At 49.7% G+C, this 70,781-nt stretch overlaps 4 protein-coding genes and 1 pseudogene across 4 annotated transcripts; all 5 read right to left on the bottom strand.

Annotated features, from left to right (window-relative positions):
• Positions 1 to 3,937: 3,937 nt before the first annotated feature.
• On the bottom strand, positions 3,938 to 5,163 carry LOC119844598 (annotated as a pseudogene).
• An 11,705-nt stretch (positions 5,164 to 16,868) lies between these two features.
• LOC119862306 (olfactory receptor 52B2-like) lies at positions 16,869 to 17,804 on the bottom strand. The gene has a single exon (XM_038418803.1). It carries the CDS (start codon positions 17,802 to 17,804, stop codon positions 16,869 to 16,871), a length of 936 nt encoding a protein of 311 aa, XP_038274731.1.
• Positions 17,805 to 30,838: 13,034 nt separating this feature from the next.
• LOC119844580 (olfactory receptor 52B2-like) lies at positions 30,839 to 31,780 on the bottom strand. Its single transcript, XM_038375621.1, has one exon. It carries the CDS (start codon positions 31,772 to 31,774, stop codon positions 30,839 to 30,841), a length of 936 nt encoding a protein of 311 aa, XP_038231549.1. The 5' UTR covers positions 31,775 to 31,780.
• A 7,620-nt stretch (positions 31,781 to 39,400) lies between these two features.
• Positions 39,401 to 41,072, bottom strand: LOC119844564 (ubiquilin-1-like). The gene is given in 2 exon segments (XM_038375580.1): positions 39,401 to 39,572; positions 39,574 to 41,072. Coding segments are annotated over 2 exon segments (1,671 nt in total).
• A 6,255-nt stretch (positions 41,073 to 47,327) lies between these two features.
• LOC119858608 (olfactory receptor 52B2-like) lies at positions 47,328 to 51,200 on the bottom strand. The gene is made up of 2 exons (XM_043503973.1): positions 51,073 to 51,200; positions 47,328 to 48,532 (listed from the first exon to the last, which is right to left on the bottom strand). Exon 2 carries the CDS (start codon positions 48,499 to 48,501, stop codon positions 47,527 to 47,529), a length of 975 nt encoding a protein of 324 aa, XP_043359908.1. The 5' UTR covers positions 48,502 to 48,532; positions 51,073 to 51,200; the 3' UTR covers positions 47,328 to 47,526.
• Positions 51,201 to 70,781: the final 19,581 nt, after the last annotated feature.

Here is a 70,781-nt window from a genome sequence, read left to right as displayed (position 1 = left end):
AGGGTGCAGGAGGGGGTACAGTCTCTGGGTGGGGGTTCTGGGGTTGTGCAGGGATGCGGAGTTTGGGGTGCAGGAGGGGGCTCCACGTTGAGGGAGACTCAGGATTGGGGCACGGGCTTACCTGCTTGTCCTGGCTCTGTGCTGTGCCCCGGGCCATAAGCAACCAGCCGGTCTGGCTTCAGGGGGGGAGGCTTCACCTGCTGCTCTCACCTGCAAGCACTGCCCCCGCCCCCAGGTCCCATTGGCTGGTTCCCAGCCAATTGAAATGCGGAGCCAGTGCTCAGGTCGGGGGCAACACGTGGAGCTCCATGGCCCACACGGGTAGGAGCCGGAACGGCTGGCCGCTTCGGGGGCACAGCGCGGGGCAGGGCTAGAACAGGTGGGGAGTAGCTTGCCTTGGCTGCACAGCACCACCGAGCAGACCTTTAGCGGCCCAGTCAGCAGTGCTGATTGCAGCTACCAGGGTCCCTTTTCGGCCTGGTGTTCCAGTCAAAAACTAAAATGTAACCTAGATAGAGCTACTATAAATTGGGTGTATAACTGGTTGGAAAACCATTCCCAGAGAGTAGTTATCAGTGGTTCACAGTCATGATGGAAGGGCTTAATGAGTTAAATATCTTCATCAATGATTTAGATAGTTGCAAAGAAAGTACACTTACAACGGTTGTGGATGATACCAAGCTGGGAGGGGTTGCAAGTGCTTTGGAAGATGGGATTAAAATTCAAAATGATCTGGACAAATTAGAGAAATGGTTTGAAGTAAATAGAATGAAATTCAATAAGGACACATGCAAAATATTTCACTTAGGAAGGAACAATCAGTTGCACTCATACAAAATGGGAAATGTCTGCCTAGGAAGGAGTACTGCGGAAAAGGATCTGGGGGTCATAATGGACCACAAGTTAAATATGAGTCAACAATGTAACACTGTTTCCAAAAAAGTGAACATCATTCTGGGATGTATTTGCAGGAGTGTTGAAAGCAAGACCAGAGAAATAGTTCTTCCACTCTACTCTGCACTGACCAGGCCTCAACTGGAGTATTGTATCCAGTTCTAGGTGCTACATTTCAGAAAAGATGTGGACAAATTGGAGAAACTCCAGAGAACAGTAACAAAAATATTTAAAGGTCTAGAATACATGACCTATGAGGGAAGTTTGAAAGAATTGGGTTTCTTTAGTCTGGAAAAGAGAAGACTGAGGGGGGACATGATAACAGTTTTCAAGTACCTAAAAAGGTTGTTACAAGGAAGAGAGAGACAAAAATTATTCCCCTTAACCTCTGAGGATAGGACAAGAAGCAATGGGCTTAAATTGCTGCAAGGGAGGTTTAGGTTGGACATTAGGAAAAACTTCCTAACTGTCAGAGTGGTTAGGCTCTGAAATAAATTGCCTAGGGAGGCTGTGGAATCTCCATCATTGGAGGTTTTTAAGAGCAGGTTAAACAAACACCTGTCAGGAATAGTCTAGATAATACTTTGTCCTGTGATGAGAGCAGGGGACTGGACTAGACGACCTCTCGAGGCCCATTCCTGGCCTAGGTTCTATGGGTGTATGCAAGGTCACATAACCCCCCACTTTTCTGCAAGAGTTTGGCTTCTGCCCTCTCCTACCGCCCTATGTGGTACTTGCAGGATTTGCCTACAGAATGCCCCTCCCCAACCTGAAGCACTTGCTGGAGCGAGGGACTGAAAGGGGGCAAACAAACAAATAGCTGGGAGCTGCAGGGAAAGGCAGAGGTGGAACAGCTGCTTTCTCATAAGGGAACTGAGGGTAAGGGGGAGGTTGCTGACAGGGGAATATTAGAAGGCATTTTTATTTCTAGGGTACAGCAAGCAGGCAGATGCAGTTTTCTGCTTTCCTTGCAGACTGTTTTCAGTGAATGCAGGGTCTCTCAAACCCCTGGAAAACTAAGTAAGAGACTGAATGTTTATGAAGCTTTTTTATTATATTTTTAATTACTTTGTAATTAATAAAACAGTTTACTTGTTCTTCTATTAAAATTCTTCTTTTAAGAAGCTGATTGTATTTTCATTGTTCTTAAGATCCAAGGGTTTGGGCATGTGTTCACCTATGCAAACTGGCGAGGATTTTTATCAAGCCTTCCCCAGGAAAGGGGGTGTTGGGTTTGGGGAGGATTTTGGGAGGAAAGATGTTTCCAAGCGGGCTCTTTCCCAGTTATATATCTGTTAGATGCTTGGTGGTGGCAGCAATAAAGTACAAGGGCAAAAGGTAAACTAGTTTGTAGCCTGGGGAATTTTTAACCTAAGCTGGTAAGAAGAAGCTTAGGCGGTTTTCATGCAGGTCCCCACCTCTGTACCCTAGAGTTCAGAGTGGGAAAGGAACCTTGACAGCTTCCGTATGAGGAGAGACTAAAAAGACTGAGACCGTTCAGCTTAGACAAGAGACAACGAAGGGGAGATATCTCCGAGGTCTATAAAATCATGACTGATGTGGAGAAAGTGAATTGAGAGATGCTATTTACTTATACGTACAATGCAAAAACCAAGGGCTATCTGATGAAATTAATAGGCAGCAGATTTAATACAAACAAGAGGGTGTATTTTTTCATAGAACACAGAGCTAACCTGTGGAACTCATAGCAAGGGGATGTTGTGATGGCCAAAGGATTAAAAAAGAATTAGATAAGTTAATGGAGGATAGGTCCATCAATGGCTTTAAGCCAAGATGGTCGGGGATGAAAGCCCATGCTGCTGGTGTCCCAAAACCTCTGACCTCCAGAAGCCAGGATGAGATGAGAGGAGATGGATCACTTGATGATTGTCCTGTTCTGTTCACCCCCCTGAAGCACCTGGCATTGGCAACTGTGAAGCTTTGGCCTGACCCAGTATACACCCTTCTTATGAGATGTTTCTTCTCAACAGCTGCAGGAATGGAAGGTGAGAATAAAAGGAAAATAGATTCCCACAGCATTTTTGCTGATTCCTCCTGGGGCTTGGAGGCTTGTTTGGCCTTCGCGTTATCCTCAGCGGCAAGAAAATTCCTTTAGCAGAGGAGAAGAAAGAGCTAATCACACAAACACGATTCTATTCCCCCCCCCTCCCACAGCTGGAGGGACCGGAGATCATGTGCAAATGAACCCCTCACCCAGTGCACCAGGCCACAGCACCCCCTGACCTCTCTCCTACCCAGGCACCTCCACAAAGCCACAAGTGTAGGAAAGAGAGCGAGATCGGCCTGAGGAAGCCGGGCCTATCCACACGAAATGTGCCATAAAGCAGCAAACCACAGAATCCGTGGGACGCAGGTCTTAGCTACGCAATGGGGGACTGAGGCCGGCAGAGCAGTGACACTGAGAAGGATTTAGGAGTTTGAGGAGGAAAGAAACTCTCCCAAGGTGACACAGCTGGCTGGTGGCCGAACCAAGACTAGAGCCCCTCTCTCCCAACGTGTAGCCCAGGGCACTTCCCACTGGCCAATGGCATGGCCCCCTTGGCTGCTGCTTTCTCTTGCCATTAAGAGTGCAGCTCAGATGCAGCTTGTCACAGAGGAGATGCACACACTGTGCTCACTCTCTCTCTCAGGCATCTGATGAAGTGAGCTCTAGCTCACGAAAGCTTATGCTCAAATAAATTTGTTAGTCTCTAAGGTGCCACAAGTCCTCCTTTTCTCTCTCTCATGGTGATTTTTACCTTTGTTCTTTCCTGTTTTTCTGTTTCTCTTCAACTTAGAACAAGACTCACTCGGTCTGGCTGCCTTGTTTGGCAGTGCACAGTGCTAGTGTAGCCATGTCAGTCCCAGGATATTAGAGAGACAAAGTGGGGGACTAGATATCTTTCACTGGACAAACTTCTGTTGATGAGAGAAACCACCTTTCGAGCTTATGCAGTGAAAGTACATAATTATAACACCCCTATAGTTCAAATAAAAACCTGGCTTTAATTTCCAAGTCCCAAAGCATTTTCTGTTGTCTCCTTTAGCTCAGAGTGGAGCTTCTGCTGCAGGATCGATAAAACCTGTTGATCACGCTTTTCAGGATCTCTTTTGTTGTCACCCCATAAGCGATGGATTTAACATGGGGGGAATGAGCACGTGAAGGTTGGCCAGTAGGATGAGAATATAACCTGGGACGATGTGCCCAAATCGGTGTGCAAAAGAGGAGAAAAAGACTGGTATGTAGAACATCAGTATGACGCAGACATGGGAGCTGCAGGTGCGGAGAGCCTTGAGCCGGGCATCCTTGGAGGGGAGCCGGAAGACAGCCCTGAGGATCAACACATAAGATATAGCAATGAGCACAGCATCCAAACCAATTACTAAAATAGCTATGGCTAAGCCATACCAGATGATGACTGTGATGTCGTCACAGGATAGCCGGGTTACGCCCATGTACTCACAAGTGGTGAGGCAGGAGGTTGGTTCTGCAGAACTTCAGCTGCTTCACGAGAAAGATGAGAGGGAAAGTGATACAGAAACTTCTTGTGACAACTGCCAGCCCCATCTTCCCAATTGCAGACTTGGTTAGCATGGCGGTGTACCTCAGGGGGTCGCAGATGGCAACGTACCGATCAAATGCCATGGCCAGCAGGATGGCCGACTCAGCAATATAACTGACATGGATGAAGAACATCTGGGTCAGGCAGGCAGCAAAAGAAATTTCCCCTGCTCTAAACCAGAATAGAGCCAGCATCCTGGGCACTGCTGTGGTAGATAACAGGAGATCAGCAGCAGCCAGCATGGACAGGAGAAGATACATGGGCTCATGGAGGCTTTGTTCTGTTAGTATGATGAATAGTAGGAGAGAGTTCCCACAAAGTGTTGTAACGTACATCAGACAGAAGGGGATGGCAATCCAAACTTGATACTCCTCCGTACTTGGGATGCCAGTCAGGATGTAGGTCACAGGGTCAAAAACAGTGTGATTTTCAGCTGGCGTCATGTACCGTCACTTGGATCTTCTCTTCAGCTTCCAGTAACTAACAGGAAAAGAGAAAATCAGTGAGAACTGGAGTGTCAGCTCAGACTGGAATATATTTGTTGAGAGAATCATAGAAACCATCAACAACTTTGTTGTGTGACAACTGCCTCTCGGGTGGGACCATAAAACCAGAAGCACTCTGTGTCAGGGTTCCTCCCCACTCTGAACTCTGGGGTACAGATGTGGGGACCTTCATGGAAGACCCCCTAAGCTTATATTCCACCAGCTTACATTTAAAACTTTCCCATGGCACAAATTCCTTTCCTTGTCCTTGGACAGTGTTGCTGCCACCACCAAGTGATTTAAAAAACATTCAGGGAGGGACCACTTGGAGCCCTATCCCCCCTGCCCCAGAAATATCACTCCAGCCCCTTCACTACCTTTCCTGAGGGGACTTGAGAATAATATACTAATCGATAGATTAACAGAGTGAGCACAGATCAAATCCCTGGGTTTTAGGACACTGAACATCAATCAGCTTCTTAAAAGAAAAATATCATTTAAAAAAAAAAGTAAAAGAATCACACCTGGAAAATCAGGATTACAGGGTAAATAAAAAGATTTAAAACCCAGAGGATTCCCCTCTGACTCTGCTTCCTAGTTACAAAATGGGAATAAAATTACCTCTTAGCATAGAGAAAATTCACAAGTCAAAACAAAAGATAATCCAAAGCATTTCCTTGCTAATACTCCATGAAGCTCTGGTCTACACTACAGACCTATATCGAGATAGCCCCATTGCCAAGGGGGGGTGAAAAATCCACACCCGTGAGTGACATAAAAACACCAACCTGACCCCTTGTGTAGACATGGCTACGTCCCACGGGGAGGAGGATTAACTACGCTGTCGGGGGAGCTCTCCCCCATCAGCGCAGAGCGTCTCCACTAACACACCACAGCGGTGCAGCTGCGCCGGGGCAGCATTTTAAGCCTAGCCGCGCTGGTAGCTCTGCTCCAGCGAATTACAGCTGCAGTAGGGTAGGGGGACCAGATGTCCTCTTTTTAAAGGGACAGTCGCGTAATTAAGCCTTCCTGCAGGTATCCTGACTTTTTCTTCAAACAGGTAAATTGTCTCATATTTTCTAACTCCCCCCATCAGGACTGGCAGGTCCTGCTGCTGGCAAGATCCCTGTTTCCCAGAGGCCCACCTTCCAACGGTGAACTGGGGGGATCTCTTGGCCAGCGATGGGGGTGGGTGTGCAAGGCCGGTGGCAGGGCAAAGATGCAGCACACGGGTTGAGCCGCTCCCCCTGCTGCTCCGTCAGCTCCGCCCCCACTACGTGCCGGCTCTCGGCCAGCAGGGCCCCGCCCCCCGTCCCGTTTCCCATCGTCACTGGCTGGGCGCTGAGAGAGCAGCAGTGGCCGGTGAGTACGGGCAGGCACCAGGCAGCAGCCGGTGACGTGTCACCTCTGCTGCCCACCCATCAGCCCTTTACATGCTCCCCCTCTCGCTGTCCTCTCCCTGTCCTGCCGTGCCTCATCATGCCCCGCCCCAGCTCTACTGCTCCTCCACATCCTGACCCCCAGTGGGGCATGTGTGACTCAGCAGGGAGTGGGGCAGGTTTGAGCTGGGGATGTTGCAAGGGAGTTTCATTGGGGATGGGAGGCTTCCCTTGAGGGAAGAGACCTCAGCCTGTAACCTGAGCCCAGGAGCGGGGTTGGGGCCAGGTGACACCTTCTGCCCAGGAAACTGGACAAAGGCTGCAGGAGGAGCTGGGGCGAGGCTGGGTGAGACGGCTGGAGGGGTTTCCAGTTTTGGGGGTGGGCTGGGGAAGAGGAGGGAGCCCCAAGGCTGGGGTGTAATCTCCCTGCCCCACAGAATGGCCTGACTAAGGGATCCTGTTTATGCCTGCAAGCTCTGGTTTGAACTGTGTTCCTGTCGTCTCTAACAAACCTTCTGTTCTACTGGCTGGCTGAGAGTCCTGGTGAATAGCAGGAAGTGGGGGTGGAGGGCCCTGACTCCCCCTCACGCCGTGACAACTGGTGACACAGGTGGGGTCTACTGCACCCCGTCAACAGCGCTTCCTGCAGTAAGTGACAGGGGAGCAGTAAATGAAGGGGAATTGACAGGGACCAGGCATGCTGAGGAGGGTGGAGGAGCCACACTTAACCCCTGGGAGTGTGTGACCAGCGAGAAGGACTGTTGCAATAACAGGGTCCCCCTGGGGACTGCAGAGAGCAGTCTCGGGGCGGAGGAGTCTGGGTTCGACCCTGGGAGAGAGGTGGTGACTTGGAGAAGGTCTGGCGCACTAGGGGTTCCTCCTGGAAACCGCGGGGAGCTGCGAGCACCCAGACCCACGAGTGGCCATCAGGCAGATATATAATAAGTGCCTTAAGAGCGACCTGGTGGATCTGAGCAGGCAGAGGGGGCTGCATATTGGGAAGCTCACCAAAGAACAACACTGGGGGTGCTGGGCTGCTCCATCCCCTAGGCACCCTCCCCTTCTGAGCCACCTCTCTGCCCTGGTTTGCTGAAGCCCCTGCAGTCAGGTTCCCTGGTCCCTGGTGCACAATGCAGTCTTAGGGATTAACCCCTTGCTCCCCGCACGGTAGCCGGGGAACAAGAGGAAGGCGGGTTACGTCATGGCCAGCAGAAGCCTGGAGATTTCAGCTTCCTTTTGGTACTGGGCAGGCAGCAAGGAACAAGCTGCTTCCAGCCAAGGGAACATGGGCGGGCGGGGGGTCGTCAAAGAGAAGAGAGGAGCTCTGGAAACGAACAGGCTAGATCATCTTGAAGGCTCAGGATGTGAGGGAGGTTCAGAAACTTGAGCCATTCTTTTTAGGTGACAAATCTGGGGAACTGTCCCAGATTAAGGTGTCATTAGAGGAGGTTTCGGAAGAAATTGATCAATTAAACAGCAATAAGTCACCAGGACCAGATGGGATTCACCCAAGAGTTCTGAAGCAACACAAAGGTGAAATTGCAAAACTACTAACTGTAGTCTGTAACCTCTCATTTAAATCAGCTTTTGTACCAAATGACTGCAGGATAGCTAATGTGACAGCAATTTTGAAAAAGGGCTCCAGAGGTGACCGCAGCAATTACAGGCCTGAAATCCTGACTTCAGGAATGAGCAAACTGGTTGAAACTGTAGTAAAGAACAAAATTGTCAGACACAGAGATGAACATAATTTGTTGGGGAAGAGTCAACATGTTTTTTCTAAAGGGAAACCACGCCTCACTAATCTATTAGACTTGTCTAAGAGGGTCAACAAGCATGTGGAGAAAAGGGATCCAGTGGATGCAGTGTACTTAGATTTTCTAAAAGCCTTTGACAAGGTCCCTCACCAAAGGCTCTTAAGCAAAATAAGCTGTCATGGGATAAGAGGGAAGGTTCTCTCATGGACTGGTAAATGATTAAAAGATAGGAAACAAAGAGTAGGTATAAATGGTCAGTTTTCAGAATGGAGAGAGGTAAAGAGTGGTGTTTCCCAGGGGTCTGTATGGGGACCAGTCCTATTCAACAGATTCATAAATGTTTGGGGAAAAGGGGTAAACAGTGAGGTGGCAAAATTTGCAGATGATACAAAACTACTCAAGATAGTTAAGTCCCAGGCAGACTGTGAAGAGCTACAAAAGGATCCCACAAAACTGGGTGACTGGACTAGAAAATGGCAGATGAAATTCAATGTTGATAAATGCAAAGTAATACACTTTGGGAAACATAGCCTCAACCATACACATAAAATGATGGGGTCTAAATTAGCTGTTACCACTCAAGAAAGAGATTTTGGCATCATTGTGAATAGTTCTCTGAAAACATCCACTCAGTGTGCAGTGGCAGCCAAAAAAAGCAGACAGAATGTTGGAAATCATTAAGAAAGGGATAGACAATAAGACAGAAACTATCATATTGCCTCCATATAAATGCACGGTACGCCTTCATCTTGAATACTGTGTGCCGATGTGGTTGCCTCATCTCAAAAAAGATATGTTGGATTGGGAAAGGTTCAGAAAAGGGCAACAAAAATGATTTGGGGGCTGGAACAGCTTCCGTATGAGGAGAGATTAATCAGACTGGGACTTTTCAGCTTGGAAAAGAGACAACTAAGGGGGATATGACCGAGGTCTATGAAATCATGACCGGTGTGGAGACAGTCAATAAGGAAGTGTTATTTACTCCTTCTCATAACACAAGAGCCAGGGGTCACCAAATGAAATTCATAGACAGTAGGTTTAAAACAAACAAAGGAAGTATTTATTCCCACAAGGCACAGTCAACCTGTGAAACTTTTTGCCAGAGGATGTTGTGAAGGCCAAGACGATAACAGGTTTCAAAAAAGAACTAGATAAGTTCATGGAGGCTAGGTCCATCAATGGCTGTTGGCCAGGTTGGGCAGGGATGGTGTCCTTAGCCTGTGTTTGACAAAAGCTGGGAATGGGCGACAGGGGATGGATCACTTGATAAATTGCCCTGTTCTGTTCGCTCCCTCTGGGGCACCTGGCACTGGCCACTGTCGGTAGACAAGATACTGGGCTAGATGGACCTTTGGTCTACCCCATTATAGCTGATCTATTGTTCTTATCACTTCCCCCACCCCCTCCTCCCCTGCAGCTGGAAGCAGCTCCCGTTCCTTCCCTCCCGAACAGTGCCGAAAGACAGCTGCTAGCCAGATACTGGTGTGAACCCTGGCAGAAATCTTTGGGGGAGGGAATATCCCCTTGCATCCCCACCCACCACAAGTTGGCTTGAGAAGACATGGCACGAGGTACCAGGAGAAGCGAGTCCTTCCCATGGCCCAGCCAAGCATGGAGGGTGGAGCGCACCGGACAGCGAGAGTCGGGTCGGTTGGTCAGTCACCACCGCACCCGCCCAGCGTGCGAGAGCTGTACAGGAGTGTGTGTGTGTGTCAGCTCTCCCCATGGGGATTGGGGGGGTTGACGGAGGGGTCACCCCTCCCTGTGTGAACCCTAAAGATTTAAAGAGAAGAAGGTAGTTAAAAAAGAATCCATCTATGCCGTTGTTGTTTTTAACAGGGACTCAGTCAACTTGATGTTAATTTGAACATTTCTACTGCATAGTTCTGATTGATTGCTGTGGAACCTGCTTGAATACAAGTAATTTTACCAGGCGTCCCGCGTTCAGCGTAGGGAGATATGGTCACCCGAAGTAGGTGGAACATTGGTATCAAAGCAGCCCTTACAATCCGTTGTGCCTGAATTCTATCGTTCAGACATTCACCGCCAGGCTGCTTGAAAGCAGCTAATTTCTGCCAACCAGAATGGACCCAGGCCTGGGGTCCTTATGGCATTACTGAGAGTGTTGCCTGAGTGAAGGCCTCGGGATTCCGGGTGTAGACTATTACAGGACCTGCTTAGATTTACTCTGAAGAGTCACATTAGCCAAGAAGGGACCAGTCCAGGGCCCACTGGGTTCAACAGCAAGACACCCAGGGACTTCCGTGGGAGTGGATGTGGGTAACCCGGCGACCTCTCCCTAACACCGAACCTCAGTGCAGTTCCAGGAGTGTAATCTCCATACCCTGGCTCCCATCCTGCCCCTGCAGTCAGAGTTACCCCCCCGCCATTCTCTCTAACCCCAGCTCAAACATTTCAGAGGTTTCATGTGTTTTCCTTCACCCCTTCACAGAGTAATTTTCCATTCAAATGACTCACCGGGCTCCTGTCCCAGCTGGAGATGAGGAATCCCTACCTGTGAGCCAGTCAACGAGCTACAAGCGGTGGGGAATCTGCACTGACCAAGGCTTTGGTACAGGGATATTTATACTGCTGCTCTGTGAATCCCACGAGGGGCTCAGAGCCAGCCCAGAGCCCCAGGGACCTGGCCTGGGTGATTGGCTCAGGTGGTGAAAAGCAGCAGAGAATTAACCCTTTCCTCCTTTCACTTGTTTGATCTGATCCTTTCTCCTTTTTAATGTTATTTAGAAAGGTTGTTGTGAATCTGAGGCCCTGGCAAAGAGTTCCCTGTTCTTTGCAAACAACTCTCATCTCACACACAAGTCTTGCTGAATATTTACCCATAAAGAGAAGCATGTAAGGTGTGTGCAGAAAGCTAGTAACTTGTCGAGGCAATAGATAAGGAATAACATATTGATATTGACAGTGTGCTTTATGGACTTGGAGTAGAAGTTAGTTACCAGGGCATCGTGTGTCTTGGTGATGGCTATTTTTTGAGGGCATCGTCACCCCAAGCTGGTTAACTGGGGATGTAATGCGAGGCTCAGTTGTCCACCCTTGCTCCATCCCAAGAAGATCAATGGAAAACCATCAGAGACAACTGAAAATAATCAACACCACTTGGAGGTAAATGAAGGAACATTACAACAGATGGGGTTGCCCTGACTATCAACAGAGACAAAAGACTGTTTCAGGAGAACCCAGAGCAGGGACAGGCCCTCTGGATCCTTTCACTGTGGAGACATCTCCTGGTGCCTGGACAATCTCATGAAAAATTGGATCTTGAAGTCAGAGGGTAATGAGGTGACTGACAATTCTGAGAGCCCCGAGAACCATCACAGTCGTTCTTCTACAGATTGCCGTTAGTCTCACTTAGTCCAACCAACCTAAAAACCGATATGTGTGTGTGTGCCATGTCGTTGTAGCCCTGTCAGTCCTGGGATATTAGAGAAACAAGGTGGGGGAGGGAATATCTTTTACTGGATCAACTTTTGTCAGCCTGTTCACCTTGAACTGTCCCTTCCAAGAGGTGTGAACTATTCATGCTAAACTACCTGTTCCACCTTGTATTTATCTGGCACACTCTGAGTCCCTTTGTCAGACCTGAAGAACTGCTCCATGAGCTCGAAAGCTTGTCTCTATCCCCACCAGAAGTTGTGCCAATAAAAGATATTACCTGCCCCACCCCTTGTCTCTCTGTATGTGTATACGTAAGAGAGTAGGTGGTAGAGAGAGGGGAAATCAGGAGCTGCTCTTCCTCTCATTACAGTAGAACAAGTGACATCCAAGGAAAGGAAAAGGTGGCAAATAAAAACCAATACAAGGAAATACTTTCCCACAAAAGATGTAATCCAACTGTTGCAGGATTTTGTGGAGGCCAAGACTCTTAGCAAGATCCCAAAAGGTTCCACACTCTGTTCCTTCGAGAAATAAACCTTCTCTCTTACACACTGGCTCAGAGTCACGGCTGACTGCGGAGTCGGGGTGCAGGGCCCTCTGGCTTCCCCACAAACTCCTCCCTCACTGGGGGCGGGGGTTACACCACGACTCGGATGATGACTGGACAGGCGTCGGTGATCTCACCGCTGTCCACGATGCTTGGGGAGGGTTAGGGAGGGTCGAGGAGAGCCGGAGTGCAGTGCTGTCAAGGTTCCTTCCCCACGCTGAACTCTAGGGTACAGATGTGGGGACCTGCATGAAAACCCCGCTAAGCTTCTTCTTATCAGCTTAGCTTAAAAATTCCCCAAGGTACAAACTAGTTTCCTTTTTCCCTTGGACTTTATAGCTGCCACCATCAAGCATCTAACAGATATATAACAGGGAAAGAGCCCGCTTGGAAACGTCTTTCCCCCACCCCCAAAATCCTCCCCAAACCCCACACCCCCTTTCCTTGGGAAGGCTTGATAAAAATCCTCACCAATTTGCAGAGGTGACCACAGACCCAAACCCTTGGATCTTAAGAACAATGAAAAAAGCAATCAGGTTCTTAAAAGAAGAACTTTAATTGAAGAAAAAGTAAAAGAATCACCTCTGTAAAATCAGGATGGTAAATACCTTACAGGGTAATTTGATTCAAAACATAGAGAATCCCTCTAGGCAAAACCTTAAGCTACAAAAAGACACAAAGACAAGAATATTCATTCTATTCAGCAGAGTCTAATTTCTCAGCCATTTAAAGAAATCAGAATCTAACGCATCTGTAGCTCGATTGCTTACTAAGTTCTAAGACTCCATTCCTGTTCTGTCCCCGGCAAAAGCATCACATAGACAGACAGACAGACCCTTTGTTTCTCCCCCCTCCAGCTTTGAAAGTATCTTGTCTCCTCGTTGGTCATTGTGGTCAGGTGCCAGGGAGGTTATCCTCGCTTCTTAACCCTTTACAGGTGACAGGGTTTTTCCTCTTGCCAGGAGGGATTTTAAAGGAGTTTACCCTTCCCTTTATTTTTATGACAAGTGGGGTCTGGGTTTGCTTCCCTGTGGTATTATTCATAGTATTCTTCTTGCTGCTGTAATCACCGATCTACAGGTGGGGAAGGAGGAGAAGGGACCCGACCTCCCCCTGCCCTGCGTAATGTCAGAATCCAGGCCCAAATCATGCATCCCAGCCCCCACTTCTCCACTCCCAGGACATCAGCTCCCTCCTGCCCCTCCTGCTTCTGCAGGGGTTCCTGGCACTGCCCTCCAGCTGGGCTGACTGAGACATCACAGATGACATCTTGGTGAGCAGCAATGACCTTGGCAGCCCCTACCTCCCTGCTCCCCAAAATGGACAGACCCAAAAGAGAGCTGATCCATTGGAGAGGGCTCAGACAGGAGCCACAGGAATGGTTAAAGGATTAGAAACCCTGCTTGATAGTGAGAGGCTCAAAGAGCCCAATCTGTTTAGTTTAACAAAGAGAAAATAAAGTCTGATCACAGTGTGTAAGTATCTACACAGGGAGCAAACGTTTAACAATGGGCTCTTCAGTCTAGCCGAGAGAGGTCTCACATGATCCACTGGCTGGATGTGGAAGCTAGACACATTCAGAGTCCGAAAAAAGTGTAGGTTTCTAACTGGGAGGGTAATTAACCATTAACCTTGGAACAATTGACAAGGCTTGTGGCGGATTGTCCCTCACTGTCCATTGTTCAATCAAGACGGGATGTTTTCCTAGGAGATCTGCTCTAGGAATTATTCTGGGGCAGTTCCCTGGCCTGTGTGATGCAGGGGGTCAGACTGGATGAACACAGTTATGCCTTCGGGCCTTGGAATTAATGAATCTGTGAATAATGGGGATGTGAAGCCAGGAGTGGGCCGGCTCTCTGGGTCCTCTGTCTTGGTGCGGATCAGGAATAGCTCCACTGAAAGCAAGGACAATGGTGCAGGGTCAGAATCGAAGCCCAGGGTCCTGCTTCACCTCTGCTCCACACCTGCTGTCCTTCACGCTGCAGAACGACAGCACAGCTGGGGCATGCACAGCCTTGTTTTCCCCTGCTTATCTCTAGGCGAGTTTGTAAGCTCCTTGGGATAGGGATCACGTCTCTGTTTGGGAGGTTCCTGGCACCGGCCTTTGGGCCCCACTGGAAGGAAGCTTAAGAAATAATTTTGAACTGTGTCATCAGTGGATCTCAAAGCACTCTACAAAGGAGATCAGTATCATTATTCCCATTTTACAGGTGGAAAGTGAGGCACAGGGCGGTAATGTGACTTGCACAAGGTTCTCCAGCAGACTGGTGGGAGAGCTTGAGGATAGAACCCATATCTCCTGAGTCCAAGTCCCGATTCCCAGCCTGTGTGGATGTCATCCAGGGTCTGTAGCTCCCTGCCAGGCAGACCCGTTACCCTGGGGTTACAGGATTGCCTATGGAGAAAGGAAGGATGCCTTGTTTCTTATGATGTACAGCGGGAGCAGAAGGTGGCAAACCGAGAGCCGGTGCATAACCGGGTCAGTAACTAACTCTCTGCTTCCCTCTTTCCTCCCAGAGCCAGGAGATACTGGAAAAATGGGGAAAATTAAACAGGTTTTCAACTTCCAGTTCATTGAGGTACAAACCTGCCCCTGTACTGCCTGCTCTCCCCAGCCTGGCTCCACTCTCACAGAGTGAGCAGATCCTGGCCGGGACACACACACCCTCTCCCACCCCGAGCCATCAGCCTCCCTCAAGCCCACTTTGACCCCAGACAGGAGTCTATCGCGCCATCTCAGTGGAGTGTGCTCTTCAATTTCCGCATTGCAAAAGTGAGCTGGATACGTTGATGGAGAGGATGGTGTTAGGAGATTGCCTACAATGGCCCCACAAAGTCACAGCACCTCCTGGTCAACCTCCTCCGACCCCTGGCTAAAATGGCCATCTATAAAATCAGGGAGAGGAGGTTGGCCGATGGAGTCTCCTATGACTATGGGGCCTATTTCTGATCCTCCGTCCGCTGGCTCCCTTGACGCCTTGGAGGAGCAGTGGGCACTGTCCGGGGTTCTCTGCTCAGTGTCCCCATCAGGTTCCCTTCATTTGACCCTTTGACCTCACTCCTGTCCCTGTTATCTCATTAGTTGTCCCCCAGAATCATTTGGCTTCCAGGTCATGTGGATCCTCCCTTTAGGCTGGGGGGGGGTCCTATAGCAATGGGTGGGCTTCTGCCCACCCATTTCCTGGATTCCAATAGGATGGCGTATGGTCCATCTATGACTGCTAGTAGCAAATATCTGTAATGGCCTTAGAAGATAAACACAATCTGTTGGGGAAGAGTTAACACAGTTTTTTAGAAAGGGAAATTCTGCCTCACCAAGCTCTTCGAATTCTTTGAGGGGGTCAAAAAACCTGTGGAGCAGGGTGATCCCGTGGCTATAGTGCACTTGGAGTTTCAGAAAGCTTTTGCCAAGGTCCCTCACCAAAGGCTGTTCAGCAAAGTAACCTGTCCTTTGGTCTGACCCATGTGGCCGATCTTATGTTCTTATGTTCTTGATGGAAGGTGGGTAAAAAGGAAAAAAAAAGATTCCTGCAGCATTTCTGTCATGTTAGCAGGTTAAACAAGCCTCCAAGCCCCAGGAGGATTTGGCAAGTTATCCTCAGCGGCAAACCATTCTTTTAGCATGGGATGAAACACACTTATCGCACACACAGGATTATACTCTCCTTTTCCCATGGTTGGGGGGACTAGAGAGCATGTGCAAATGAGCCCTCACCCACTGCACCAGGCCACAGCACCTCCTGACTTCTCTCCCGCCAGTCACCCCCCAGAAACCCACCTGTGTAGGGAAGAGAGCGAGATCAGCCTGGGTAAGCCGGGCCCATCCATGGTACCATATGTACCATAAGGCAGCCGAACGTAAGGTCCGTGGGACACAGGCCTTGGCTATGGAGTGCGGGACTGACACTGGCAAAACAGTGACCCTGAGAAGGATTTAGGAGTTCACATATCTTTGTGGAAGGTGCTGTAATGAAAAACAAGTGACCGGGTTCAATAGAGGGGTGACTGGGTCTAATTCTAGGGCCAGTGTTATACAGGCAGTCAGACTGTGGTTCCTTCTGGCCTTAAACATTATGAATCACCATGTTTGCTGTGGGGTGGGGTGGGGGTGTGTGTGCTGCCCTTGCCATGTCCTCTTGGGGTGGATCTCCAGGTTAAGAAGGCCCATGATGGCACAGTCAAAGCCACCCCTGCTCGGGTTCTGGGCTGTGCAGAGGAGGGCCAAGCAATCCCTATGCTGTCTCGCTGAGGAGACTTGCTCCTGACTTCCATGCTGGCCCCAAAGTGTGCTCACTTTGCCAATGGGGAAAAGGAGGAGGAGAGAAACTCTCCCACGGTGACACAGCAGCTTGGAGGCAGAACCAAGACTAGAGCCCCTGTGTCCCAATGTGCAGTCCAGTGCACTTCCCACTGTCCCATGGCATGGCCCCCTTGGCTGCTGCTTTCTGTTGCAACTAAGAGTGCAGCTCAGATGCAGCTTGTCAGACAGGAGATGCGCACACCGTGCTCTCTCACAGGCTGATTTTGCCTTTGTGATTTCTTGGTTTGTTGTTTCCCTTCATCTTAGGTCACAGACTCATTCAGTCTGGTTGCCTTTTGTGGAAGTGAGCTATGTTGTTGTAGCCATGTCAGTCCCAGGATATTAGAGAGACAAAGTGGGGGTGGAGATATCTTTCATTGGACCCAACTTCTCTTGGCGAGAGAGACCAGCTTTCGAGCTTACACAGGGTAAGTACATAGTTAAAACATCCCTATAGTTCCAATGAAAACCTGGCTTTAATTTCCAAGTCCCAAAGCATTTTCTGTTGCCTCCTTGAGCTCAGCAGGAAGCTTCTGCTGCAGCATCAATTTAATACATTGGTCACCCGTTTCAGGATCTCTTTTGTTGTCACCGCATAAACGATGGGGTTTAACATGGGGGGAATGAGCAGATACAGGTTGGCCAGTAGGATGAGAATATAACCAGGGATGATGTGCCCAAACTGGTGTGCAAAAGAGGAGAAAAAGGCCGGCGTGTAGAACATCAGTATGACACAGACATGGGAGCCGCAGGTGCGGAGAGCCTTAAGCCGGGCGTCCTTGGAAGGGAGCCGGAAGACGGCCCTGAGGATCAACACATAAGATATAGCAATGAGCACAGCATCCAAACCAATTACAAAAATAGCCATGGCTGCACCATACCAGACATTGACTGTGATGTCGTCACAGGCCAGCCGGGTTATGCCCATGTAGTCACAATAATTGTGAGACAGGAGGTTGGTTCTGCAGAAATTCAGCTGCTTCACGAGAAAGATGAGAGGGAAAATGATACAGAAACTTCTTGTAACAATTGCCAGCCCCATCTTCCCAATCACAGACTTGGTTAGCACGGTGGTGTATCTCAGGGGGTCGCAGATGGCAACGTACCGATCAAATGCCATGGCCAGCAGGATGGCCGACTCGGCAGTAAAACTGACATGGATGAAGAACATCTGGGTCAGGCAGGCAGCAAAAGAAATTTCCCCCGCTCTAAACCAGAATAGAGCCAGCATCCTGGGCACTGCTGTGGTAGATAACAGCAGATCAGCAGTGGCCAGCATGGACAGGAAAAGGTACATGGGCTCATGGAGGCTTTGTTCTGTTAGTATGATGACTAGGAGGAGAGAGTTCCCACAAAGTGTTGTAACGTACATCAGACAGAAGGGGATGGCCATCCAGACATGAGACTCCTCTGTACCTGGGATGCCAGTCAGGATGTAGGTCACATGGTCAAAAACAGTGTGATTTTCAGCTGGCGTCATGTACCATCACTTGGATCTTCTATTCATTTTCCAGTAACTAAGAGCAAAAGAGAAAATCAGTGAGAACTGGAGTGTCAGCCAGGACTGGGATGCGTTTGTTGAGAGAATCATAGATACCATCAAAAACGTCATTGTGTGACAGCTGCCTGTTAGGTGCACCATAAATCCAGAAACACTCTTGTGATGGGGTGTACAAACCCCACACTAGGCTACAAGGGGCTGAGGGATTATTTTGGGCTCAGACAGCCCCACCCCACCAAATTTCCAGCAAATGCTCCATCTGCGGGAGAAATTAAAAGGCAGGGAATTAGCTCGTTTGGGTGGCAGAGCTGGAGGTGAGCAGACCTGCAGCCCACAGCTCCAGCAGAGCAGAGGGAAGCCTAAGACCCTGACACAGCTGCCGAAAGGGGCCCTCCCCAAGAGAAGGGAGGGAGACACCCTGGAGACAACCAGAGAGGGATGTTCCCTGTGGACTGTGGACATTGGTAACCCCCTCTTAGCCATAGTGGTTTGGGTTTCTCCACTAGTGGGAAACCTTGGACTAAGCTGACCCCAAGTGTGGTGGACAAGAGGAAGAGGTCCAGGAAGGACTGCCCGACTGTTGGTAGCCCAAATGGCTGACTGGTGCAGTGGGAGGGCCCGGGCTCCCCTCCACACAACCCACTTGGCAGTCGCGAGTTGCAGCTATGACCATTAGGCCACACTCCCCAAGTGGGAACCGTTACAACTCTCCTGCTCTGGAAGGTCTCCATTCCAGAAGAGGGAAGATGGTTTGGATGGTTCTGGCCCCAGGTGAAGCAGGGCGTGCCCTCCTGGTGTTGCTGTCCATAGCAGACTCTCTCCTCCGCACGTTTGGCCAGGAGGGATTTTAAAGGTGTTTACCCTTCCCTTTATATTTATGACACTGACGATGCGGCTGGGTGTGCAAGGTTGGTGGCAGGGCAAATATGCAGCCCATGGGTTCAGCCTCTCCCACTGCTGGTCCCTCAGCACAGCCCCGCTATGTGCCGGCCCTTGGCCAGCAGGACCCCTTCCCGTTTCCCATCGTCACTGGCTGGCCACTGTGAGCTGTAGTGGCCGGTGAGTACGGGCAGGCACCAGGCAGCGGCCGGTTACCCGTTGACTCTGCTGCCCACCCATCAGCCCTTTACATGTTCCCCTTCTTGCTGTCCTCTCTCTGCTTTGCCCCTTCACCTTCCCCAGCTCTGCTGCTCCCCCCGATCCTCCCCCAGTGGGGCACGTCCCGCTCCCAGCGCTGTGCAGAGAACCTGCCCCTCATCGGAGCGCTCAGCTTATCAGCAAACTGGTCGGCAGGATCCTTCCTTCCCCCACTGTCTCTGGCTGGGCCAGCACCCTGGGAAAACCCAAGACCCTCCGGCCCAGGGCGCTGGCCAGGAGGTGCTGAGACCTGCTTGTGCCAAAGCCCCACACAGCGCTGGCACGGTGAAGCCTCTCTGCCCCTCAGCTAAGCTCCGGAGTGGCAGGGGGGAGGAAGGGGAAGCAATTTCCAGCCTGTTCATGCCCCGAACCTACAGGCTCCACAATAGCCCCTGAGGCAGGTGTTAAGCACTCCTCTTCACTCCCTAGCCCTCCACCCTGGATCCTGGCCCCAAGGAGCCTGGGTCTGCTCCCCCCCACTAAGCCACTTCTCTGGCCCGGTTCTCTGAAGCCCCTGCAGTCAGGTTCCCTGGGCCCTGGTGCACAATGCATCCTTAGGGCTTAACCCCTTCCTGACCATGCCGTAGCCGGGGGACAGGAGGTGGCTGGGTTATGTTGGTCTGGGTAGGAAGGGACAAGCTGCTTCCAGACACGGGGAGGGTGGGGAAAGAAGAGATAAGCTCTGCAAAGACATGGGCCAGATCATCCCTTTCGCCCCTCCTCCTCCCCTGAGACTGGAACCAGCTCCCTTCTCTTCCCCCACACACGCAGTGCGGAAAGGCTGCTGCTGGCCACATTCTTGTGTGAACCCTGCAGAAATATTGGTGAGTGGGTGTGTGATGCTGTGTGATCCTTGAAACCAGCTAATTTTTGCCAACTGGAACGGACCCAGTCCTGGGTTCCTTATGGCATTAATGGAAGTGTTGCCTGAGTGAAGGCCTTGGGATTTGGGGTGCAGAATATCACAGGGCCTGAGTAGGGTTTCAATGAGGTTTACTCTGCACAGTCACATAACCAAGAATGGCCCAGTCCAGGGCCCACTGAGTTCAACAGCAAGACCCCCAGTGACTTCCGTGGGACTGGATCAGGGAAATCCGGTGACCTCTCCCGAACACTGAACCACAGTGCAGTCACAGGAGCATTATCTCCGTGCCCTGGCTCCCCTCCTGCCCTGGCAGTTAGAGTTACGCCCTCCCCCCCACTTCTATCCAACCCCAGCTCAGACATTTCAGAGCTTTCATGTGTTTCCATTCGCCCCTTCACAGATTCATTCCATGCAAAGGACTCACCAGGCTCCGGCCCCAGCTGGGGAGGAGAAATCTCCGTCTGTGACCCTGTCGGGGAGCTACAAGCAGCAGGGAATCCGCACTGACCGGGGCTGTGGTACAGGGATATTTATCCTGCTGCCCTGTGAATCCCAGGGGGGGCTCAGAGCCAGCCCAGAGCCCCAGGGACCTGGCCTGGGTGACTGGCTCAGGTGGGGAAGAGCAGCAGAGAATTAACCCTTTCCTCCTCTCACTTGTTTGATTTGATCATTTCTCCTTTTGTACGTTATTTAGAAAGGTCCTTGTGACACTGAGGCCCTGGCAAAAAGTTCCCTGTTCTTTGCAAACAACTCTCATCTCAGGCTTGACAAACTCACTACACCACACACAAGTCTTTCAGAATATTAACTCATAAAGAGTAGCATGTAAGGTGTGTGCAGAAAGCTTGTAACTTGTCAGGCTTCATAACCATTGCAAAAGGCATGTCCAGGTACTAGTTAAGGAATAACATATTGATATCGACAGTGTGCTCTCTGGACTTGGAGTAGAAGTTAGTCACCAGGGTATCGTGTGTCTTGCTGATGGCTATTCCTGGAGGGCATCGTCACCCCACCCTGGTTAGCTGGGGATGTAATGCCAGGCTCAGTTGTCCACCCTTGCTCCATCCCAAGATGATCAATGGAAAACCATCAGAGACAACTGCAAACAATCAACACCACTTGGAGGTATATGAAGGAACAATAAAAACAAAGAGGATTTCCCTGCCTGTGAACAGAGACAAAAGATTATTTCAGAATAACACAGAGTGGGGAGAGGCCCTCTGGATCATTCACTGAGGAGGCATCTTGGAGTGAGGGGAAGTTCTCATGAAAAATTGGATCCTGGTTCATGTGAATCCAGCCAGCTCTGCAACAGACTAAACTTTGAGAGGGAGGAACCTACTAGTAGGAAAGGGAACTTTCCAAGTTCTCATTTTGTGATGTTATATTGTAACCATTTGTTTCCACCACTCTCTCGTTTCTAGTTAACTCTCCTTTCTTCTTAAATAAACCAACTTTTATTTTATTGTAAGTGCTCATATGCGCTGCGTGTAATACAGGAATGGTGATTTATGTCAAAACTGATAAACTGGGATACGCTGCTCCTTTTGGGGCAGAGATTCTGGATTTCTCTAAGTAGCCAGTGTCAGGGGCTGGATGTCACAGGGGAATGATTCACAGGGGCTCAGAAGTGGAGGTGCCCTTATTGTTAACCTGTAAGGTGAAGTCAGGGCTGGCCTAGCCCAGAGGAAGGTGCCTGAGTGGCAGACAGGCAGGTGGTGTCCGGGAGCCAGCACCCAACCATCACAAGAGAGACTCCCACTCTCTGAGGCAGGGGGTACCGAGGTGACTCACAGTCCTAGGACCCCTGAGAGCCATCACAGTAGTTCTTATACTTATCGACTTCACCTGCGCCTCTCGTGGAGTATAGGAGTCGACAGGGGAGCGGCAGCAGTCGATTCACCGTAGTGAAGACACAGCGGTGAGTAGGTCTAAGTACGTCGACTTCAGCTACGTTATTCACATAGCTGAAGTTGCGTAACTTAGATCGATCACCCACCCCGCGTAGTGTAGACCAGGGCTTAGAGAAGACAAACTGAGCCACACATCAGTGTGCAGTCACTTGCTTTTGGCAAAAACGGCAAACTATCTCCTGATCTGTTTCGTTAATTATTTGGCCTGCACGGTGTTTTCTGGGGAGAGGTGCCAGACGGACAGGGCTGGAGGCTGGAGTGCCTGGAGCAGATGCAAGATGGGCAGCCACAGTGCAGGGAGTCCCAACCTCAACCCCTACTAGGGTACGGCAGCCACCAGCTGCCAATTAACTACCCACGGTGAATGCGGTGCAGGATCTCAGCCACCATTCTGGACAGGAGCCTGCACTGCGTGATGGATGTTTGGATCCAGTTTGGTTGTTCCGCTTCAGGCTGTTTTTATAAGATAGGGGCCACTGATGGACAACCAGGGCTGCGGTTCAGATTTCGGCCATACCCGAAGATTCAGGGATGTCCAGCGTGTTAGGTGTTTGGAATATACATGTCTCAAACCATATGGCTGCTGGCCTCTGGGACCAGCTTCCCAGGCTAAGCACCAGTCACACCAGTGTCAAGCCATCTTTGCCTCCAGCCCCATGGAACCTAGTAGCAGGCTTCGGCTGGGGCACAGATCCTAGCCTGCAATCTCTTGGGGACTGGGCTGGTTTTGAGTTCTTTGTTTCTTTGGGGCCGAGTACTATGGGGCCCCTGACCAATTGCCACAGAAACAATAATAAACATCACTAATCATGTGAATCTGGCCCTTGATATTTTGACAGGGGGTGCTTTACGCCCACTCTGCCCTCGTGCCAGGTGCAGCACAAGGTGCAGAGCAGGGCAGAACTAGTTTTTCCCCAGATTTTTGGAAATATCTGAATAGGGAAGAGCCTAGAAACTGAGCCATTTCCCTCCAGCTGCAGCTTCCCTGCCTCTCATTCCAATCACAGTCCACACCCCACTGGGCCCTGCTGAGTGCCGGAGAGCTGCCCCCAACCCAGATGGTCAATGCCAACGACGCACCAGGCTCCTGCCCAGCTGGGGATGAGGAATCTCTGCCTGTGATCTGGGTGGGGAGCGGCAGGCGGTTGGAAACCCGCACTAACCAGGGCTGAGACACAGGGATATTTATACTGCCGCCCTGGGAATCCCAGTGAGGGGCTCCAAGCCAGAGGGAGCCCACAGCACTGATATAAACCTGCTGCAAGTGCCTTAAATGCTTAATATTCAGATGCTGTTTGCAGTGTAGATGTAGCTGTGTCCATCCCAGGATATTAGAGAGACAGGCTTGTCTCTCTCACCAACAGATGTCAGTCCAATAAAAGGTATTACCGCTCCCACCTTGTCTCTCCAATATTCAGCTCTGACTTTCTCAGGTTTTTTTCCCTTCCCTCTTTCCATCAGGTGCAATGAACACAGCCCAGCCCGGAATAACCCGCATCACAGGAGATGCTACTGTGCATGCCCATCGCCCCTTCTGGCTAAGTCTCTCACGTGCCAAGTTACTGTGCAGCTGAGCACCTGAGCAGCTCCCGGTTTGTAGGGTATTTATCCTCACAGCAGCCCTGTGAGGAAAGGCAGGGTTGTTGTCCCCAGTGAGGCACAGAGAGGCTAAGTGACTCACCCAAGGTCATGCAGGAAGTTGGCAGTGATGCAGAGAATTGAACGGGGATCTCCTAGCTACCAGGGGGGTGTCCAATCCATGGCCCATCCTATCTCCCATAGTCTATCTAAGGGTCTCAATGAGCTTCACGCATATCCATGAGTCAGTCTAACCCCCCTTCTCCTGCTCTGTGAGCTGAGTCAGCAGCGTTAGCTACATTTTACAGATGGGGAAACTGAGGCACAAGAGGAGGGTAGTGATTTGTTCAAGGTGACACAGTGATTTGGTAGCAAAACCTAGGACCCCAAAAGCCCAGGCACCTCCTGTAACTACTAGGCCTTACTTCCTCTCATGTGTTTCTGTGGGCGATCATACCATCCATGGCTATTAAACATCCCAGGGGAGAGACACCCATGAGCTGCAGGGCAGAAGCCATCCAACAACAGATGAGAGTGAGGGGAAAACTCTCCCTATGAGCAGGTTACTCCAGAACTGCCCATGCTGGGACTTCTTGCATGGCTGGTCTGTGTCAGGGCCAGGCCACTGGGCCGGCTGCCCGCTGCTCTAATGGCAGGTCCTGTGTCCACCTGTACCTAGCCTGGCCAGGCTGAATTCACCCAGTTCCTCTGAGTGGAGGGCTCACAGCCACGTTCCTCTGCTGCCCTCCACAGGGCTGAGGAGAGCATGAGAACTCTCATGAGGGAGGCTTCTCTGCTCCTTGAAGTCTTTGAACCATGATTTAAGGACTTCAATAGCTCAGACATGGGTTAGGTTTTTCATAGGAGTGGGTGGGTGAGATTCTGTGGCCTGCGCTGTGCAGGAGGTCGGACTAGATGATCAGAATGGTCCCTTCTGACCTTAGTATCTATGAATCTATAAACTTCAGATAAAAAGAAAAGCATAAGCTTTCGTGAGCTACAGCTCACTTCATCGGATGCATTTCCACCAAATGCATCCGATGAAGTGAGCTGTAGCTCATGAAAGCTTATGCTCAAATAAATTGTTAGTCTCTAAGGTGCCACAAGTCCTCCTTTTCTTTTTGCGAATACAGACTAACACGGCTGCTACTCTGAAAACTGTAAGGAGAGTGATCACTTAAGGTGAGCTATTACCAGCGGGCGGGGGGGGGGGGGAGGAAGCCTTTTGTAGTGATAATCAAGGTGGGTCATTTCCAGCAGCTGACAAGACCTTCTTAGGAAAAGTGGAGGTGGGGAGGATAAACACGGGGAAATAGTTTTACTTTGTGTGGTGACCCATCCACTCCCAGTCTCTATTCAAGCCTAAATTAATTGTATCCAGTTTGCAAATTAATTCCAATTCAGCAGTCTCTCCTGTTATGAAGTCTGTTGTGAAGTTTTTTTGTTGAAGAATTGCCACTTTTAGGTCTGTAATTGAGTGACCAAAGAGATTGAAGTGTTCTCCGACTGGTTTTTGAATGTTATAATTCTTGACGTCTGATTTGTGTCCATTCATTCTTTTACGTAGACACTGTCCAGTTTGACCAATGTACATGGCAGAGGGGCATTGCTGGCGCATGATGGCCTATATCACATTGGTAGATGCGCAGGTGAACGAGCCTCTGATAGTGTGGCTGATGTGATTAGGCCCTATGATGGTGTCCCCCGAATAGATATGTGGACAGAGCTGGCAACAGCTTTGTTGCAAGGATAGGTTCCTGGGTTAGTGGTTCTGTTGTGTGGTGTGTGGTTGCTGGTGAGTATTTGCTTCAGATTGGGGGGCTGTCTGTAAGCAAGGCCTGGTCTGTCTCCCAAGATCTGTGAGAGTGATGGGTCGTCCTTCAGGATAGGTTGTAGATCTCTGATGATGCGTTGGAGAGGTTTTAGTTGGGGGCTGAAGGTGATGGCTAGTGGGGTTCTGTTATTTTCTTTGTTGGGCCTGTCCTGTAGTAGGTGACTTCTGGGTACTCTTCTGGCTCTGTCAATCTGTTTCTTCACTTCAGCAGGTGGGTATTGTAGTTGTAGGAATGCATGATAGAGATCTTGTAGGTGTTTGTCTCTGTCTGAGGAGTTGGAGCAAATGTGGTTGCATCGTAGAGCTTGGCTGTAGACAATAGATCATGTGGTATGATCTGGATGAAAGCTAGAGGCATGTAGGTAGGAATAGCGGTCAGTAGGTTTCCGATACAGGGTGGTGTTTATGTGACCATCACTTATTTAGCACCGTAGTGTCCAGGAAGTGGATCTCTTGTGTGGACTGGTCCAGGCTGAGGTTGATGGTGGGATGGAAATTGTTGAAATCATGGTGGAATTCCTCAAGAGCTTCTTTTCCATGGGTCCAGATGATGAAGATGTCATCAATGTAGCGCAAGTAGAGTAGGGGCATTAGTGGCTGAGAGCTGAGGAAGCGCTGTTTTAAGTCAGCCATAAAAATTTTGGCATACTGTGGGGCCATGCGGGTACCCATGGCAGTGCCACTGATTTGAAGGTATACATTGTCCCCAAATGTGAAATAGTTATGGGTGAGGACAAAGTCACAAAGTTCAGCCATCAGATTTGCTGGGACGTTATCAGGGATACTGACGGCTTGTAGTCCATCTCTGTGTGGAGTGTTGGTGTAGAGGGCTTCTACATCCATAGTGGCCAGGATGGAGCTGCTGGTGCTGGCTGGACTCCCGCCTGCCCACTTTTCACTCCCCTTACGCTGGGGTCAGTTTCACAGAGCAACAGATGAAACCTCTCCACGAACGTCGACAAAGCCTGACAGCTACGGTCACTGCAAAGGGTGGGTTTTTTCCCCTCTCTTATCTGGAGTTTTGTCTGTGCTCAATAATGTAGATGCTGAAACAACTGGTTATGTAGTACAACTAAATGTATTATTCAGACCTCAATATAATAGCCAGGGTGAGCCTACATGAATGCAGGAGAACTCCAGTGGTCAGACATCCTAACCCTAGTTTGCTTTACTAAGGTATCACATGTGTATATAAGGCCAACTCACGCAGGGGTCATAAAACCCCTCATCCATTTAGTTCCAGAGGTCCCATGTTTGACCCCTACTGCTGACACCCCTATGGGGGTTGATATATAGCTATAGTCCTGCTTTGCATGCGTTAGACACGACTAGATGACTTATTGAGGTCCCTTCCAGCCCTTTGTTTTACAGTCAAAATAACAAATCACTAGCAAGTGCTCTCAGTCCAGCGAGGCTGCCTTGTTACTGCAGTGCTGGACCAGCTGGTCTGGAGTGTTATTCCTAACAAGGAATTGGAAATGTTACTTGTGCGGGTGTGCGGAGCTGTTTTATGGGAAAGGCAGATACCGGATTCCTAAGAAGAGAAAGAAAGGGAATGGTCATTTCCACTGTCAGTATTGAAAAGGTTCCTATAGAAAATCCCGCTGTTGGCTCTTGCAAGGCTGGGGCTGCACAGTCTGAGTAAGTGCCTGGAGCCTGAGAGAGGAATTCCAGCACAGAATTGGTAAGTAGATTGACTTTCCTCCCCTCCACATAGGTCACATTTCTTAAAAAAGGGGGCAGGGGGTCCAGAGGTTAGACAGGGCTCAGGGCACTCCCCTGGGATGGAAACCCAGGGTCAAGATGCTGCTCAAACCCAGTCGAGCACTGGAACGTGGGCCCCCGACATCCGAGGGGAGTGGTTGCACCACTGGCTCCAGTCTGTCTCCATTTTCTCAATCTCCCAGTGGAAGCACTTCCACTTTGTGAAACCCATTAGACATTCCCTGGGCCAAAGAGCTAGAGACCGACTCTCGAGGCCAGTGACTGGGGCATTCCCTGGGGAGACCTGGGGCCGCGTCTCTGCTCCAGCCACCACACAAAGTGGACCAGCTCTGTGACTGCCCAAATTGACCCCACCCCAAATCCAGTGTGTCTGTGAGTCAGCAGCTGCCCCCGGCCTGGGTGTAAGTGAGGGCACCTGGGCCGGAGGAGGGGGCAGGTGAGGCCCGGGGAGACCGAAGGAACAGCACAGGCCTGCCTGAGGGAAAGCTGCCGATGGAGAGCTTGGGGGACAGCTGTTGGCAGGGGCTGGCTGGAGCTGGGGAGCCCTGCTGAGTGGCAGGGAGGCCCCAAGGAACGAGGGGAAGAGCCAGCATGGACTGCGTAAGCCAGACCCAGAGTGCAGGGCTCACAGCCAGGAGGTCTGAGGAGTGTGCCAACGCAGGGAACTCTACGGCAGAAGACCTGGCACCCAAGTGGAGGGCTGTGGGAGGAGCCAAGGAACAAAGGGGGTCCTGGCAGGAGGTTCCCCAAAACAGGGGTAGGACTCCTCGACTGGGAGGCCAGGACAAGTGGAATCCTGCCAGGGGCACTCTCACAGGAGACCTGAGTGGGGGCGATGGGAGAAGAGTTGTGGAGAGAAGCGGGTCTGGTAGGTCTTGGGGGGAGGCCTGGAGAGTGGAGGCCTGGAAAGGGGGCTGATGAACTAGACAGAGAGGTGAGACAATACTCCTTTGCATGGGCAACTACAGGGGAAAATGAGGCAGGCTTATCTGTCATGCTACCATTTGCCATTGGAAGTAGCCCCAGGCAGGGCTGCTTTGTCATAAGCCCCACCCCAGAATACCCCATAGCTGGTGGTTAGGGGACACCCTGGGATGTGAGGGACCCAAATGAAGGCCCTGCTCTGATTCAGACAGATTAATCACGTGACAGATTGGATCACAGAGACCCCTTTGGGACTTCCACCTGATGTGCTGAGACTGCCTCTGAGCCTGTTTCCCCTGGCAGCTAGGGACTTCAGAGCCCTGCCTGGTTTTGCCAGCCATGCTAGCCTGCTGCAAACACAGACCCAGGTCTGACCCACGTCCCCCAAAGCTGAGACTTAACTGAAAACAGCTTAAGAAGTGCTCCTGTCTCCAGCACCCAGATACCCAGTTCCCAATGGGATCAAAACCCCAAATAAATCCGTTTTACTCTGGATAAAGCTTATACAGGGTAAACTCATAAATTATGCGCCCTCTATAACACTGATAGAGAGATTTGCGCAGCTGTTTGTCCCCCCAGGTATTAATCACTTACTCTGGGTTTATCAATAAACAAAAGTGATTTTATTAAGTATAAACGGTAGGATTTAAGTGGTTCCAAGTAATAACAGACAGAACAAAGTAAATTACCATGCAAAATAAAACAATAACATGCAAGTCTAAGCCTAATACAGTAAGAAACTGATTACAGATGAAACCTCACCCTCAGAGATATGCCAATAAGCTTCTTTCACAGACTAGACTCGTTTCTAGTCTGGGCCCAATCCTTCCCCAGGTACAGCCTTTGTTCCAGCTCAGGTGGTAGCTAGGGGATTTCTCATGATGGCCGCCCCCTTTGTTCTGTTCCACCCCCTTATATGGCTCTGGCACAAGGCGGGAATCTTTTGCCTCTCTGGGTCCCCATGCCTCCTTTTAAATGGAAAAGCACCAGGTTAAAGATGGATTCCAGTACTAGGTGACATGGTCACATGTCCTGTGAGACCCCAAGCCTTCATTCCTCCCAGCCTGACTCACAGGAAGGTCTGCAAGTAAACAGAGCCATCTACAGTCAATTGTCCTAGTTGATGGGAGCCATCAAGATTCTACAAAAAGAACAGGAGGACCTGTGGCATCTTAGAGACTAACAAATTTATTTGAGCATAAGCTTTCATGGGCTACAGCTCACGTCATCGGATGCGTGTGGAAACAGACTAACACGGCTGCTACTCTGAAACCAAGATTCTAAACCACCATTAATGGCCCACACTTTGCATAACTACATGTGATGTTATGAGTGCAATATCATATCTCATTGAAAGGTGACAGGGCCAGAAAGAGTTAATTAACTCACAGACTGACCTGACCCATGGCCAAACTCTAAAGACTTGTTAGGAAGAGATGTAAATGAATAGAGCTTTGAAATGCAGCCTGCATTGTTAGAGATAGAAGGATAGATGTTTGCTCAGGTCTTGTGATGTAAGCAAACAAGTCTTTTCTATTGCTATAGCTTTGATTCAAACATCAAAAAAGTCATATTAACATTTAGGAAGACACTTGAGTGAAATAGTATAATTGTCTATATGTCTCTTTGAAGGTTGTGGTAACCAGTTGCTGAACTGTTTAACGGATAAATTACCCTGTGCTAATTGCCATGATGTTTAGGAGAATGAAAGTTAAGACTATTGTTTTCTCAGGCCAAAAGGCTGCTGGAAATGTATAAAAAACCCTGGGACACGATCCTTCTTCATCTCAAATCTGCTTTGGGTTTCAAGAAGGGGAAACCTTAAGCCATAAGGATTGAGATCCCCAGTCACTAACGGGATTCTCCCTGAATATGGACATTGGACTATAACCTATGGACTATTTCTAAAAGGACTTTTGGAAACTACAAGCGCATCTCTGCTATGTATCTGAACCTCAAGAATTGAACTCAAGTCTGTATGTATATTGATCTTTTAACCAACACTCTCTCTCTTTTCTTTTTAAATAAATTTTAGTTTAGTTAATAAGAATTTACTATAAGTGTGTATTTTGGGTAAGAGCTGAGTTATCATTTGACATGGGTCTGGGGTTTGGTCCTTTGGGGTCAGGAGAACCTTTTCTTTTATACGATGAAATCAGATTTTCAGAATTTATCATTCTACGTTTGACATGTGTGTCTGGATGGAGGCCTGAGGCTGGATCACTTTAAGGGAACTGCATTATTTGGGCTTCTGAGTAACCAGGGAGGTGCTGTAGAAGCTGTTTTGGGCTGGCTGGGTAAATCTAAGTATTGGAATATCCAACAGCTTTTGGGGTTTGTCTGGCCCATTCTGTTTGCAGTTCACCCTGATTGAGTGACCTCAGCTGGCTCCCACATCGTCACACTACAATAGGACCTCAGAGTTATAGTTCACACTCAATAGATTATAAGTTTTGTAATGATACCTTGTAAGAGACCTTTTGCATGAAGCATATTCAAGTTACATTATATTCACACTCATTAGCATATTTTCATACAATCATATGGAGTGCAACGTCACAAGTCAGTTAACGACAGTTTCACAAAACATACACAGAGCGGGGTTGTACTCAGACTGCCAGGGCCTTCTGGCATGTCCCAACATGTGAATGCTTGACTTTGCAACCTTAATAATGTTCTTTTTAACATTGTCTTTTGCACATTCTATCGATCCGTTTGATCTCTTTATAATAATTTCTAAGAAGCTTGTCGTCTGAGCTCCTGTAGTCGAGAAGCGCAGAGGAACAGCTATTTTCGATTTGTAGAGGACTTTGATAGACAAGTACAAAATACACTCAGCCTGCGGTCGGATTAGAGCAGTATGGGGAAGCCTCAAATGAAACGATGTGTATCAGGAATTGTAGTCTGCCAAATTCAGCTTCATTATGTGGTGTCCTGCTTCGTCCCACTGCATTTCTCTACCCAACATCATTTCAACCCAATTTCATTTCTAAACAGACTCTTTGGCGAGTTTCATGGCTCGGCCCAGCTGCCACACTCAATGCAAGAAGACGCAGGTCGTTCCTCCCCACACCTGTTTGCTCCTCACCCCGTAAAAGATGAGGTTCAGCATGGGGGGGATGACGATGTAGAGGTTGGCCAGTAGGATGAGGGTGTGGCAGGGGATGTGGCGGCCAAACCGATGGGTGCTCCAGGAGAAAAACACTGGGGTGTAAAACATCAATATGACACAGACGTGGGAGCCGCATGTGTTCAGAGCCTTGAGATGGATGCCCTGGGATGGCAACCTAAAGAGAGACCTGAGGATGGAAGCATAGGAGACTGCAATAAAGATAGCATCCAATCCTGCTGATAGGAAACCAGCTGCTAAACCATACCAAATATTGACTGTTATGTCCCCACAGGCCAGCGTGGCCACACCTATGTGCTCGCAGTACGTGTGAGGCATAATATTATGTCCACAGTAGTTGAGCCGTTTAAGGAGAAAGACGGCTGGGAACATTATACAGAAGTTCCTGGTTAGGGCGGCCACGGCTATCTTCCTGATCACGGCGTGTGTTAATACAGTTCTGTACCGCAGGGGGTTGCAGATGGCAACGTACCGATCAAAGGCCTTGGCCAGTAGGATGGCCGACTCGGTAATGAAAAGAAAATCAATGAAAAACATCTGGATGAGGCAGCCATTGAAAGAGATCTCCTTGGAGAGAGACCAGAAAACACTTAGGGTTTTCGGCACCGTGGTGGTCGATAACAGCAGATCGGCCACTGTTAAAATGGAGAGGAAAATGTACATGGGCTCATGGAGGCTCGGCTCTGTTATGATGGTGAATAGGAGGACAGAGTTCCAGAAAAGGGCAACAACGTACATCAGACAGAAGGGGATGGAGAGCCAGACGTGCGCCTGCTCCATGCCTGGGATGCCGACCAGCACGACCGTTGCAGAGTGGGAGCTGGTAGAATTGAGCACTGACATGGGACGATGCAGGCCTGTCACTGCCACGCCGGCTCCCTAGCCTGTGGGGGAAGATAAGAACGGTCGCTGTCAGAATTGCTGAAACTACAGAGTTCATTGCCAGTAATGTTCATTAGCAAGTCCCCCTTCCCCCATTTGGGCGAGCCGGCGTTCGCAGGGTGTATTCTCTATTTGCAAATAGTCAGTGACCAGTCTGAATGAATGTCGGATGTTTGGTCATGAGCTGTTTCCTCCAGCTATTCACTACTCATTATCTGAGCTGTGTGATTGGCCACTGTCACAGACCCACAGGATCCTGCTGCACCCCCAGCTTTGGAACCCCGTCAGCATGCCAGACCCCAAGTGGTTTCCCTCTTCCTCCGAGGTAGGTCATTCAGCCCTCTGGCTTCACACCATGAGCTCTGCCCAGCGAGTCCAACAGAGGCAGACAGACCCCTGGGAGACACTGGTCCATGCTGCAGGGGTTAATGCCCCTTGCCCAGCATTTGCAGTGACATTCAAACAGCATTGTCAAAACAGTGGGCTTATTAGTCGAGGAATGCAGCATGGGAAGTCCTAGATAAGCACAGAGAACTGATGGTTAAAGCATCATTTGTTCTGATCAGCCCAGGGCCCTGCCAAGCTGTAGTGAGCTGCATTGTTCAGGCTCTGTCTGTCTCTGTGTCAATGTCCCAGTGACTGGCTTTGCCATTGTCTTCTCCAATTCTCCACTGATATGGGGACCCCTCGGCCAGTCCTATTTAGTGACCCATTCAGGCTCAGATAGCTGGGTGACATTCCTAACTATGTTTCTTAGCCTGCCCTGAGAGCAAACAGTCCTTCCCCACTCCCCCGGATAACGATGCAAAATAGAGGGGAAACTGAGGCATGTATAGGCTACATAAAAATATGACAGAAAATTCTCCCTTCACCACAGCCACGTAGAATCATGTCTGCTTCCTGAATGGGATCATTTAATAAGGAGAATAACAAACATATGGAAGGGACAATGCCATTCTGGGTTGTATTTTGGAGGGACAAACATTCATGCTAAAATGTAGGATACATTCAGATTTTCAATACCCAGCCACCACCCGCTTGCTCCAAAGAATGATTTCACCCTGTGATTCTCTCTTGCCGCTTTTCTGTGCAGAGACATTCTTGCATCAATAACTTTCTGCTCCACCCGCTCTAGGGCATTACAGAATTGTACCCTCTTGAATGCAGTTTGCAAAATAAGAAGATAAAGTGCCTTGGCTCTTGTGTGACCATGCCCTCCTGGGCAAAGTCTTCCCAGCCTAATCGAGTCACTGTCTCACAGTAACTTAGCACAGGGGTGAGTGATGGCACAAAGCGCTGGGCAGGAGAGAATCAGACTGGGTGAAAAGACCTGCAGAACGGAATCCCATGCCAACAGATTTACTTTCCTCGAATCTCGATAGCCCCGTGTGACAGGCGTCAAATTCCGATAGCCCAGCTGTTCAAGGGGACCTACAGGTTTGTTTTATAGTACCTAAAGAGGAGAAAAAAGTAAAAAGCTCCCAGCCCCAGTTTGGGTCTCAAACTCCAGTTGCCAATGGGCGTTTGATATTTCTGTGGGGTCACACCCTGACATCCAGCTCTTTGAGGCAGGGACTGCCTTTTTCTTATGTGTCCATACAGCACCTAATGCAATGGGGCCCTGATCCCCAATGTGGGCCCCTAGGCCCTACTGCAATACAAAACATACTCTTAACCATCCCCTATGGCTCTTCACCCCTGTCTTCTGGTGTGTGGCACGGGGCAGGAGCCAGCCCAGCGTCTGAGCCATACATGGTGGTGTGCACTGTCCTGACATCAGAGATGGACTCGCTCCGTACAGTCCCGCTCCAGGCAGCGGAATCGCCTGGGTAAGATCTGAGCAGGTGACTCCGCTGACCCCATGGAAGGACAGGTCCCATCCCCCTCCCGGGGATCCTTACCAGAGGAGTTAGATTGTCACAGGCAGAACCTCTGTCAGCTCAGGGCATGGCCGGGTGTCCCGGCACCGAGGCCACATTGTACTAAACCTGTCTGGGCCAGTGGCGTCTCCCAGCTCTGAGCCTAGAAGCTGAATTTCCTCCAGCTACAGATTCCCTGCCCGTCACTCCAGTCACAGTCCTCATCCCACTGGGCCCTGCTGAATGCCCGAGAGCTGCTCCCCACCCAAACGGCTAAGGCCAGCGACTCACCAGGCTCCTGCCCCGCCTAGGGGTGAGGAATCTCCGCCTGTGATCCGGGTGCGGAGCGGCAGGCGGCGGGGAATCGGCACTGACCGGGGCTGGCACCGGGATATTTATAGTGCTGCCCTGGGGATCCCAGCAGCCAGCAGGGAGCCCCAGGGACCCGGCCTCTGTAACTCAGGTGGTGAAGAGCAAGAGGGATTTAGCCCTTCGTTTCTCTGTGCATTTTTCTACATTAGCATTATCGGCATGATAATTCTGCCCTCCTCTAGCCCGAGGCGCTTTCTCATTGAACAGGGATCCCATTTCAGTATCTGATGGGGCTGTGCTCAGTGATCCAGGAGGTCCCTTCCAGTCCCACACACCAGCCCCCCATGCAGGCATGATCAGCCCGCTTAGGTGGTGACAGAGCCTCAAGCACTGGGCTGCTCATCAGCCCCAGAACAGAGACCAGCGATTTCTGCCAAGTGTGCTGCATGGCTCTGGCTTGGCGAGGGTGTCAGCGCTTCGAGCCCCGTCCTGCAGTCCCTGGCAAGGGAATCAAAGCGGTAGCATTTTACACCCATTCTCTACAGCTTCACATGAGGAGGCAAGTCCCCAGGCTGGGCAGTATCAGGCCCTCTGCATCGGGTGTGGCATCTCACCCATGGACTGTTACTGCTTTGCAACAGCCATCTGCTATTTCAGGGGCTCTTTAATTTTTCTGCACCCACAGATGTAGAGGAACACAGGTGATAAAGGGTTAATCCTTGTGGAAATTCCAGTAGCCATTTTTCTGGTCGTCAGCTGGTTCTGGAGCACAGCAATGGATTTATCGGGCCCCTGGTTCCTGGGCTACTGGTCCTCCCCGAGAAATCAGCAGAGACCTAGGGGAGGTTTGGAATGGAGTCTGCTGGAATTTCTACAGAGCAAGCAACCACTTGCATGGCATGCCGCAGGGCAGCTGAAATCAGAGGAGAAGAGACTGCAGTCCTGTGCTTGGAGTGGGTCACTGGGAGCTAGGTCTCCTGGGTTCAGCTGGTATCAACCAGCTTCCCAACAGGCATGGAGCTTTGAGAGGCCAGTCTGGATTTCTCAAGAATTAGGGAGTTATCAGGTGGCCATAATACAGCTGAGTAAATCAACTAATCGCTCACTCATGGCTCTGCTGCTGGGCAATTTTAGGCAAGACCGTTATAATCTGTTAGCCAACCAGTGAAATAGGGGTGCTAACCCTTGCCCACACGGAGTTTCATCGGCCGTGTTGCTGTAGCGGTGTCAGTCCTAGGATATTACAGAGACAAGGTGGGGGAGGAGATAACTTTTATGGGACCAACTTCAGCTGGTGAACTTGTCTCCCTCCCCACCTTGTCTCTCTCAGAGTCGTGCTGCGAGGAAAGGCACCTATGAAGGCCTTGATCAGCAGCACACTTAAGCGCATGCTTTACTTTAAGCATATGTGGCACCTTAGAGACACCTATGATGTTGTCCCCTGAATAGATATGTGGACAGAGTTGGCAACGGGCTTTGTTGCAAGGATAGGTTCCTGGGTTAGTGGTTCTGTTGTGTGGTGTGTGGTTGCTGGTGAGTATTTGCTTCAGATTGGGGGGCTGTCTGTAAGCAAGGACTGGCCTGTCTCCCAAGATCTGTGAGAGTGATGGGTCGTCCTTCAGGATAGGTTGTAGATCCTTGATGATGCGTTGGAGAGGTTTTAGTTGGGGGCTGAAGGTGATGGCTAGTGGCGTTCTGTTATTTTCTTTGTTGGGCCTGTCCTGTAGTAGGTGACTTCTGGGTACTCTTCTGGCTCTTCAGGGGACACCATCATAGGGCCTAATCACATCAGCCACACTATCAGAGGCTTGTTCACCTGCGCATCTACCAATGTGATATATGCCATCATGTGCCAGCAATGCCCCTCTGCCATGTACATTGGTCAAACTGGACAGTCTCTACGTAAAAGAATAAATGGACACAAATCAGACGTCAAGAATTATAACATTCAAAAACCAGTTGGAGAACACTTCAATCTCTCTGGTCACTTGATTACAGACCTGAGGGTGGCTATCCTTCAACAAAAAAGCTTCAAAAACAGACTCCAAGGAGAGACTGCTGAATTGGAATTAATTTGCAAACTGGATACAATTAACTTAGGCTTGAATAGAGACTGGGAATGGATGAGTCATTACACAAAGTAAAACTATTTCCCCATGGTATTTCTCCCTCCCACCCCACCCCACACTGTTCCTCTGATATTCTTGTTAACTGCTGGAATTAGCCTACCTGCTTGTCACCATGAAAGGTTTTCCTCCTTCCCCCCCCCCTGCTGTTGGTGATGGCTTATCTTAAGTGATCACTCTCCTTACAGTGTGTATGATAAACCCATTGTTTCATGTTCTCTGTGTGGTGTATATAAATCTCTCCTCTGTTTTTTCCACCAAATGCATCCGATGAAGTGAGCTGTAGCTCACAAAAGCTTATGCTCAAATAAATTTGTTAGTCTCTAAGGTGCCACAAGTCCTCCTTTTCTTTTTGCGAATACAGACTAAGGCAGCTGCTACTCTGAAATCTGTCTTTAAGCATATGTTAACTCTGTCCCTATTCAGTAAAAAACTTAAGTATATGTTTAACTTTGAAGATAATAGGTATGGCTACACTGCAATTAGAAACCCATACCTGGCCCATGCCAGCTGACTCAGGCTCCAGGAGCCTGAGCCCAGATGTCTACATCACAATGAAACAGCCCCTTCACCCGAGTCCTGGGGGCCCAAATCAGCTGGCATGGGCCAGCCACAGAGGTCTAAATGCAAAGTAGCCATACTCATTGGGTCTTAAGTGTGTACTTAGAGCAGGGGTGGCCAACCTGTGGCTCCGAAGCCCCACATGGCTCTTCAGGAGTTAATATACAGCTCCTTGTCTAGGCACCAACTCCAGGGATGGAGCTACAGGTGCCAACTTTCCAATGTGCTGTGGGGGGGGGTGCTCACTGTTCAACCCCTGGATCTGCCACAGGCTCTGCCCCCACTGCATCCCTTCCCCTGAGCTTGCCTTGCCCTGGCTCCTCTCCCCCACACCCCCAGCTTCTTGCATGCCACGAAACAGCTGATTGGGAGGTGTGGGGAGGGAGGGGGAGGCGCTAATCGATGGGGCTGCAGGTGAGCAGGAGGCGCTGGGAGTGTGGGGGGGAAGCTGATGGGGGCTGCTGACATATTACTGTGGCTCTTTAACAATGTACATTGGTAAATTCTGGCTCCTTCTCAGGCTCGGGTTGGCCACCCCTGGCTTAGATGGATGTAAGCACATATTAAAGCTCAGACCGTGCTTAAGTGCTTTGCCAAGTTAGGGTCTAAGGGCAAATAATCACAAAGGGCCCACTGTAAAGTCCAGTGAAGTCACTGGGAGGGTTTCTATGGACTTCAACGGACTCTGGCTCAGGCTCCAAATCATAGAATCATAGAATATCAGGGTTGGAAGGGACCCCAGAAGGTCCAAATCCACCTGGCATTTTGCTCAGCCCCTTTCCTGCCTGGCTGGCTTCTGAGTGAGGCATGCAGGAAGACCAACTGCGGTGAAAGCCCCGGCGTGTGATATGCAAACCAGCCTCGCCAGCCAAGCAGCTGTCCCGAGAGCCTAGCCCAACCTGGTGTTCAGAAAGATATTTTCTCTCCGAGAAGGAGCCATTGGAAAGGAGCTGTGAACACGATGCTTTCCCAAGGAGCAGTGGGGCAATTAAGCTAACATTTTAACCAAGCTCCGAGTATAAATCTTCCTAAGGAGCTGACTAATATGGCATTATGTACGAGTTGAACCGGCAGGCGCTATGGAGCTGGTGACTGATTGACCAAGTGGTTCTTTTCCTCTCTTTCCCAAACGTGCACAACCTGTGCAAAAACCTGCCTGAGGCCCCTTAGTCACCCCTCAGAGCAGGGTTACAGCCAGGGTTTGAGAATGCTTTCACCTCCTTTGCAGGATGGCTGCAGAATCTGACAAAGGGCCGGATTGATTTCTAGGCGTACAGTGAGCGTTTGTTCTCTGGATCTATGCCGTCCTTTTCAAACTGGGCTCCATAAACCCAGTCACCTCAGTCCTCTAAGTGCCAGCCAGCGGGTCTTTCAGAGCCACGGAGCACCAACAGCCGCCGTTTAGGTGAGTGGGACCACTCCTGTAAGTGAAGTTATTCGTGTCCTCAGGCATTAGCAGGCCATGAGTTCCATGAACTGGACAATTAAGCAGCTGGTGTGCTGAGCCCACGGCCCATCACGCTGGCCAAGAGTGTCTCATTTGTTCCTTGCATGCCCCCATCTGTCTGTCTGCACCTCTCCTCTTATACTTCTTGTTCTGTGTTCGTACAGCGCCTGGCACAACGGGGACTTAGTCCATGACTGGGATTCCTTGGCGGGAGGATAATACGAATAGACAACGATAATTAATAAAACAAGACACACCACGCAGGGGTAACAAACAGGGCCCTAATTCAGCAAGGAGCCTAAACGTGCACCTAACTTTAAATGCATGGGCAGCCCCACATGCTCGCAGTTAGGCACGTGCTGATGGACCTCGCTGACGTGGGCCCCAGGGGAAGAAATGGGGAGGAAGAGACGGGGAGCAGGGGAGTAACAGTGTTAGGAGCCATGGGTAACACACATGCGATGAACAGTCACGACAACGATGTTTTTGAAATATAAATAAATACATGTTGTGTAGTAGAAAGAGAACTGGGAACATGGGCCTGGTTCAAGGCCTAAACCACAGCCAGCAAAAAGTTACGCTACAAGCAACAGTCAGGCCCTGTCAAAAGCAGATGCTTCCCTAATCCCGGCCAGTCAGCGTCCAGTACCCGAACTCGGCGCTAGCATTGCTAGAACACACTGAGCAGGTGAGCCCATTCCAGCAGGCCAGCACAAGAACACCCCAACCTTGCACACGATAAGATGGTTTGACAAAGTATCTTGTCTGAAACATGAGGAGTAAAAGTACAAAGACAGGTGGTGAATAGGGAGGTTTCTGCTTTTCACAGGGCCTGACCGTTGCTCAGAGCATAACTTTTGCTGACTTTGGTTCAGCCTTGCACAAGGCCCGTGCTTCTGGCTCTCTCTTCCTACTACAATTGGTAACTGATTATTATTAGAGCTGGTCAGAAATGTTTAATAAAAAAAAAAGAATTCAACCAAAAATGACCTTTTTCCTCCACCTTTGTAGATGTTCATCAAACAGCTGCTAAGAACCACCAGGAAATAGTTTCCTCCACCTTTTTTTCTTGGAAAATAAAATGCATTGTTTTTTGGATAGCTCTAATTTTTTCTTCATATCATTTTATTTGCTTCTGATGCAGGAAACCCCTTTTACAGAAGAAGCTTTGAGCCCCACTGCGACAACGGCTGCTGCTCTCCTACCTTAGGCAGAGTGACACGACCTGGAATGAAATAAACAAAAATGGGGCTTGAAAGATTTACGGCCTTTTTATCAGAAATCATGGCGTTCTTTTTGGTTTTGGTTTTTTTCGTGTTAAGCGACAGCTGTGCTGGGAGCCCAAGAGCCTGTTCATTGTCACCTCAGCATCTTCTCTTGCTGCTAGCAGAGCTGGTGAATTTGCACGGCGGCTTGGGAAGCCCATTGCAGTCAGCAGCTCCAGATGCTTGTCAGAGATTTGGGGTTTGCTGAGGATTTGCTCCAGCTAGGGCCTGCAGCATCTGCTGAACAGTTTGGTTTGGCACTGCTGAGGCTGGCTGTGCAGCTTCCTTGAGCTCAGGGCTAGGGGTCGCTCTCCCTGCTGAGCCTGCCCTGTGCCCCAACCCCGCTAAAGGAGGCAGGAGCTGCAGTGGGATGCCGGGTTCTCCCATTGCCAGTGCCTGCAGCCTCTGTTGAATCTGTGCCAGCACTTGCATTTCTCTAGAGCCCGGCATGGCCGCCAGCACCTCTGGGTGCCAGATTTGCTGATGAAAAGTTGGGAGGTGCTGCATCGGGGGCTTCCCAGTTGTCGGGGGGTGCTGCGGCAGCGTCTTTGTCCCCAGGTCAGGGTTCTGGCCGAGCGACTGCTGCATGGTCCTTGCACCGGGCCTGACCAGGATGTTCTGCACAAGCTGTTTGACCGTCTGCTGCAGCAAGCTCTTGATGGCCATTGAGAGGGCGGCGTTGCTTCCTGGGTCTGGAGTGGTTCCGAAGCAGCTCTGTGCTGGGCAGTCGCTAATGCTACGGCTGCTGCTGCTGGTGTTACTGGGGGAGCTGGAGGGCAGAGTACAAGCCGGGGGTGAAGGAGCTCTTCTTCTTCTACTCAAAGGGGTTTGGCTGCTGGTAAGGGATGAGCTGCTCCTCAGAGAAGCAAATGAGTTCCCTGCAGCCTGCATCTGTGCTTCCTTCCGCGTTAAATCTGGGTGATCCCTGCTCACATGCTGCGAGGCACTGCTTCTGCCCAGGATGCTGGCTAGAAAGCTCAAGGCCTGGCTGGGGTCCTTCATGATTTCCCGCACGGTGGCCGGGCTCTGCGCGAGCTCCAGCATGAGCCGCAGCATGTTGGGAGTGTTCAGGAAGCGTCCAATCTCCGGGGTTTTCTGGATCACTTGCTGCTTCAGAGGATTGTCCATGATCAGCTCGGTCATCAGGTCAGGGTTGGAGAGCCGGCTCTGAATGAAGGGGTTCTCCAAGAGCTGGAACATCATCTCGGGGTTGGACGTGAGCTGGCTCTGGAACTCAGAGAAGTTGGCCGTGTTCAGGCCGAGGCTGCTGACAAGCTCCTGCAGGCCAGCTGTGCCGAAGGCCATGCTGCTGGCAGAGCCCGGCCTGGAGAGGCGGCTGTTCTCCACCTGGGTGGCGGCCGCACCTTGTGGGGAGCCGGCGCGCTGACCCGGACGCTCCCGGGGTCTCCTTTGAGACTGGATGACGAGGTAGATGGTGGCATCATCCTGGATGCCATGCTGGCTCAGGGTCTTGTGATCTTTTAAAATCCTGCCAGCAAATATCAGCACAAGCCGGTCGGTGGGAGAGGAGAAACGGGTGGAGACACTGGCCTTAAACTCCTTGATGAGCCTGTCCTCGGGCACCATGAACTCCTCCTTCTGCCTGGGAGTCTTGACTGTCACCCTGATGAGCTGGGGAGCGACAGCAGCCTCTAGACCAGCTCCAGGGACTTCTCCGCTTCTGACCATGCTTAGTGGGATGGAGCCTCAGTAACAGGACATTTGCAAGCTTTGGCACAGGGATGGGGGCGTGAGGCAAAAGGACACAGCGTCTTCTGCTTCCCCGCTACTGGCCCCCTCTCATCATGGGCCTCTGGAGAGGACCAAGGGGGAGACCTCCTCAGTGTCTCCAACCAAGGCCCAGGCTCTCCTGCTGCTCTGCTCCTCTGCTGACCTGCAGCAGGTGTTGGAGCTGCCGCAACCTCCTGTGTCTGCACTGTGACATCACGGCTGATGCCATAAGCTGCCATGGCACCGGTGGGTGATACCAGCCGTTTCCTCTACATTAGCCCCCATGCAAGGCACTCGCTCTGAGAACCTCAGTGTGGCAATTTCCTGGCAAAGGCCCAAATTCTTTCCCAGTGGCATAAGTAGATGCAACTAGACCAAGGGCAATGGAGCTGGATCTTCACACATCCTCTTAGGATATAGATATTCAGGTCTGTCTGTAAAGGCCTAGGCTCTAAGAATGTAGGTGCATCCTTATCCCTTGGCTAGTTCTAGAGGAATAAAAGAAAGAATCGAAATCACTGTCTGCCGGTGCAAGGGCCTCGTCTCCCTGTGACCGTCTGAGGCCCGGTGCTTAGGCTAAGTTCTCTGGCTAAGCAGCAGGGGCAGCCATAAGCTGGGAAGCGACCGGTCACCTCCTCACATCCCAAACTAGTCACGTTGAAATCAGGTGCTATTGGGATGTTAGGATACAATCCTGTCCTGATAATGCCTGTCGCCTCCCGAGAAAGGGAAGAGCCTAGAAGATGTAAAACTTAGTTTGACAATAGGAAAAGGAGGACTTGTGGCACCTTACAGACTAACAAATTTATTAGAGCATAAGCTTTCGTGAGCTACAGCTCACTTCATTTGACAGCATCCTGTCTGGCAAGAACTCACTTATCAATAGCTGGGATGTGAAATCCTCACTTCTGTATTGTTTTGTCATTATAGTTCCCACTTTGCCATTGTTTGTCTGTATAATCTCTGTCTGGTTCTGTGATTGTTCCTGTCTGCTGTATAATTAATTTTGCTGGGTGTAAACTAATTAAGGTGGTGGGATATAATTGGTTACATAATCATGTTACAATATGTTAGGATTGGTTAGTTAAATTTCAGGAAAATGATTGGTTGAGTTCTGCTTAGTTATACCTTAAGTTTTACTATATAGTCTGCAGTCAATTAGGAAGTGGGTGGGGGTGGTGGGGGGGAATGGGAAGAGGGAATGGGGGTGGGGAAATTGGAATCATGTTTTGCTAAGGGGGGGAATGGGAAGAGGGACACAGGTAAGGCTCTGTGGTGTCAGAGCTGGGAAGGGGGACACTAAGGAAGGAAACTGGAATCATGCTTGCTGGAAGTTCACCCCAATAAACATTGAATTGTTTGCACCTTTGGACTTCGGGTATTGTTGCTCTCTGTTCATGCGAGAAGGACCAGGGAAGTAAGTGGGTGAAGGAATAAGCCCCCTAACACATCCCAGGTGAGTTTGGCCCCAAATTTGCAATAATCTTAGTTCTACTAATAAATAGTTCTGGGATCCTTACTCAGTCTTTACTCGGGCAACTTCTGTTGGGAGGGAATGGAGGTTTCTCTGTCATCCATCACTTTTACCCAGCACAAACTTCAATTATCACTCTGGGCTGGGTTAAATCCGGTTGAAGTTGCGGGAGTGTAGCCGCCGCCTTTTGTTCAGGATGAATGTGAAGAAGTGAGTAAGCTCCTTTATTAACCAGGGAACTGAAACAATAGCAGCCACCACCCATCGCACAGGCTAGGCTTGAGTAGAGGCTGAACTGTGTGGCCCCGTGGGTTTCCCTGGGGACTGATACAGCAAATGCAGATGGAACTGAGTGCGTCTGGGTGTCTCTGAGAGAGACACTGCAGCAAGGCCAGTGAAGCTGGGAAAGAAGGCAGGAAGGAAGCACCAAATTGCCCCCAAAGCGCTGGTGGAGTGGCCCTGAGAAAGTAAGAGAGAACTTTTTGGCAGAGTGCTGGCCGAAAGAGGCTTGGAGCTGCAAACAAGGAAACTATCCCCTGTTGTTTAGCTCCTCCTGGAGTCAAGGAACAAGGACTTTGTACCTTCTGTGTAAATAAACAGGATTCCATCAAACAAATGTGTGACTGCATCATCAGTTTTGCCTCCTAACAGAAACGATTTGCAGGGCCCCAAACTTTGTCCAACCACTTAGGGCAAAAGGGGTAACAATACGAATAAAGTTTTACTGTGCTGACAAGGGAACCAGAGGGTCTTACAAAAAGCCGTGATCCAAACTTGAAACACATTTAGCAGCTACAGACAGTCAGACCCTCCAGTGGTGTTCATCAGCAGAGCTCCATTGAGACTGAGCTACACCCGTTGAAGGGGAGAGGATGAGACAATGGGTGGACAGACGTTTCCCAAGAACCCACAGCATAGTTCTTGGAGAACTTCCCATCTCTAAATCCCTCAGCTTTCCAGTCAGCTCCTTCTCCGTGCTGCATGTCCCTGCTGGAACTCCTTGTGTGATCTTCACAATTAGCACAGCCATGTCCTATAAGTCAATGTATTGTCCCATCCCTAGCAAAACAGACCCCTGGGCCCATAAAACATGCAGCACCCAGCCAGCCTGGCCCCTAGGGAATCCAATACAGCTGCCCAAACAAACCCCTTCTCAGGGCAAACCCTGATTCCCAGAGAAACCCCCAGCCTCTCCCCGAACCTGTAGTGACTGCCACAACTCCCCCCGGAGGAGGGACCAAATGAGGCCTTCAGGGGTTGGCCAGAGAAGGAAGCTTGTTGAGTGTGTTTCTGCATGTTCTTATCCAATGGTTAAGCTGCACTACCTTGCTGGGTCCCAGAAAAAAGTCTCTTAGTAAGACAGCAGCCATGCCACAGGGGTGACCAGGGACCTGAGCAGCAAGGCGTGGGGCGGGGTAGAACTGTCATTCAGATAAGTTCCCCCCCTCCTGCTCAGCAGCTCCCCAAATCCCTCTTGAGGAGTGGGTTGGATTCTCCCCCAACATCCGACCCCTATTTCCCATTGGATTCACTTTCCTTCACCAGCATTGCAATAGGATCTAGAGATTTTCTCCCGAGCCACGCCAGGGTCGGAACCCACCTGGACATCACTGGGCATGGAAGGGGATTGGATTTCTTTTGGTAAATGTCAGTCACACGCCAAACCTGACCAAAACATATTTCCATCTATAATAATCGAAATTGGCAGCTAGGCAAGAAATATGCTGCTTGAGAACATATGAGAATTCAATTTAAGGTGATTTACTGAGTATATTTTCACACATGACATCGACAATTTGGGTTTTAATGGCTATAAAGATTTGATTGTTTGAATCTCAACATGGACTGTCATTGAATAATTATTGTCTGATCCCCCCTCATCATTTCTCGCACGTGGGAAAATTTACAGTCTTGAAAATCAAAAAGAAAAATGCTTCGAACCCGTAGCTGTGCACAACTGTGAAAATTTCAATCAATAAAACTAGGGGAAAAATGCTTAAAAATAAACATTGAGCTTATCTGCTGAAATGATACATATAAAAAATCCCATTCTGCCAAGTGTAAACATCAACCATCCTGCCCTCCCACACAGCAAAGTCAAGGCCCTGGTGCCCGCGTGAAACCTGGATGAAATATGGTTTTAAATTGAGCCTAGATCTTAACATGAGTGATAGCCCCAGAGCATGTGACCGAAAAGAATGCGATCCCGAGCAAGAGGGACTGGTTGTGTTGGACTTCTAGTGACCCTGGAAATACCAGTGTTATTTCATTTAAGGTTTTGGTTAAAATAGTAGAGACAAAGAAAACATAGTGAGTTGGATACCAGGTGCAGTAAATAATCAGTTTCTTTAGTTTATTATAAAGAAATGCAGCTTAGAACAAAATATGGGAAAATGAGATAAGAAGGAAACCTTGGGAAGAAAGGGGCCCAGCCATGAATCTTGTCCTACCCAGACCTGAGGACAACGTTCACCCCTAAAATTCCCTTACCTGGCTTTAGCTAAGGTCCAATAACTGGCAACGACACCTCTTGTGTGTTATAGTGCATAAAAAGCCAGGTTTTTTAGGGGGTTTTTGTCAAAGCTTTTTCTTACCCCTCTGGAGGGCACCATGATGGGAAGATAGCCCCTGGGCCTGATGCCGTTGGTACTTATAATTGTATGCTGGTGGGCACAGAATATAGGTGCATATATTTATATTTGTACATTGGATATAATCATCACCAAGCGGCCTTTGAATTACATCAAGGAAAGTTTGTGTGGCAGTTCTACTGTGGTAAACCTTGATCAACATAGTAGAAAAATAAGTCCCAATATCTCCTTTAGTGTATCTGTCTCAAACGGACCTACATAATCTAGAAACACACGGCCCATTGGTTTACAGTGGCTTTGACTTCCACTGGGGCTGCTGCTCATAAGTCACTTAGGTGTTTGTGAAAATCCCATCCCAAGGGAACCAAGTGCTTTTCGCCTCTGCTTGGCCCCGGAAGAGGGAGGACCAAAAAGGGTCTGGGCTGCTATTTGAGCAGCTCTGAGCCCTGTATTGTAATGCTCCAGGGGTCCGCAGACAGCCATCCCAGTGCTAAAAGAGCTGCCGCCATCTTGTGTTTTCCCTTCTCTGTGAGGCAATCATGTCTGGCCCCTCCATTCCCTCACCCCAAGCAACTTCATTATGGGCCACATCTAACCCCTTCCCGGACCACGTTCCCATCTCACCAGAGCCGCAGGGCACGGCCCAGAGAGTTTATCAGCACCAGGGGAAGGAACCTTCCCTTCAGAGTCGCTGCTATTCTCTCCTTACTTGTGGGGGCAAGGGGGAAATTGATGGCAGCAGGTCCACCACCTTGCCCCATAACCCTGATGCAGAGGGACCCTGCTCATGGCACAAAGATGAGGTAGGTCCGGGTGCAGACATCTTGCACCAGATCTCTGAACCATGTCTCCAACAGAATGGAACTGGGTTCACCTTAGACAGGCCCCTTCTGTCTTATAAGGGGATGAGCTAGGATTTGCCTAGATCAGCGGAGGTTTTGGCAGATCTAGCACAGAGGGCATTGAAACAATTGGGGGCATTCATGCTCTAAACATAAACCCCAGCCACGTTCACTCTTCATAGGTTCCATGGGCCTGATTCCCTGCCCGGCTACTAGTAATTCGTTTGCTCCTCTGCAGAGTGCGTGTGAAACATTCTCCCTAGTGTTTCACACCTATTTTGTACACAGTAACAAGACCATGTTCTTACATCTTGCTTTTCAGTGGCAGATCGTGTGCTACAAAGGAGGTCAGTAGCATTATCCCCCCTTTACCAATAGGGAAACTGAGCCACAAAGCAGGGAAGTGACTTGCCCCAGATCACCCAGCAGGCCTGAAGCGGAGCTGGGGATAGAACCCAAGTCTCCCGAGTCCGTCAAAAAAAAAAAAAAAAAAAGATATCAAATTAGTTTGACAGGCTCTAGTTTCCATAAACTCATGTTGATTGGTATTAATTATATTACCCTTTAATTCTTTATAAATCAAATCCATTATCACCCATTTCCATTACCCAGGATCAATGTCAGACTGACAGGCCTATAATTACCTGGATCATCCCCTTGTGCCAATTTAAAAAAAAAAAAAAAAAAAAAAACCATTTGCTTTCTTCCAGTCTTCTGGAATGTCCCAACATTGATGGTCCACTGAGACAGCTCTTTTAAAACTCTTGGATGCAATTTCTCTATACCTGCTAATTTTAAAATGTCAAACTTTAGTTGCTGCTGTTTAACATCCTCCAGTGATACTAATGGAATGGAAAGAGCGTTGTCATCATCATATGATACGACTACTATCCGTATCCTAGTAACACCTGAGGACTCTAATCAGAGATCTGGGCCCCACTGAGCTAGGCAGTCTCCTGCTAACACAGACAGCCTGCACCTCAGAGCGCTGACAGTCTAAGATTAAGGCAGTGCACAACAGGTGAATAAACAGACAAATGGGAGGGAAGGCGTGGACAGACTAACAATAGTGACAGGTATTAATTTGTATAGTATAGGTATAATTTGTTAGTCTCTAAGGTGCCACAAGTACTCCTTTTCTTTTTGCGAATACAGACTAACATGGCTGCTACTCTGAAAATAGTGACAGGTATGTTGATATACAATCACAGTCACAGAGATCTTGGCAGTCCTCGCTATTTTCAGAATGTTCTGCATTTGATCTGTGCTGGAGGGGAGCGTCCGACGGTTCATCTGAGCCACAGGAAGCAAACATCACAGGAGGAACCTCCAGCGACGAAAAGACCAGATGAACCAGTCTCCCATCTCCTGAAAACCCGCCTTCGAAGCAATCTGGTTTCATTTCGAAGGAACCTGCTGGTGAGTTTCGTTGCTCAGGTCTCAGCCCTGTGGCAGCACTCAGTACCATGGTCTCCCAGGCCATGTCTCTCACCATTATGTGCAGGTCAGCATCCCCTCCCCCAGCAGAAGCAGTGAAATCCCCAGGCCTGGGAGACCATGCGGGTCACTCGTTCCCGGATTTGTCTCGTTCTCACCCCGTAGACGATGGGGTTTAGCATGGGGGGAACAATCACATAGAGATTGGCCAGTAGGATGTGAATGTGTCCAGGGATATTGTGGCCAAACCGGTGAGTGAGGAAAGAGAAAAAGGCCGGCGTGTAGAACATCAGTATGACACAGATATGGGAGCCGCAGGTGCGGAGAGCCTTGAGCCGGGCGTCCTTGGACGGGAGCCGGAAGACGGCCCTGAGGATCAGCACGTAAGACACAGCAATGAGCATGACATCCAACCCTGATGACAGCAGAGTTGTAGTGAACCCGTACCAGATGTTGGCTGTTATATCAGCGCAGGCCAGCCGGGCTATGCCCATGTGCTCACAGTATGTGTGAGGCATAACGGTGTGGCCACAGTAAGGTAGCCTCTTCAGGAGGAAGATAGGTGGGAACATTATACACAACCCTCTGACAACAGCAGTCACAGCTATTTTCCCTATCACTGAGTGTGTGAGGATAGTTGGGTATCTCAGGGGATAGCAGATGGCAACGTACCGGTCAAACGCCATGGCCAACAAAACGGTTGACTCTGCAATGAAACTAAAATGGGTAAAGAACATCTGGGTGATGCAGGCATCAAAAGAAATCTCCTTGGCACTAAACCAGAATATGGCCAGCATCTTGGGCACGGTAGTCGTGGATAACATTAGATCAGCAACTGCCAGCATGGCAAGGAAAAGGTACATGGGCTCGTGGAGGCTGCGCTCTGTTACGATGATGAAGAGTAAAACCGAGCTGGCAAAAAGAGCAACAACGTACATCAGGCAGATGGGGACAGAGATCCAGATGTGAGACTCTTCCATGCCCGGGATGCCAGTCAAGATGAACGTTATAGGATCAAAGCTGCTTTGGTTGAGAGTTGGCATGGTGGGCCCTGGGTTTGAACTCACACTGGCTCTGTAGAGAAAGACAAAAGCATAAATAACTCCTCTGACTAGCTAGGAGTCACAGAATCGTTTTAGACCAGACAGCCTCTGTTTCTGAAATGACTCCAGTTAGAAGATGTTTAAAAAGCAGGGACTTAATTCGTGAAGGAATCTCTCTCCCTCTTTTGAAATAGACTCAAGTAGTAAAATCACTAACCAACTAGTTCCCTGCCATTCACCCTCTTTAATTTTACTGCTAAAGACTTCTTCTCTGGTTGTACAGTTATAATGGGCCAGATCCTTTCTGACTCTGGGTTGAAATAATGCTGCCCATCACCGTAGTCTCTGTGCACTCGGATCCTACAAACACTTACACGTGGGAGTAACTGTACTCCTGAGTAGCCCCGTTGAAGCCAATGGGCCTCCTCACGCATGTACAACTCATAAGTGTAGTTACCCCTGTGTGTCACTGGTCATAGGATTGTGCCCTGGCTTAGCAAGGGTGCCTGGGCTGGTGTTTCCCAGACTTCTCAGATTTTTGTATCCTCCATACACATCCAAAAAAGGTCTCCATACTAACAATGATAGGCCTGTATAATATAGATCCTACTACCGCTGTGCCAGCTGACCTCCCCTTTTGGGACCCCTGTGGAAAGGGGTGATGACTTACTAGCTGAGAAACACTAAGCTAGTGGATAGGGCTCTAGCACATGGGGGACTTCGATTCAATTCTCAGCTCAACCCTCCTGGGTGAGGCATTTAATCTACCTGTGCCACAGCTACTCATCTGTGAAATGGGGACAATACTTCCTGCCTTCCAGGCACAAGGTGAGTCCACCTCGATTGCAAGAACAAGGGCCAGGGAACTGTCTAGGGAACTATATTACTTTCTGACTGGCTAACAGCCAATAGCACAAACTACAAGCAAGCGGTATTTTGTGTTAGGTGAGTGAGGCCATGCTAGACACACAGGCAAGGCTGTGTAATCACAGCCCAGACAAGGGGGTTCCTTGTATTTTGTTTTGCTTTTCTGCAGGTTTTTCAATTGCCACAAAGTGCACAGGGCCACCAGGGCCTACGGGGGCGTGCAATGGCCATTGTCCAGATCGGCATTCGAGTAACCAAATGCATTCAGCCCGAGAGCCAAGCCCTTTCTTTGCTATTGCTCTCCCCCATATCCCAGCAAGGACATCTGGACTTAAAGCATAAGAACAGCCAGACGGGGTCTGAACAACAGCCCTTCTAGCCCAGCATCCTGTCCTCCGACAGGGCTGGTGCCAGGTGCTTCACAGGCAATGACCAGAACAGGGCCATACAGTTTGATTCATTTAAGATTTTTACTATATTTGGCTTTCTGTTTTCTTTCACACATAGTGACACTCCCCCACCAGCACGACCTACTCTGTCATTCCTCTACATTTTTTACCCTGGTATCACCATGTCCCATTAATTATCATTGCTCCACCAAGTTTCTATGATGCCTGTTGTAATAGCCACATTTAATACCTGGTGCTACAGTTCACCCACCTTAGTATTTAGACTTCTAGCATTTCTACACAAGCACTTCTAAAATCTGTCAATATTTCCTTGTCTACCTTAATGTGATGGAACAGATTGTCACTCTTTTTCTGTGACTGTTTCTCTTCAGTTTCTGCCTATATTTCACCAACTTCTATCTTCTCTTCTTTACTAGGATATAGAGAATCTCCATTAATAGATCCTCCCCTAAGGGATGTCTCTTTCCGAACCACATGCTCCTCCACACTACTCGGCTTTCCCCCAGCCTTTAGTTTAAAAACTCCTCTAAGACCTTTTTAATTTTACACGCCAGCCATCTGGATTAGGTGGAGTCCATCCTTCCCGTGAGGGCTCCTCCTTTCCCAAAAGGTTCCCCAAGTCCTAATAAATCTAAACCCTTCCTCCCTACACCGTGGTCTCATCGACACATTGAGACCCTGCAGCTCTGCCTGTCTAACTGGCCCTGCGCGTGAAACTGAAAGCATTTCAGAGAATGCTACCCTGGAGGTCCTGGATTTCTCTTCTCTTATCTAGCAGCCTAAATTTGGCCTCCAGGACCTCTCTCCTACCCTTCCCTATGTCACAGGTACCTACATGTACCACAACCACTAGCTCATCCCCAGCCACTACACATGAATCTGTCTGGATGCCTTGTGAGGTCTGCAACCTTTGCACCTGGTAGGCAAGTCACCAGGTGGTTCTCCTGGTCATCACCAACCCAGCTAGCTAGATTTCTAATTATCAAACTGAAAATTCATTATGAAGTCACATGCTGAGCTAAGTCAGGAAAAGCCTGGGGCTATTCTCCCAGAAGGAGACCCTGCATTTGCCCACTTCTTTGATAGCCAAGGCCTGTTCCCCTCATGTTCATGGAGTGTAGAATCATACAGGACAGGAGGTAGCCAGCTTGCAAACCCCACTGAACTAAGTCCTATCCTAGAAGTGCCTCTCAGAGGAGCCATTTGTCCCAGCTGAACATTTCCTGCCTTAGAACATGTTTTAAAATAACTTTGAGCTGCCCCCAAACCCAAACGTTTAATGCAAACGACTCACCCAGGCTCCTGTGCTGGCTGGGAACGAAGATCCTGGGCCTGTGATCCAGGCGGGGAGCTGCGGGTGGTGGGGAAATCGCCACTGACCGGGGCTGAGACGTGGGGATATTAATATTGCCTCCTTATGAATCCCAGCAGTGAGCCTCAGGCAGGCTCCTGGACTTGCTGAATCTTAAACTGCCTGGTGCATTAAAGATTAACAGGAATTTACCCGGTCAGTTTGGTTCAGCCATTTCCTGCTTTTCCATCATTTGCATTACAAGTGGTTTTACTTATCCAGCCTGCATGGGCCAGAGTGGCACTTGTGCTGACCACTTAAACCAAGAACAACTGATACAGAGCCAGGCACCAAAGACCATCAAGAGCTTCAGAGCCGGGCTGGTGTTTTCAGGGCCTGGTGTCTCTGCTACGTAGGATACAATTTACCCTTTAGTCTTTGCATTACCAGCAACACCTCCAAACACATCATCTACGTTACACAGGTGTTGCTCTGTGGGTCTGGCTCTGTGGGTCTGGCTGTGGCAAGGGTTTCTGCCAGTGGCAAAACACAGAAGGCAGCATTGTTTCTCCACACATTAGCATTCCACTCTGAACTGGCATACACTGAATTACATCCATATTTCTGGTGAAGACCAGAGAGGCCAGAATCTCAGAAGTTAGTATTTATTTATAGTGCATTATTATTCAGACAGCATTTTAAAGGGGAATGACACTGACAAAGGCAAGCAATGTCCCAGCATCCCAAACCATAGCTCTATCTATTTAGCTTGTCCAAGGGAAGGTTAAGAGATGACTAGATCATGGACAACAAGTACCTTCATGGGAAGAGATTTCTGAGAGTAGGTGGCTCTTTGTTCTCCTCTGCTCTGGCTCAAACAGAAGGTATGGGCTTGGTGTAGAAAGGTCTAGGTACGATTCTATGGCCCACACTCTGCAGGAGCTCAGAGTAGATGGTCACAGGGGTCATTCTAGCATTAAAGATTATGGATCTCTCAGTCCCCGGCCTGAATAGCTGAAATAATATTGATGCTCCCTTTCCTTTATAATGCCACCTTGCAACCGAGAAACCACAGCATTGGAGGGCTACATTTTCAGAAGGGCGTGTGCCCCTCGCACGCCTGGCACCAAATTTTCAAAGCTCGATGAAAGTGCTAGTAGAAAAACAAAACACGTCTTGCACAAAAAATGTTGAAAAACCACTGTCCCTTTTTTCCCCTCAGAAAATTTCATAACTTGTGTGTTTGGGGGGGGGTGGGTGGGGGGGAAGTGGGTTTTTTCCAGCTCTGCTTGGCACCCAGATATTACCACTGAAAACACCAGCTGCTGGGTGATGTGGCCACTTCTGAAAATGCCTGCCTTCAAGCCCACAAGCATATGCAGATCTGTCTACACTGCACATAAGCCCAGGGTCTGACTCAGGTTTGAGCCCTGCTTCCATCCATATACAAGTCAGTCTCCCTTGGGTCAGCGAGCACTCAGAACCCAGGCGTTAGGACCTGGCTAGCAGGGTGGGTCAGAGCCCCAGTCCCACTGGGACTCGAGTCCAAGCCCCGTCATTTTGCAGTGCGGATGCAGGCCAAGCCTCAGACCCAAGTCAGAAGGTCTGTGCAGTGCAGGATGGACGCGTTAGCACAGCTGTGAAACCTGGGTCCAGCAATTGTACATCCCCCGCTCCAGTTAAACCCCAACATTTATGGGGTGAGCATGAGGCAGATTTGAGAGAGAGAGAGAGTGATCACATGTTGGCCCACATGAGGAAGATGTGAGGAATTCTGCAGCGGGGCTTCTCCTTGACAGATGCAGGTAGACTTGGAATCAGGGTCAGCACGGGGAGGGAGCTTCAGAAAGGTGCTTTGTTGGATCAACTCGGAAACGTCACATTGACTCTGGATTAGGTTCTTGTCCCTGCTGGCAAAGGCAATATCAGTAAACATGTGAGCAGCCGGGATTCACATGCTGAATGTGGAGTACGTACCTGCAGGTGGGATTCACCCCTGCAGAAGCTGAAGCAGGATTTAAGTGATGCATAGACTTTGGACTGGCCTGCAGCTGCCCCCAGAAGAAGGATGCTCTGTGGGGATGTGTGAGAACAGGAAACACAGGACACAGTTCCAGCAGTATGGAGAGAAGAGGGTTCAGAGAAGAGCCACGAGAATGATTAAAGGATTAGAAAACCTGCCTTAGAGTGATAGATTCAAAGAGCTTCATCTATTTAGCTTCACAAAAAGCCTGTTAAGGGCTGACATGAAGTGGAAGCTAGACACATTCACACTGGAAATGAGGCGTACATTTTTCGCGATTAAAGTAATTAATCCCTTGAACCGTTTACCAAGGGTTGTGGAGGATTCTCCATCACTGGCGATTTTTAAATCGAGATGGGCTGTTTTGCTAAAAGCTCTGTTCTAGTTCAAACAGGAAATAATGCAGGGAAGCCCTACGTCCTGTCTCTTGGCAGATAATCTCTGACTCTATGGACATTTCGACTGTGGTTTAGCTGCATCTCAGCGTCCACAAAGGGGAGGAATGTTTTGGGTCAAACTTTCACCAAACTTATCCTCTCCCCCAAAAAGCAACATTTCCTCTGGGCCTGATCCAGAGTCCATTGATGTTAATGGGAGTTTTGCATTGATTTTCCTGGGTGCTGCTGGGTGCATAAGAATACCTGGGGTCTTTGCTTAAGTCACTGAAAATTGGAGTGACTGTTTGTAAATGTTCACAACTTGGCTCTGTATTAAAAAAAAAAAAATGTAGCTAACTGCCATGTGCATTCCTCAGTCAGGGTTACACAACAGCCAAATGTTTCTGTGACAGGCCTTTGCAGTTATCAGAGCATAAACACACATCTGGAACATTGTCCTTAGGATCAAACCCACTTGTTGTTTCTCTCCTGTTGAGGAATTCATGAAAAGCTGAGCTGAGTTTCTTTACACTCCCTCCCCCCCAATAAAAAAAGTCACCAGCTATAGATGCAACAAGTGAAAGTGAGGAATACCAGCTCAAATTAGACCACAAAAGCGAAAGTGACTCAAAGACAGAGGTTAAGAGGAGGGTTGGCCAGAAAACAAGAATTCTGTTTCATGAAAAATTAGAAGTTTCAACATAGGGGGGAGACAGAGACCCCCACAGCCCAGTGGTCCGGGGACTCATGTGGGATGTGGAGGTCTAGGTTCAAATCCCTGCTCCAAATCAGGCAGGGTTTGGACTTAAATCTAGGTCTCCCACAGCCACATGAACCCTCCGCCATGGGTAATTCAGGCTTGGGGAGTGCTCACTCACAAGCCGTTCTCTCTTGAGGACCTTCCTGGTGAAGGTTTCATGGAAACCAAACACATTCAAGTGAAAAGGTTTGTTTTGGAGACACTGGCATTTCCCACCAACAAATGTGGCCTCAAAAAGCGTCCGACTGGCTCCAGTTTAGATTGGAATGGGCTACTCCACCATCCCTGCTTCATAGCCCCTCAGCGCTGGATTGATGTCAGCTGTTCCAACTACATGGCCATGCAAAGGACTCCCCAGTCTCCTGCCCCCACCGGGGATGAGGAATCTCTGCCTGTGACCCGCGTGAGGAGCGGCAGGTGGTGGGGAATCCGCACCGACCAGGGCTGAAACACAGGGATATTATACTGCTGCCCTGGGAATCCCAGTGGGGGGCTCAGAGCCAGCAGGGAACATAAGGGGTCCGAGCAATGGTCCATCTAGCCCAGTGCCCTGTCTTCCAACTGTGGCCAATTCCAGGTGCCCCAGAGGGAGTGAACAGAACAGGGCAATTTATCAAGTGATCCATCCCCTATTGCCCATTCCCAGCTTCTGGCAGTCAAAGGCGAGGGATATCCAAAGCATGGGCTTGCAACTGTGACCATCTTGGCTAATAGCCATCGATGGACCTGTCCTCCAGGAACTGATCGAATTCTTTTTTGAATACTGTTATTTGGCCTTCACAACATCCCCTGGCAACAAGTTCCACAGGTTGACAGTGTGTGGTGTGAGGAAATACTTCCCTTTGTTTTAAACTTGCTGCCAGTTCATTTCACTGGGGGAGCCCCGGTTCTTGGGTTCTGTGAACACTTCCTTATTCAGGCTTCAGAGTAGCAGTCATGCTAATCTGTATCCGCAAAAAGAACAGGAGTACTTGTGGCACCTTAGAGACTAAAATTCATTTTCTCCATGCCATTGTTGGCTCTTTTCTAAACTAAACTACCTCAGTCTTTTTAATCTCTCCTCATACGGATGCTGTGCCATCCCCCTCATCATCTTTGCTGTCCTTCTCTGAATCTTTTCCCGTTCTAATATATCATTTCTGAGCTGCAGCGACCAGAATTGCAGAGAGCATTCAAGCCCCAGGGATCTGGAGTTTTTGCCGTAAAATGTCACAGCGCTTCCCCATCAGGTGTACGAAGTGAGGTGACCTGCATGTCTCTTCAGCATGCACTGGGAGGTTGAAGGCCCTTGCTAGTTCTCCCCCATGCACCCCATGCTGCGCACACACACAACTTGCAGCCTCACTTGTTGTGAGTGTGCACAGCGTGAGCTCCTCTTGTTAACACTTTCCCTGCACATAGTGCAGAGCGTTACCTGGGAGCCTATGCAGCGTGAGAGCCCTGACCCCCACACCGATGGGAGCAAAGTGCACTCAGCCCCAGGCGGGCGCGAGCCCTAATGTCTGACCCAACCCCGCTGGGGGAATTCAGTGGGCTTTGGACCAGGGGCTCAGAAAGCAGAAGGTATTTTGTGCTGCTCCTTGCTGGAGGCAGGCTGTGCCTTGCACAAGCCCTCTAAGTGTTTCTAGTGGCGGGCTGCAGCTCAACAAACAGGGCAAGGAAAGAATTATTCTGAAAACGTTCATGGGGGTTGGTAATGGAGCTCCCTCTGGCCATGTCTATGCTCCTGGTGGGACAAGAGTCTGGGGTTGGGCACAGACACCCTTACAAGTGTTGAGGAAGCATCAAAAAGTATGGCAGGGGCCTTGCAACAGGGGCAGCCAGTAAGGAGCAGCTAATGGGGCTGCCCTGGGCCAGCGAACTCCGTCCTTTCTTGCTTCCTTCCTTCCCTTTCCTCTTGTCTCCAGCACCCAAGGGCGAGAACAGCAGGGGGAGGGGACCCGAGGCGATGCGGGGGGGGGGTCGTAAATGACCTTTATTTTAGACTAAGGAAAACATAAGGAAGAACATGAGAACGGCCACTCTGGGTCAGAACAAAGGTCCATCTAGCCCTGTACCCTGTCTTCTGACAGGGGCCAGTGCCAGGTGCCCCAAAGGGAATGAACTGAGCAGGGAATCAAGTGATCCATCCCCTGTCACCCATTCCCCGCTTCTGGAAGTTGGAGGTTTAGGTACCTCCACAGCATGGTGTTGCATCCCTGACCATCTTGGCTAATAGCCATTGATGGACCTATCCTCCATTGCTCCGGAGGGCATTCTGCACCAAAAAATTAGAAATTCTGCGTGCAATATTTTAAAAATTCTAACAAAATTCTGCAAAATGTATTTGTCAAATAAACGTGGAGGCTCCAGCATGGCATTGGGGAGCATAGGCCACTAGCTGCACTGAGGTGGGAGATCACTCTGCAGCTCCCCACCCCGGCACATGGACTCACCGGTGGGGCTGCACCCGACACTGACAATGCAAGGACCAATCCTGCCCCAGAAACACCCAGGTCCTGCCCCTCCATGCCAGGTGTACCTGCTTGGGGCTGGGGTTATAGGAGGGTGTTAGGCGTGAGGGAATGGTGTGCAGGCTGGGGGGCAAGGGGTTGGGCTGAGGAAGGGGGTACAGGCTCTGGGTGGGAGTGTGGGTTTTGGGTGGGACCAGAAATGGGGAATTCAGGGTGTGGGAGGGAGCTCTGGGATGAGGAAGGGGGTTGGGGTGCAGGACGGAGTTCAGGTTCCAGGCAGCTCTGGCTGGTGCGGTTCACAGGGGCTCCGGGAGGTGCTGACCACAAGCAGCCCTGGCATTTCCCAGGGACGGGGGAAGGCCATGCGGCTCCCAGCAAGTGGTGGCATGTCTGGCTCTTAGGGGGAGGCAGGGCTGGGGGGGGGCTCCGTGCGCTTCCCCCACCTGCAGGTGCTGCCGCGAGTGCTGACTCCGCAGCTCCCCGCCCGCCATGACTTCCCAGCCAATGGGAGCTGCAGAGCTGACACTCAGGGAGGCACCTGTAGGTGGCGGCACCATGCTGAGCCCCCGACCACCCGTCCGCCTAGGAGCTGGACATGCTGCTGCTTCCTAGGAGCCATGCGAAGCCGGGCAGGGAGCCTGCCTTAGCCCCTGCTGCGGCCAAACGGACTTTTAGCGCCCCGGTCAGCTGTGCCAAATGGAGCTGCCAGGGTCCCTTGAGAATGGGTATTCCTAATCAAAAACCGGACACCTGGCTTCCCCTGCCAGGCACTGGCAAAGTGGCAGTGCTAAGGGGCAGTGAAAGATGGTCAGTGGGTCCTGAGAGGCTTTGAGGCATGCAATGTCCCCGGAAGGGGAAACCCACAGTCCCCTGGGGGGGGAGGGCCAAACCACTAAGCAGGAGCAGTCAAGTCCCATGAGAGAGAGAGGGGTGCAACCGCAGGAAGGGGCGTGGGCCTGGTAGAGCTAATCCCCAGATGTGGACGGAAGGGGGGCCCCCAGCAGTGAAGAGAGCACCCCGTGACATGCTCTCAGAGAGGAAGATTGATCTTGTGATAGCAGCTCTGGGCTGGGACTTGGGAGCCCTGGAGTCAATTCCTGGCTCTGCCACTGACTTCCTGTGTGACCTTGAATGAGTCACTTAGCATCCCTGGAGCTCTGTTCCCCACCTGCAAACTGGGGGCAATGGGACTTCCTTGCTCCCACCCTTTGTTTAGATTGAGAGCTTTCTGGGGCAGGAGCTGCTCTCACTGTATGTGTCCAGCCTAGTGCAGCAGGGCCCTGATCCCAGTTAGGGCTTGAAGGTGCTCCCCTGCTACCCGTGTGGAATAACAGCCAGAGCCTGGGCGTTTGCGCTGGGGAAAGCTGTCAGGAATATTCTTCATGCAAGCATTGGGAAATCCCCTGTTTAAAAATCGCACCTGCCTGAGGCTGAGTTGGAAACTGGTGAGTCCCTGGGGCTCCCTGCTGTCTCGGAGCCTCGCTTGGATTCCCAGGGAGGCAGTACACATATCCCTGTGTCTGAGCCCTGGTCAGTGTGCTTCACACTGCCTGGAGCTCTCCACCCAGATCACAGGCTGAGATTCCTCAGCCCAGGCTGGAGCAGGAGCTTGGCGAGTCATCTGGGATCGGGGCAGGCCCCAATTACTGGTGCATCCCTCTCTTTAGAAAGGTGCCCGTTGCGTATCATCAGTGGGAACATTAGCACGACAAGGACCCAGTCCAAGGGCACCTTCAACCTCCGCTGGTTTCAGTGGGAGCTGAGGGCACATAGGCTCTTCCAGGATCGAGCCCACAGCCAAAGAAGAGAGTGAAAATATAGACTCAAATGCAATGCCTCACAGAGTGTGTTTTCTGCTTGCAACGAGCTGCCATATTCTCATCAGGTATTGCGGCTGGCGCACAGTGAGCCCAGGAATGGAAACTAGACGTTCCCAGTTCTTGTCTCATCACTTGGCCTCTCCCTGGATCGGATCCTGCAAAGACATTCCACAGGAGAGGTCCCTGTAAGATGAAGACCTGTGTTCATTTTTCCAGTGTGCAAGAAAGAGATAATCCCTGCTGCACCTCCCCGTGGGGCTGATGCTGCTATGCTCTGCGCAGTGCTGTTATTACAGATCATTTGTGTCCCATTCAGAGAGGGGAGGCATGTCTTTTTTCCCTTCCCATCCCAATAGCTCAGATGAGAGCAGGCCAGAATCACTAGCATTTCGTTATGCCAAGCTTCCAAATGATTCAGCTATAAAACGATAACGAACTTCAGGGCTTTAGATACTGAGGTGACGGTGCCTTAGAAATACCAAAGATGGTGGATGGAGGGACAGAAAGACAGGGAGATAGAAACTATTGTGTATTTTCTATTTTCAGGGAACGTGCAATTCTAACAGAGCCGCTGAATTCTCACTCTGCAAATCATGCATGCAAGGCTGAAGTGTGCTTTGTCTTCCTAGTGGGTCATATGGAAATACTGTGTGTAACTACTGAAAAGGGTTATTAAATGTGGCTGTCTTCGTGTAACATCCCGGTTACCCTGGATCATAAAATGACCCAAGACATTCTCCCAAGGGTGGCTGCAACAACTCCAGTAAAAACAACAGTAGTTTTTACCTTACTGCTTCAAGGAAATCTGTAAGCCTCAGATAACAAAGGGCCAGGTCATCAGCCAGTGTCACCTGACGTAGCTCCATTGCCTTTGGTAGGGACGTGGGGTTCCACCAGCTGGGGATCTGGCCCTGTGTGACAACCGGATACATTTTGGAAGGAGCCCTTTGTCATTTAAGCAGTGTGATGGAATAGGGTGAGAGGCAAGGCACTGGCAGCCAGGAGAAAATGCCACCAAGAGATACACTGTCCAAGCCCCCAGACAGGACGACGCCAGTCACCCAGGCAGTGTTTATAATGCCATGTCTCTGCCTGGGACACCCGGCCAGTTCCTGACCCGGCAGACAGCGATGGGTTTGGGGTGTCAAGGCCAGGGTCTCTGTCCAGCATCCCCCCTCCAGCAGTGAGTAGCACCAAGTGCTGCAGGGAAGGGGCAAGAAGCTCCAGAACTGGCAGATGTGGGATAATGTGACACTTCTTCAGGGACCCTCCTGACTGGAATTTCACAGTTAACTGTGGTCCATTGGCTGGGGTATAGAGTTATCACAATGGATCTGCCATGGATATCAAAAGGGAGCTCTGCAGGGAGACCAAAGTTAGAGGGATCTGAAAAGGACTTGGTGGTCATGATGGCTAATCAGCTGACCATGATCTCCCAGTGCTGTGGCCGAAAGTGGCTAATGTGATTTTTGGACACATGAACAGGGGATTCTCAAGTAAGAGTAGGGAGATTATCTGAACTTTGTATTTGGCACTGGGGCTGGAATCCTGTGCCCAGTTCTGGTGTCCTCAATTCAAGAAGGATGTTGATAAACTGGAGAGGGGTCAGAGAAGAGCCCGGGAATGATTAAAGGATTGGAAAAGCTGCCTTATAGCGAGAGACCTTAGTTTAACAAAGAGAAGGTGAAGGAGTGTCTTGATCACAGTTTAGGAGTACTAAGATGGGGAATAGAAATGTGATAGAGGGCTCTTCAGTCTACAAATGTCTAACAAGATTCACAAAAAGAAAAGGAGTACTTGGAAATTCCACTGAATGCATCCAATGAAGTGAGCTGTAGCTCACGAAAGCTTACGCTCAAATAAATTTGTTAGTCTCTAAGGTGCCACAAGTCCTCCTTTTCTTGTGGCAAGAGACATTCTCAGCTCCCGGGATGTTTCACTGTACACCCAGGGCCTTGGGACTATGTCTGAAGAGAAGACTGAGACAGGGCCTGATAAAAGTCTTCATATCTGTGAAAGGCTGTTATAAAGAGGACAGTGATAAATTGTTCTCCATGTCCACTAAGGCAGGACAGGACGTAATGGGCTTAGTCTGCAGCATGGAGTTTTAGGTTTGATATTATGAAAAACTTTCTAACTCTCCGGGTAGTTAAGCTCTGGAATGGTTACTTGGGAGGTTGTGGAACCCTCATCACTGGAAGTTTAAGACCAGGCTGGACAAACACCTGCCAGGGATAGTCTAGGTTTACTTTTTCCTGCCTCAATGCAGGGGGCTGTAGCAGAAAACCGTGTGAGGTCTCTTCCAGCCCTACATATCTTTGAAATAGTGAGTACTGATTTCTTAGGCGGGTAGGGCCTTTTTATATGGCTTGTCCCTCGGCACCCAAAACAAACCCTTGTCCTTGCCTTGTCAGTAGGCCATACTTTGGCCTTCACCCACCTAGCCTCCTCTCCTTGGCTTGCCTTCCCCTTACAGTTCAATTGTAAGGTTGATTTGCTTATACTTTGCCACTGAACCCAGGGGAAGGAGACTGGGTGAGGTGGTGTAGGCTTGGAAGCTAGGGAGATGCCTTGTCAGCATAGACTGGTATTTCCGGCATAGTCTGGTATTTTGAAAATGGAGTTGTTCCCGTTTTTGTTGAGGAGGCCTGAGCGGCTTGGAGTCATGGGTTCAGAATTATACAACACAGGGTCATCTCCGACCCCAGCACTCACACAGCCCCTCAGGTAAATCCCCTAAAATAACCTGGGCTGACAGATAGAGGGCAATGGGTGGCAGGGTGTGAGTTCATCAGCAGTGTGGGGGTTCACCAACGGCTCACTCTTCGTTACCATTTGAGTCTGGATGAGAGAGGCAGAGCAGGTGCCTGGGGCTCCCTGCTGGCTCTGAGCCCCCCACCCCGGTATTCCCAAGGAAGCAGTATAAATATCCCTGCATCTCAGCCCCGGTCAATGTGAATAGGGCCAGCCCTGGACCAAATAGCACTCCAAGCAAGGAGCATCTTTGGCACCCCCACTTCGTTTGTTAATCTTTTGAAGACCTTATTTTTATTGCATTTGTAGCTCATTTCACTACTTTGATGCACAATTTGCATGCATGATTAAGACTATAAATTTGCATGCCAGGATCTGTAAATCTGTATTTATTCATGCCAGAAATAAGCAAATAAAAAATTGGTTTCACAGTAACAGCCGTGTTAGTCTGTATTCGCAAAAAGAAAAAAAAGGAGGACTTGTGTCACCTTACAGACAAACAAATTTGAGCATAAGTTTTCGTGAGCTACAGCTCACTTCATCGGATGTATTTTCTACCAAATGCATCTGATGAAGTGAGCCGTAGGGCACGAAAACTTATGCTCAAATAAATTTGTTAGTCTCAGGTGCCACAAGTACTCCTTTAAATAAAAGATTGTTAACTCTAAGCTTACAGAAACTTTTTAATTTTAAGAATAACTGGAAGGTACTAACACTAAGACATTGCACTGTGCACCAACATTGGGTGGACCAGCATTAAATACCGTTACAGTCGGTGACGGCTGAAGAATGTTAGCCCTCGTCCTTTAGTTCAAAAGGTGACTTTTCCCACCTTTGCCCCTTGTGAACTGAAGCACAGGGCAAACAGATCCAAAGACTGGCCAATTGCATTTCGAATACTAAAATAACGAGCAATTAAATATGTTCTTTATTAGGCACTACTTACACGCTTCAAGTCTTAAAACACAGGTACAGTTTTCACAATAAAACAAAGTTCGCAATATCACAGCTGGGCTCTCACCTCAATTTGTTCTTCTATCTCACCGACTAACTGGCCCCGCCCCTTATATACCCACCAGGGCCTGGCTGACCACGTTCTACAAAGGTCCAGAACATTCTAGAAGGTTAGTGAAAAATGTTACTTCAAAACATTCTATTTTTTCTTTTGTTGCTCACAACAAAAGCCGCACCCTGAGCCCGGCGCCCTGCAAGCCTGGCACCCCAGGCAGTCGCCTGCCTCTAAATCCGGCCCTGAATGTGGATTTCCTACTGCCTGCTGCTCCTCACCCGGATCGCAGAGATTTCTCACTGGCAAGGAACTGGAGTCCCAAGCTGGACTACACACACAGGCAGCCCTGAATGCACACACACATTACACCCCCCTCCCCGAATGCAGGAAATGTTCTCTCTCAGCCAGGAGAGGTGGTTTTGGGAGTCAAATCAAGCCAGCCCTGTGACACTCAGGGCCTGTTGGGAAGTATGGAACAGGCACTGAAGAGCTGCAGGCTTCTGGAGACAGGCATCCAAAATTAGAGTCCCCTTTTGAAAAGGTGAGCCTCGACCACTGAGCCTATTTATCCTTCTGCACTTTGGAGTTCAAACACCAGGCCCTGCTCAGAACTTTCCCAGCTTTGGATTCCATGTTTGCAGCTTGAACCTCTCAATAATGAGCCAAATCAAAATTCATCCAAATCTATGTTCAAAATGTAGGCTTAGAGCTGAGGTTTCATCTGTAGACCCAACTAGTAAGCCACATTCCAGTCTTGTTTACAGCTGTGTAAACCCAAAGTAAGGGCACTGATCTCTGGCCCAGGGACTTTGATACAAATGTCTGCAACCCCATGGAAATGGAAAGCAGGTGGTGGAGTCTGCAAATCAGGCTACGCTGCCAGCTGTGTCCGTACCTATCTCATTACCTTGAGCATGCAACCCTCTGATCATCATATCACCATTACCCTCATCTTCCCTCTCCCACCCTATTGCTGTTTGTTCAGTGTGCTCCCTTGTGGGTCCCGTTTCAAATGGGGACATCACACAGGAGAACAAATGTGTCTCTATAATTACCGGTGACTCATAGATGTTGCCGTCCTTGGATGGGTGCGGCGAGTGCAGTCTGTTCTGACCTGTGAGATTCTGGCTCTGCTGAAGTGAACGGCAAAGCTCCTAGTGACTTCACCAGTGCCAGGATTTCATCCCAAGGTATGCTGTAAATTCCAGCCCATTTTAACACTTTCACTGATGTGGTTTTTTCCTTTTAGTTACTGGACACTAAATAGAAGATCAAAGGCCAGCATGGCAGCTGTCAATCACAGACTCCAGGGATGTAACTTTCACCCTAGTCCCTATCTCTGGCATGGAGGAGTTGCACATCTGGATCTCCATCCCCTTCTGCTCCATTTACATTATTACACTGCTAGGAAACTGTTCTATTATTTATCATAGTAGCAAAGCAAAGCCTCCATGAGCCCAAGAACCTCTTCCTTTCCACATTAGCAGTGGCTGATCTGCAATTATCTACCACCACCATCCCCAAGATACTGGTATATTCTGGTTCAGGGCCAGGGAAGTTTCCTTTGGCTCCTGCCTTACCTTGGTGTTCTTTATTCATTTCATCTTTTTTTGCAGTTTGCGCGATACTGCTGGTGATGGCGGTGATGGGTTGGATCACAGAAAACCCCTTGGGAACTGTTAATTGATGTGCTGAGATGACTTCTAACCTATTTTCCCTGACAGCTTGGGACTCCAGAAACTTGCCAGTTTGAGCCAGACACACGAGCCTGTTGCAAACCCAGACCGAGGTCAGAACCACATCCCCCAACAGCTGCAGGCTTAACTGAAAACAACTTAAGAAGAGCTCCTATCTCCAACACTCGGACACCCAGCTCCCAATGGGGTCCAAACCCCAAATCAATCAATTTTGCCCTGCATAAATCTTATACAGGGTAAACTCAAATTGTTCTCCCTCTATAACACTGATAGAAGTATATGCACAGCTGTTTGACCCCCTGGGATTAATATATACTCTAGGTTAATTAAATACAAAAATACAATTGAAGTAGTTCCAAGTGATGGACAGAATAAAGTAAATTACCAAACAAAATAATAAAACAAAACACAGAAGTCTAAACCTAATACAGTAAGAAAGTGATTACAGATGAAAATCTCACCCTCAGAGATGTTCCAGTAAGCTTCTTTTACAGACTAGCCTTTTTCTAGTCTAGGTCCAGCAATCACTCACACCCCCATGGTTACTGTCCTTTGTTCCAGTTTCTTTCAGGTATCCTTGGGGGTGAGAGGCTCTCTTGAGCCAGCTGAAGAGAAAATGGAGGGGGTCTCCCAAGGACTTAAATAGACTCTTGTGGGTGGAGACCCCCTACTCTCTCCTATGCAAAATCCAGCTCCAAGATGGAGTTTTCAAGTCACATGGGCAAGTCACACATCCATGCATGGCTCGGTTTTTACAGGCAGCAGCTAATACCCACGTTATCTTGAATGTCTCCAGGAAGACTTCTTATGTGGATTGGAGTCTTCCAAGATCCATTGTCAGTGAAGAGTTTCTTGATTGGGCACTTAAGTTGCACATTCCTTTCACAAGAAGCTGACCAAATGCTTTACTAAGGCTACTTAAACTCAAAGTAAATAGCCAATATTCATAAACTTCAAATACAAAAGTGACACGAATACAAAAAGGATGAATAGATTCAGTAGATCATAATCTTTACAGAGATGTTATATGGCATATGTAGCATAAAACATATTCCAGTTATGTCATTGTGACAAGGTTGGGACTCACCACCTCCTGCTGTTGACTCCAGGAATTAGCTCAGTTCATGCAGAGTGCCTTCTGCCAGTGGTGTCCCATCCATCTCAACCCATGTTGCTCCCAGCATCCTCTTCAGGACACTGCCCTCCAGCAGTGCTCACTGCTGCGCTTTCACCTCCTTCCAGGGTTTTGGTGTTATCAGCAGTCCTTCTCTTCACCCCAGCCACAACGGCCAATCACACCCCAAAGTCTAACCCCCTATTAGCAGGGGTCTGGTGTCCATGATGGCAACTCCTAATGGCCAGGTGGAAGTGCAAGGTGGGTGAGGAACCCAGGCCCACCCTCTACTCTGGGTCCTAACCCAGGGACCCTTTGGCAGCAGCCTTCCTGCCAGCCCACCTCCTCTCCCTTTGTCCATCTCTCTCCCTGGGCCATTTCCCCTTCAGCCCCTTTGCACTGGCTAGGCCCTTTTTCTCAGGGCCTGCAGCCCAGCAGGTACAGGGTGAAAGGTCCCTTCTGCTCCTGCTGTGCTGCACTGTCCCTGAGGCTAGTCTCCTCACACAGGAAACAAACCTTCACCCTCTGAAGGCCTGGGAAAGACTGACTACCTTGCCCCTGGGCATCCTTTATATAGGACCTTGCCTGGCCCTGGTTGGCTGCCTCTTACTCTGCCTCTGATTGGCTCCCTAGCAGCCCTTCTCTGATTGGCTGCCCACCTGCGCAGCCTCTTTGGCCTGCTGAAGCCCCATCTAGCATAGGAGTGGGGCAGCCACCCCACTGCAGTCATATATACATTCATAAGCATATTCCCGTAAAGCATTATGGGGTGCAAAATCATAGTGGTGTTCAATCAGTACATTGCCATCTGCAACCCCTTGAGATACGCAGCTGTATTAACACACTCGGTAGTATGGAGAATAGAGCTGGCAGCTGTAATTAGAAGTCTCTATATAGTTCTCCCACTCATCTTGCTGCGTCAAAAACTGATGTACTGCATTATCCATCACTCTTCCTGTGAGCACATGGGCATAAGCAGCTTGGCTATAAAATACTTTATAAAATACTTTATAAAAGTATAAAAATCATCCTTGGGTATGGTTTAACAGTTGCCCTGTTGTCAACAGGGCTAGATGTCGCCTTTATCACTGTGTCTTATGCTCTGATCCTCAGGGCCGTCTTCCAGCTGCCATCCAAGGACGCCTGGCTCATGGTTCTCAGCACCTGCGGCTCTCACATCTGTTTCATGCTATTGTTCTACAACATCCTGCTGGCCAACCTCTGTGTAGTTGTTCCCCCCATGCTAAATACTTACAGGGGTGAAAAACAAGCCGATTCATAAAAGGGTAACAGACACATTTGTTTGGAGTACTTTGGGGGTTGGGAACAGGATACACTGCCTTTCACGGCTTGGTCAGGGTGTTTGGATCCAACTGCTGTCACTCTCGGATGGCTGTCTTGCGGCCCATGTGAAAATAAGTGGAGATCACAGTCCATGCCACCAAATTGACCACTACCCTGTCTCTATTTCCCAGGCTCTGCAGAGAGACCAAAGAGACTGGCCAGCCATGCAGACTCTCTGAGCGCGGGACGGGGTCCGTCTCTCCAGGTCTGGGTTGTGGCACATTGACTGGTCAGCATGACAGGAACTTGCATGGTTGCTGACTATGCTCTACGTCTGCAAATAACTACAGAATAGAAGTTGTACCAGGCCTCTTCGCCTGGCCGAAGAAACCTCCCAGGCAGTTCCCTGGAGCAGTGAGCTGCCCCTTGACATTGGGGTTCAGAGGTCAGAACTGCACAGGTCCAGACGACTGGCCGGAGCCCCGCTGCCCACCCAGACAAAGCAGCAAACAGCCACCCTGCCATTGCCAGCACATTTCCCATTCCGGGCGCTAGCACCACTCCTGTCCCATCCCCCACAGACCAGAAGTCTGTTTTTCATGTGGGCGCCCTGGTTGCGTGTACGTTTGCTACAGGCAGGCTTGGACAGCGCGAAGCTGGGCATGCAGGCTGAGCCTGTCACAAGAAAAGGGACGGAGGGGATAGGCCTAGCTGGCTGCGGGGATGGCCGAACCTTTGTCCGGAACCATTTAGCAGGGGCCGGGGAATATATATGGGGAGTAGGGAGATAGCGTTGTGTCTGTCTTTGGCAACAGTAAGACCATTACCGGATACCGTGTTCAGCCTGGTGTCCACACTTCCAAAAAGATGTTGAAAAATTTGAAACTGTTCAGAAAAGAGCTGCAAGAATGATTCAAGGTCTGAAAAACCTGCCAGATAGCAACAGACTTAAGAAGCTCAGTCTATGGAGTTGATCCAAGAGAAGCTCATGAGGTGACTTGATTATGGTCTACAGGGAAGAGATTTCTGCCAGCCGAAGGCTCTTTAATCTAGCAGACACAGGCATAACAAGCCCAAATTTTAACCATGGGGGTAATTAACCATGGGAGCAATTTACCAAGGGAGGTGTTGGATTTTCCCTCACCTCAGGTCTTTAAATCAAGACTGGATCCCTTTCTGAGAGATCTGCTCGGGCTCAGAAGTTACAGACTAGATGCAGAAATTACTGGGTGAAATTCTGTCCTATGCTACGCCGGAAGCCATGGCAGATCAATCATCATAATGGTCCCTGGCCCTCATTACAATAGAGCCTGAGCTTCGCTCACTCAGGGACAGATTGTACCCTCTGCACCACTGGGAGGCAGGGAAGTGTATCACGAGAGGCTGCGCAGCCTGCAAGGAAAAGGCCAGAGTACAGATTCCAAATGAGGCTGTTGCTTAGGTTACAGATTTGGCGGATGATAAAGTGTATCACTGCCCCCTCGGGGATGGGATAGGTCAGACCCGACCCCACATCTATGATCGAGCCAATCTCTGTTGCTGTAGCCCTGTCTGTCCCAGGACATTACAGACAAGGTGAGGGAGGTGATATTTTTTTATTAGACCAGCTTCTGCTGATGGAAGACACAAGCTTCTGAGCTGCTTGTTACGGGGCTTATTCCTTCACCCACTTACTTCCCTGGTCCTTCTCGCATGAACAGAGAGCAACAATACCCGGAGTCCAAAGGTGCAAACAATTCGATGTTTATTGGGGTGAACTTCCAGCAAGCATGATTCCAGTTTCCTTCCTTAGTGTCCCCCTTCCTAGCTCTGACATCACAGAGCCTTACCTATGTCCCTGTTCCCATTCCCCCCCTTAGCAAAACATGATTCCAATTCCCCACCCCCATTCCCCATTCCCATTCCCCCCCATTTCCTGATTGACTGCAGAGTATATAGTAAAACTTGAGTTCTGCTTAGCTATACCTTAACCAGTCAGTTTCCTGACATTTAACTAACCAATCCTAACATATTGTAACATGATTATGTAACCAATTATATCCCACCACCTTAATTAGTTTACACCCAGCAAAATTAATTGTACAGCAGACAGGAACAATACAGAACCAGACAGAGACCATGCAAATAAACGAGAGCAATGTGGGAACTATAATGACAAAACAACACAGAAATGAGGATTTCACATCCCAGCTATTGAGAAGTGAGTTCTTGCCAGGCAGGATGCTGTCAAACTAAGTTTCCTTTTACATTTTCTAGGCTCTTCCCTTTCTCTGGAGGCGATGGGCATTATCAGGACAGGATTGTATCCTAACAGCCCCATCGCACCTGACTTCAATGGGACTGGTTTGGGATGTGAGGAGGTGACCGGTCGCTTCCCAGCTTACGGCTGCCCCTGCTGCTTAGCCAAAGATCTTAGCCTGAGCACCGGGCCTCCGACTGTCGCAGTGAAAAAGGCCTTATACAGTCAGATACTGATTTTGATTCTCTCTTTTATCCCTCTAGAACTAGCTAAGCGATAACAATACAGCTAAATTCATAAAGACTAGGGCTTTACAGACAGACCTGAATATCTGTATCCTAACACTACTCAGGCCAGATCAAGAGTTTTGTGTAACCTTGAAAGCTTGTCTCTCTCACCTACAGCAGATGGTCCAATAAAATATATTACCTCCTCCACCTTGTCTCTCCGCTATCCACTCTCCGGTATTTTGCAAGAGTATCCAGTTTCTGATACTTAGCGGTGCTGAGCATTTGCAGCTCTCCCTGAAGTAGACGGGAACTCATTGTCTCTGAAAATCAGGCTGCTCATTTAGGTGACTAAATACAAATGTTGGTGCCTAACTTTAGCCACTCAGCTTTGAACACTTTGGACTAAGTGATTTGTTCAAAGCCTCACGATGAGTCAGTGTCAAAGGCTCTCCCCCAAAGTGCTGCTCCCCAGATCTGGTACCTAGAACGCAGTACTGGCCAGTCTCAAGGTATCTCACATCTCTTCTAATGCGCCAGCGCCAGAAGTCACGGGCTAACACACAAATCTCAGCTTTCATTTTTTCTAGAGTAGGTTTGGTGACAGAGGAAAACGCCTTTGAAACGTGACCCTAAATGTGATTTGGGGAAGGGTCTCGTCTGACTCATGATTTTTGAAAAGCTGTGGCTGGTGATGCTAAGACCCAGCTCTGCATCCTCTGCTACCACAGTGGGGTTCAGTCTGAGGTTCCTTAATTACCCATCTTTACTAACCACCACCCACAAAGCAGTGGGGCTGGCTCCATACTCAGTACCTCAAAGGAAATAGACACCTAATGGAACAGAGTGAACAACTCCAGACTCTGAGCATGGGACCGAGAGCCAGGCACTCCTGGCGTGCTTGGGCGAATCACTGTGCATAGTGAGGCTGTTTAGAAAATGCCCCTCTCTGTAGCATCTAGGCAGAAAAGTGGGGAGGGGTGGACTTACGTAAAACACCTAGAAAATAATGCTTAGCCCTTCTCCACCCAAGGCTGTCAGTCTAGAACACAAATACTGCTGAACTAAGCCTCACAAACCCATTGCAACGTGCGCCTGAGCCCCATTTTAGAGATGGGGAAACTGAGGCACAACACAGTCAGTTGTCACTTTCAAAAGTCTTTGGCTCTTGCAGATCCTCACCAACCTCTGAAAATTGAGTCACACAAGTATCCAATTGCCCCCCGCCCCCAAATCTCAGGAAGCCAAAATTAGTGGGAAAGACTGGAAAAGGTGGCGTAACGGACATGCTCATACAGCAAGGCTCTAGCCAAGATCAGAATAGAACCCAGGAGACGCGGATCCCAGACCCCCCTCCCCCGGCCGCTCTAATCCCTAAACCCCTCCCTTTCCTCCCCCCCACCGCCGGGGACAGAACCCAGGAGTCCGGGCTCCCAGAACCCCCTCCCCCCGCCGCTCTAATCCCTAAAAAGCTCCCTTTCCACCCCCCCACCGCCGGGGACAGAACCCAGGAGTCCGGGCTCCCAGAACCCCCTCCCCCAGCCGCTCTAATTCCTAAACAGCTCCCTTTCCACCCCCCCACCGCCGGGGACAGAACCCAGGAGCCGGGCTTCCAGCCCGCCTCCCCCCCGCTCTTATCCCTAAACCCCTCCCTTTCCTCCCCCCGCACCGCCGGGGACAGAACCCAGGAGTCCGGGCTCCCAGCCCTCCTCCCCCCCGCTCTAATCCCTAAACCCCTCCCTTTCCTCCCCCACACCGCCGGGGACAGAACCCAGGAGTCCGGGCTCACAGACCCCCCTCCCCCAGCCGCTCTAATCCCTAAACCCCTCCCTTTCCTCCCCCACACCGCCGGGGACAGAACCCAGGAGTCCGGGCCCCCAGACCCCCCTCCCCCGGCCGCTCTAATCCCTAAACCCCTCCCTTTCCTCTCCCCCCCACCGCCGGGGACAGAACCC

Source organism: Dermochelys coriacea, chromosome 1 (assembly GCF_009764565.3).
Source record: "Dermochelys coriacea isolate rDerCor1 chromosome 1, rDerCor1.pri.v4, whole genome shotgun sequence".
Lineage (NCBI taxonomy): Eukaryota > Metazoa > Chordata > Testudines > Dermochelyidae > Dermochelys > Dermochelys coriacea.
Note: the sequence above shows the minus strand (reverse complement) of the source record. Positions and strands in the feature narration are given on the sequence as shown.

Bases quoted from the DNA above. Each gene is read 5' to 3' on its own strand.
- LOC119862306 (XM_038418803.1), bottom strand. From the start codon at position 17,804: ATGACGCCAGCTGAAAATCACACTGTTTTTGACCATGTGACCTACATC.
- LOC119844580 (XM_038375621.1), bottom strand. From the start codon at position 31,774: ATGTCAGTGCTCAATTCTACCAGCTCCCACTCTGCAACGGTCGTGCTG.
- LOC119858608 (XM_043503973.1), bottom strand. From the start codon at position 48,501: ATGCCAACTCTCAACCAAAGCAGCTTTGATCCTATAACGTTCATCTTG.